Source organism: Eulemur rufifrons, chromosome 16 (genome assembly GCF_041146395.1).
Source record: "Eulemur rufifrons isolate Redbay chromosome 16, OSU_ERuf_1, whole genome shotgun sequence".
Lineage (NCBI taxonomy): Eukaryota > Metazoa > Chordata > Mammalia > Primates > Lemuridae > Eulemur > Eulemur rufifrons.
The window spans coordinates 37736841-37808929 of record NC_090998.1 but is presented as its reverse complement, the minus strand read 5'-3'; the positions used below and the strand labels follow the sequence as shown (position 1 = coordinate 37808929).

The following is a 72089-nucleotide window of genomic DNA, read 5'->3' as shown; positions in this document are numbered from 1 at the left end:
GCTATTTAAATCTAGCTGCTCTTCTGATGGTTAGATCTGAGAAGTCTTTATTTGCATATTACCCTTAGGAAAATATTTAGAACAACAAGGGAACATAGTGAAAAAACAACCATAGAATTGTGTTTGAAATAGTCTGAATAATTTCTCAAATATTTATGTGTTGAGAACCAGAACTTCTCAAATTGTATTTCTCTTTTCCTTGGATTCAGAGCAGCATAAAATTAGAAGAATCTAGAAAAAGGTTTTGAGATCTTATTCTGGAAGTCACCTGGCACATGACCTAATACATTTCTTTTTTCTAATACTGGCACTTAGATAGACAAAAGAAGTCTCTTCCTAGCAAAAGATAGTTGATCTTTTCCTTCTGCATGAAGGTTTATCAAAACATTCATTTAACAAGTCAGAGCACCTGGAAGCTCTCCCCGTTGGGGAAGACAAGAGCTACGTCTGCCCTGCTATCTCTTACCAGCTCCTGGGCCACTTATCAGTTCTCTTCATCCCTTCCTCCCTATGTCTCCCTTGCTCTGTACTTCCTTTGTCTTTAGGCTCTCCTGCAACTTTCTTCTCACAGTGGGGTCATCCTCCCCTCACCCATCTTCATCTCTCTGTCCTTGATCTTGGTTTTATTTCTTTATTCAGGAACACGTTCTGCTCTTCCCTCAGAATTAACTCTTCTCCTTTTCCTTGGGAATATTAAGTGGTTAAAATTAAGTTGACAAATAATATAGAAGTCTAATCATAACCGTTGACTAATGTGTGCTGAACACTGAGCATAAGTTATATAAGTAAATTCTTAAAACCACATAAGAAAGATGTTGTTACATGCCATTTTATGGCTGGAAAAATTGAGATAAGGAAGGCTTAAAACGCTTTCAAAGATCTAGATCTAGCAAGAAACAGAACTTGGACTTTATGACTTAATCCAGGTATGTCTTTAATACCTCATATAAGTGGAATCATGCAATATTTGTCCTTCTGTGACTGTCTTATTTCACTTAGTATAATGTCTTCCATGTCGTTGCACATGGCAAGATTTCCTTCTTTTTAAGGCTGAATAATATTCTTTGTTATTTACATTTTCTTTATCCATTTATCTGTCAATGGACACTAAAAAGCTTCTGGACAGAAAAAGAAACAATCAACAGAATAAAAAGGCACCTACAGAATGGGAAAAAATATTTGCAAACCATATATCTAACAAGGAGTTAAGTTCCAAAATATGTAAGGAACTCCTACAACTCAACAGCAAAAAACCTAATAATCTAATTAAAAACTGGGCAAAGGACTTGGATAGATATTTCTCCTAAGAGGGTATACAAATGGCTAGGTATATGAAAACATTCTCAATATCATTAACTATCAGAGAAATGACAATCAAAACTACAATAAGGTATCACTTCACACCTGTTAGGGTAGCTATGATCAAAAAAAAAAAAAAAGATAAGTGTTGGTGAGGATGTGGAGAAAAGGGAATTCCTTGTACACTGTTGGTGGGAATGCAAAATGGTGCAGCTACTATGGAAAACAGTATGAAGGTTCCACAAAAGATTAAAAATAGAACTACCATATGACTCAGCAGTTCCACTTCTGGGTATATAATCCAAAGGAAATGAAATCAGGATCTTGAAAAGATATCTGTACTCCCATGTTCATTACAGCATCACTCACAACAGCCAAGATTTGTTCTTTACATTTTACAACAATCTTATTTATTCATTATAACCACCCTGTAAGGTACGTAGTCCTTTATAAATGAAGAAACAGAGGCCATTAACTTGCCTAAGGGCACTAAGCTAGTGAGTGGCAGAGTCAGGATTGACACCTAAGACTTCTGCACTTTACAAAGTCTTCCACATGTTTATCTCTCTTGGTCTTGCTCTTGTAGAAGTTTTTTAATCATCTGATCGTCTTAGTAAATTGGAAAAAATATATTTAAAGTTTTTGATTTTAAAATGGCATGAGGAAGAAAAAGCTCAAGAGAAAGAATTGGACAGAGTATTAGAGGAAGAGAAGGAAAAGAAGTTGGCTGAGAAGAAGGAGCTGAGACTTGAAAAGGAGGCAAGGCCACAATTGTGAATGAGGTCATGCGTACAAGAAAACTTCAAGTTTGAGAAAAATTGCAACAAAAAGCTAAAGAACAGGAAGAACTTGCTATGGAAGAGGAACGCATAAATGGAGGTCTTAAACAGCTTAACTGTGAAAAGAAGGAGAACTTTGCAAGATGCCAAGATTTACCCCGGAGTACAGGAAGCAACTTGAGATGCAAGTAGCCTACCTGCATCAGGCCCTAGAAGCAGAGAAGGAAGAGAAACGCACAGAGTTTGAAGCAGGGTTAGCAGCAAACAAGATCTGCCTGGACAAGATCCAGGAGATCCTGTCCACCCTTCAAGTGCTGCCCGGGAACATCCATCCCATGTGGCAAGCATACCCTAACAAGCTTCCACCATAGTTTAATGAACATCCATATATCTTTTCTCGCTCTTTTAATATTTTAACCATGGCATGCTTGTATGTTCCTTTTGACTTACGGGTAAACTGTTCTTTCTTTTTTTGAGTTTGTGTAATTAGTTGTACACAATTTTCTTCCTTCAAATAAACTTGTTCCTTTTTTGAATTTCATAGATGTACAAATCCAAAATAAAATAAAATAAAATAGCATACTGAACATATGATGCACTATCTCTTCTGAGACCCAAACGTCATAAAAACATACCTACAATCATTAAGACCATATAGCACTACTGTAAGATCAGACAGATCAAAGAATAGAATAAGAAACCTAGAAATAAAAACTAGTAAATATAAAAATTGAGAACAAGTTTATAAGCCCTCATCTCTAACGCCAAAATCTCCACAAAGCTCTGAAAAGCAAACATTGTTTTTCACAACTAATTTGGAGGCAAAACTGGAAGTTAATTAACATGAGGCTATTTGTAGGCTTAGTAGTACTTAGAAGTACTCAGAAGTTTCATTACAGAAATAGTAATGTGTTCAATTACAGGCATGTTACATAACATGTGTTATATTCCATTTGTATCTTTTCTGAAGGATTGGGACAATCTCAGAAATGGATTCAAATATAGATGGATGAAAGTAAAATTTTCACAAACTTGTACTTTGCATCTTCAACAGAAGGGTATCTAATCTTAGTGTTTTCATATGCAGAGGCCTTTATTACTTCCTTTATTATTCAAGGAAAGTCCCCAAACTGGATTACATTTTTAAGTTTTCTTCCGGAAGAGAGGAGGTTATCAATTATTCCTGATCTATTTTATTTTTTGTTTGTTTGTTTTCTTTTTTGTTTGTGTTTGTTTTGATACAGGGTCTCGCTCCATGGCCCAGTCTAGAATGCAGTGGCGTGACCATAGCTCACTGCCACCTCAAACTCCTGGGCTCAAGTGAGCCTCCTGTCTCAGCCTTTTGAGTAGCTGGGACTACAGGTGTGTGCCACTACGCCCTGCTAATTTTTCTATTTTTTGTAGAGACAGAGTCTCGCTCTTGCTCATCTATTTTAAATGGAGAAACATAAGCAGTTTCTACAAATAAGTTGAGACTTTCCAGTCTCAACGGAAGAGAGATACAATGAAAGAGAAAGAACATGGCTGATTTAGGGAGATGCTCAAGGAAAATAGTGTTCTTTTGGGTGCTTACTCAACATCCTCCCTCAGGGCCCGCCTGGCACAAGATTACCAATAAATTGATGAAGAAAGAAAGAAAAGTCACACAAAGTGGCCATAAGAGTTCCTCAGGACTGAGGGAGACAAAAGAAGAGAAAAATGATAAGAAATACCAGATTCTCGGCCGGGCGCGGTGGCTCACGCCTGTAATCCTAGCACTCTGGGAGGCCGAGGTGGGCGGATCGTTTGAGCTCAGGAGTTCGAGACCAGCCTGAGCAAGAGCGAGACCCCATCTCTACTAAAAATAGAAAGAAATTATATGGACAGCTAAAAATATATATAGAAAAAATTAGCCGGGCATGGTGGTGCATGCCTGTAGTCCCAGCTACTCGGGAGGCTGAGACAGGAGGATCGCTTGAGCTCAGGAGTTTGAGGTTGCTGTGAGCTAGGCTGACGCCACGGCACTCACTCTAGCCTGGGCAACAGAGTGAGACTCTGTCTCAAAAAAAAAAAAAAAAAAAAAAAGAAATACCAGATTCTCTTAGCTGGGACCAAAAGAGTCAATACAACATCAACTGGAGGCCAGAACACTTCAGCCTTTAACCAGAAGTGGCCTTGAAGTGAACTGCTTTGAGTCTGAGCCTTACTGCAGACATGGCATTGATTGGGAACTAAGCCTGTTTTGTGTGGAATACAGCCGGAGTCCTCTGTGGAAGACCTCTACTGCTGGAGAGACTTTCTTGCACTTGTCAGAAAGTTGACAGCCTGGCTCAATGCACAGTGTGTGTTTTCAACCCAGGACAGCCCTGTTCAGTAAGGAGGTGAGTGAGCGACAGATACATCTAACTAGGAGGGATCTGAATGGGCATCAGTTATAAATTTCTTATTAGAACTAGAATCTGGACCCAGGATGTATAAGAGTATTGCTCGATGTCACAAAACTAAGTATTAATAGTAACTGTCCTATAAGTTTGAGCTCTCTACCCACTTGCTCATTTGGGATTTTTCTGTTCTATTTCTTCATGTACCAGGATCTGGATTTAAAAAAAAAATACATAAATGGAGAGCCATGGTGGGTGATTATAGTGTAGAAAGTGGAGCTGGGGAGAGATCTACACACTGGACTGGCCCCTCAGTGCCTGTGGTGGCTCCTGAAGCACTGGGGCAGCACATTTGGGCTCCATGGACACACTTGGAAAACTCACTAGAGTCTGGGATGCTGGGAGGGTTGTAGAGTTCCCCGAAGTCAATGCTCTGACGCCAGATGGGATCAAAATATAGCACAGTAGCTTTTGGAAGAGTGTGATGTGGAGTGTGAAAGATCAAAAATAAAAAGTTAAATTTGCTATTGTTTTTAGGAAGGGGAAAAAGAAGAGAATTGTATTTTGTATGAGTAAATCCCCATCCTTCATGTCTGCAATTACTAACTTGGTGCATCGCCACCAGGACTTCTTTAGATGCTTCAGGTAGGGAAACAGGTGAGGGAAAACTAGAAGGGCCATCTCTGATACCCATTTTCCCTGCCCCTGGAGAGTTCCATTTCCTTCAGCCTGAATTGTTCTCAGTCCTCAATCTGGCTTTTCCTTGGTCTTCTCTTCCTGGAATTTTCCATGACCCAGAAGTCCCCATGTCTCTTCCAAGATGCCCATATCTTTATGACCACTTGGACATCCTGGGGAAGAAGTCTCAGACACGGTCAATGGCTCAAACTCCCCGGACCATCTCACATACCTGGCCCCCAAGTCTCCCTAGGAAAATCCTAATCTCTAAACCAAGAGAGATGTTCTCATAAGCATACTTTTGCAGTATTGCAAAGTATTAGAAACATGAGATATGGAGTCAAACGGCCTTGGGTCTGAGTCCCAACTCTACCACTTTGTAATAATGTCTGTGACTGAGTATGCTGCTTAACCATTCTGACCCACAGACATGGGTTCAGTAATACTTATGTTAGCAGTTTTTGTGAGGATTAAAGGAGATCAAGAGTTTTCAGACCTTGTTAGTGTCTGACATATATTATGCATCAAATAGATGATAGTTATTATCACCTGAATATGTAAGTAGGTGGGAACAGGAAGGAGGACAAAAGGAGGATATGTGAAATGAGCTTTGGGGAGGGAGGAAAAGAAGAAAAAGAAGTAAGATTTTTTTTTTCTGATGGAATAACAATATAAAATAAAGGCAGTGAGTCAGTGTGTCCTGGCAAGAGAGGGAAGAGTGAATGTCTGGAGAGAACAAATGATGATAAGGCTTGGAAGTCAGGCTGAGAGGGACTAGGAGCCAGAAAACACTTTTGCTATTTAAAAAAATACATTAAAAAAAAAAACTACATGAAAACATAATTTTACAACATAGGTGAAATATTCTATGGGGAAAGTTATGCATAAACTTAACGTCCAACAGATCCCAAGTTTTTATTTTACCCATATTCTATTTCAGTCTTCTGTATACTATATAGAGTTTTTTTTTAAAACTTTCATAAAGTATTGCATAGATTATAAAGACTTTTATTATATTTAACCTAATTTTATTTCTATTTTCCACTTGAGAAAGTTATATCTTAAAAAGTTTTTGCAGCCTCTTTAAGATAATCAGCGAGGGCCTTCTAACTCTGAGTCTAGTGCTCATTTTACCATCACAGCCAGTGCTGTAGAACCTTAAGGCATGTTGCAAACTCACAGGACCAGTTCACACCAGGCTCAGTAAAAAACTCCTTAAATCCACAAATATCCATTGCCCTTGTGTGGAGCACTGGAAAGAGCTTTGTTTGTCTGGAAAAGTCTTTAACTCGCCTTCATTTTGGAATGACAGCTTTGCCAGGTATTCTTGTTTGACAGGTTTTTTTCCCCTTCATCATTGAATACATTATCCCACTCTCTTCTGGCCTATAAGGTTTCTTGTGCAAAGTCCACTGTTTGCCTTATTGTGACTCCCTTGTATGTGATATGCTTCTTTTCTCTTGCTGCTTTGAGGACCCATTCTTTGTCTTTGGTATTTGACAATTTAGTTATAATATGTATTGGTATAATCTTGTTTGGATTGAATCTGATTGGAGACTTTTGACCACTGTACCTAGATATTTATATCTCTCCCCAGAATTTGAAAAGTTTTCTTCTATTATTGCTTTAAATAATCTTTCTTCCCCTTTTCTCTCTTCTCCTTATACTCTAATAATTTGAATATTTGCTCTTATGATGCTGCCCCATAAATCCCGGAGACTTTCTTTATTCCTGTTCATTCCTTTTACTTTTTTCTCCTCTGCTATATATTTTCAAATAATCTGTCTCTGAGTTCACAGATTCTATCTTCTGCTTGGTCAATTCTTCTGTTAATGCTCTCTATTGCATTTTCATTTCTTTCCTTGTATTTTTGAGCTCCAGAATTTGTTTGATTTTTTAAAGTATAATTTTAATCAATCTGTTAATATCTAATTTTGGCCATTTTTTCCTGGTTTTGTTAAATTATTTATATTTTATTGAAGTTCTCTGAGCTTCCTTAAAACAAGTATTTTTAATTCTCCATCAAGCATTTCATAAATCTTCATTTCTTTATGGTCAGTTACTGGGTGTTTTATTTTGTTATTTTGGTGTTGTCATGTTACCTTGATTGTTCTTGATTGTTGTGGTCATATATTGGTGTCTTCACATTTGGGGCCATTCCAGCACTGGGGCCAGTCAGTAGCTTGAGGTCACTGGCACTTCTTTCAGTCTTTGCAGACTGGCTTTGTCTGGGAAATCCCTTCAGCAGCCAACCCATACAGAGATTCTGAGCAGGATGTCTGGCCTGGTCCACTGGTAGACTTGCTACAAGAGTACTTGGGCAGGCTGGCTTGGTGCCTGGGTCCACCAGGTTGGATTGCACACTGGGGTGGACCTCTTGATTGGGTCTGTGGGGGCGGGTCTGGAGCCTGGATCCCCGAGGGCAGGTCTAAAGCTTGTATTCAAGGGGCCTGGCTTGCAGCTTTGGTCCACAAGGACTGACCTGGTGCTGGGGTGGGCTTTCAGACTGAGTCTTCAGGGGTCATTGAGATACTGGGATGGGCCTGGCACCTAGATACACTGGGACAGGCTTTTAGCCTGAGCCCATGGGGGGTGGGCCTGGGTCCTGGGTTCACAGGGGCTGGGCTGGAGCCTGGGTTTGCAGGAACTTCCCTGGCACCAGAGTCTACTAGGGTGCTCCTGGACCCTGGGTCCACTGAATCTTGGGATACATGAACTGACCTGGAGCTTGGGCCAACCTTATTCAGGGGCAGTCATTGAGTCTAGTTATGTGGGGACTGATCTGGAGCCTAGGATTGTGGGTGCTGGCCTGGAGGGTAAGTCTGCAAAGACTGGCCTGGCTCCTAGGACTCTGGGGGTCATCATGGAACCTGGGTCCACAGGGAAGTCCTGGAGTTTGGGTTTGTGGGAGCCAGGCCAGCCCCAGAGTCTATAGTGATTGTCCTGAACCCTGAAGGCCCATCAGTGCTGGGGGAAGTCTGGAGCCTGCGTCCTCTGGGACCAGTTGGGATGTGGGGCAGGCCTACAGACTAAGTCTGTGGAACAAGTCTGGAGCCTAAGCTTGTGAAGGATGGTCTGACACTAGCATAAGCCTAAATCCTAGGTCCACTGGGTCCAGCCCAGCACATAAGCCAGTCCAGAACCTGGGGTCAGTGGTGTTGGTCTGGCAGTGGAATGGGCCCAGAGACCAAGTCTACCAGGCAGGCCTAGAGCCTGGGGCTGTGGGATTCAAACTAGACCTAGAAAGAATATATCTCAAAATTATAAAATTCATATATGAGAAACCCACAGTCAACATCATACTGAATGAGGAAAAGTTGAAAGCATTCCCACTAAGAACTGGAACAATACAAGGGTTCCCACTATCACCACTTCTATTCAACATAGTGCTGGAAGTCCTAGCCAAAGCAGTCAGGTAAGAGAAAGAAATAAAGGGTATCTAAATCAAGAAATACAAGGTCAAATATCACTCTGTGCTGATGATATGATCTTATATCTAGAAAACCCCAAAGACTCTAGCAGGATACTCCTGAAATTGATAAATAAGTTTAGGAACATCTCAGGTTACAAAATCAATATACACAAATCAGTAGCATTCCTATATACAAATAACAGTCAAGCTGAGAGTCAAATCAAAAACTCAATACCATTCACAATAGCTACAAATAAAATCAAATACCTAGGAATATACTTAACCAAGAAGGTGAAAGATCTCTACAAAGAGAAGTATAAAACACTGAGGAAAGAAATTGCAAATGACACAAACAAATGGAAAAACATATCATGCTCATGGATTGGTAGAATTAACATTGTTAAAATGTCCACACTACCCAAAGTGATTTATAGATTCAATGCAATCCACATCAAAATACCAATGGCATATTTCACAGATCTAGAAAATATAATTCTATAGTTTGTTTGGAACCAGAAAAGATCCTGAATACTAAAGCAATCTTAAGCAAAAAGAACAAATCTAGAGGCATCACATTACCAGACTTCAAACTATCCTACAAGGCTATAGTAACCAAAACAGCATGGTATTGGCACAAAAATAGACACATAGACCAATGGAACAGAGTAGAAAACCCAGATATAAAACCATTTACCTACAGTCAACTGATCTGACAAAGCAGACAACATACACTGGGGAAAAGAAGCCCTATTCAATAAATGGTGCTGGGAAACTTCGAATAGCTATATGTAGAAGAATGAAAAAGGATCCATAAGTCTCACCACTCACAAAAATTAATTCAAGGTGGATAAAAGACTTAAATGTAAGGCATGAAACCAACCACAGAATTCTAGAAGAATATGTAGGAAAAACTGTTCTAGATATTGGCCTAGGAAAAGAATTTATAACTAAGACCCCAATGGCAATTACAGTAACAACAGAAATAAATAAATGGGACTTGATTGAATTAAGCTTCTGCACAGCTAAGGAAATAATCAACATAGCAAATAGATAACCCACAGTATGGGAGAAAATATTCAGAAACTATACATCTGATAAAGGGCTAAAAACCAGAATCTACAAAGAAGCAAATTAGCAAGAAAAAAAACAACCCCATCAAAAAGTGGGTAAAAGACATAACAGAAGCTTTCCAAAAGAAGATAGACAAATGGCCAAAAAACAGGAAAAAATGCTCATCATTAATCATCAGGGAATTGCAAATTACAACCACAATGAGATATTACTTTACCCCAATTAGAATGGCTTTTATTAACATGTACAAAAACAATAGATGCTGGTGTGGATGCAGAGAGAAAGGAACATTATACACTGTTGGTGGGACTGCAAATTAGTACAGCCTCTATGGAAAACAGTATGGAGATTCCTCAAAGAATTAAAAGTAGACCTACCATTTGATTCAGCAATGCCACCATTGGGTATTTATACAAAGGAAAAGAAATCATTTTATCAAAAAGACACCTGCACTTGAATGTTTATTGCAGCACAATTCACAATTGCAAAGATGTGGAATCAACCCAAGTGCCCATCAATGCATGAGTGGATTAGCAAAATGTGGTTTATGTATACCAGGGAATACTGCTCAGTCATAGAAAGGATGAATTAATGCCTTTCACAACAATTTGGACGGAACTGGAGACATTATCCTAAGCGAAGTACCTAAAGTATGGAAAAACAAACACCACATGTACTTGCTATTAAATCGAAAGTAACATGTGCACAGAAGGAAGTAAAGTTCAGTGGAAATCAAGTGTGGGAAGGGAGGAGAAGGGGATGGGCAAAAACCTACTTAACAGATACAATGAACATTATCTGTGTGATGGCAGCCCTGACTCAGGCATTACAAAAGCAATCCATGTAACCAAAACATTTGTACCCCTGTAATATTTTGACATTAAAAAAAAAAGTGCTTGTAGTACTTACCTGTAAAGTGTGACTTATGTGCTACCTAACCACACTAGGAATATGTATCCCAGGTTAGGACAGTTGACATCTCCCACAGTATAATGTAAACTAAATAACACAATATAATATCATGCTATGCTTAAGCAATTTAAAGTTACAGATACCATAATATCTTAGAATTTGACAAGCTCATTCTAAAGTTTAGATGGAAGAATGTAGGATTAGGAAGAGTCAATACAGTCCTTAATGATAACCAGATGAATAAATTTTACTTACTAGATATCAAGATATATCATAAAGTTATTATAATAAAGATAATATGATATTTGGGATGAAGCAGACAAACCAATGGGACAGAATAGAGAGGCCAGAAATAAATGAGCATAGACTTGGAAAACTGGTAACACAGCTGGTATTACAAACCAAATGTGTATTTCTCTATACAGTTGTGTGCCACATAATGACATTTTGGTGAACGATGGACTACATATATGACTATAGTCCCATAGGATTATAATATGTATTTTTACTGTACCTTTTCTGCTTAGCTATGTTTAGATACACAAATACTTACCATGGTGTTATAGCTGCCTACAGTATTTAGTATAGTAATGTGCTGTATCTGTTTGTAGCCTAGGAGCAATAAGCTATACCATATGGCCTAGGTGTGTAGTTAGGCTGTACCATCTAGGTTTGCATAAATAAACTCTGTGATGTTTGCACAACGATGAAATTACCTAACGACACATTTCTCAGAACATGTCCCCATTATTAAGCAACGAATAACTGTATTTTCTAGGAAATATTTAAAGTGTTTTTTATATTTAAGACCACAATCCATCTAGAATTGATTTTGTGTACATATGATATAAGTAGAGAACCAACTTCATTTCCTCCAAATGGATACCAGTTGTTCCATTGATTACACATCTCCTCCTTCTCCCACTGATTTGCCATGTCCACTCTGTCAAATATTGTTTCCATCTTATAAACATAATTTTGAGAGAATAAAACATATCAGAATAATACATGCATTATTATTTCCTTTATGTAAGTTTCAATAATATGCAAAACTAAATTCACTGCTTAGGAATACATACACTTAAGGTAAAATCATAAAATGAAAACAAGGAAACAATAAACTCAAAATTCAGGATAATGGTTGCCACAGGGAGTGAGGAGTTGTTATTGTTCTATTCCTTCATTTGGGTGAGGTGCACAGAGGTCTGTTTATTATCATTCTTACTGAACATAGACATGATGTACAGTCTTTTGTATGTCTGATATACTTCATAATTTAAAACTGAAAATATATAATGGTTAAAATGAAAAGAGAGATGGGACAAATAGTAAATGGATATATAGGCAAAAAGTTAATTATTGATCTGGAAGATCTGGTTGAAAAACTCTTCTAGATAACATTAAGATGGATAAAGGAATAGAAATTGTAATATGAAAAATTGAGAAATATAAGAACAGAAGAAAAATTATCCATAACTATCCCAGAAGAAGAGGGGAAAAATAACAACCAGGGGATATTTAAAGAAATTAGGAATCTACCAATCGTGGGTGATGGAAATATTCATTATCTTGACTGTAGTGATGATTTAATGGGTACATATATGTCAAAATCTATCAGATTATATACTTTTAATATATGCAGTTTGTTGTATGTAAATTATAACTCAATAAAGCTATAAAGAACAAAAGAATTTACAAGAAGTAAAACAAAAACAACAACAAAACAACTAGGATTAAAAAGATTCAGATTGCCAAGTTGGATAAAGAAGTGAAAAAATAAAGATAAAGAATAAATTTAAAAAAACACATACACACTTCATAGTGAATCTTGAGAATTTCAAAGACAAATAAAATATTCTTAAAAGTTTCTAAAATGTTTCCAGAGATGAAGAAAGAATTGCCTACTAAGGAAAAAGAATCAGTTTGGTATCATACTTCTCAAAAGTAACAGCAGATACAGGGAGAGAATGATATAAAATTTTTAAAACATTGAAGAAAAGAAATTTTAAAATTAAGAGCACCTATCCATTGATACTCTATCTCAAAAGTTAGGGCCCAATAATATTTTTTTCTCAATAATATTTTTAGAGATAGAAAGCCTCAGAAAATTTACCAAACTGCTACCTTCTTTGAAAACTCCTTTTGGGAAGGCAGCTGCAAGAGGCAAATAAATCAAGGAGGATACTGTATTTATCACTGAGGACTGTATCACCTAGAGTTTCTCGTTATACTCCTCAGGGTGCCCATGCTCTGCCATGGTCTGTGACAGATAATCTGTCTAGTGTCACTCTTGCTCTCTTTCTCAGTCAAAAACAGTTTATTTGCATTTCTATGGAGAGTGAGAAGGGACAGGCAGTGGTGATAACAGGTTTTGATCTCCTTGCTGACCAATAACTTCATCTGCAACATGACAGATTGTATTATTACAGTTCAAGTTTACTAGTAAGTGAATTGTCCCTAGGGGAAATAGAGGTGACAGGAAAAGAGAGATGAGAATGGACCGAGGAGTGACTAAGGGAGAGAGGGTGGTATAGACTATCCTTCCAAACAAATTGGCTATGAAGAGAAGGAAAGAAAAGGTAGTGGTTGAGGAATCAAGTGGCCTGGAGTCTGATATGCTTTCTTATACACTCCAAATGGTAAACTTCCCTCCAGTCCTGTTACAGAACAGTAACTTCTAGTTTATAGAGGCAAGCCAAAGTTTTGGTTACACCTTTCTTGTGTCTGTACTTATATGTTTCCGTAGGTCTTTCCTGCCACTCCTAGGACAACCAAGGTCGGTCTTAGGGAAGCTGACTCCCCCTGCAGGAGGAAGGACTAGTAATTGAGCCCACTTCATTATTAAATAGGAAAAACTTGAGCAGTAACTAGTGTGAAAGCCAGAGAGAGAGAGAGAGAGAGAGACAACAAAACTAATGTAGAGAAAAGAACATTATTTTCATCAAGCAGGAGGCAAGAGCCTGAGCTGAGAACTAGAGAACCAAGAGTAGTGAAAGGGGTAAATGCCTTCATAGGAATAATGAAACATTTAAATCGTAACTACCTGGGTGTACATGTGCATGTGCATGTACACACTTACGTTCAGAATCAAAGCTGTCAGAGACAAGACAAATCCTTTACAGAGTTCCTGATCACCTGCTTCTTAATTAATACAGCAATTCATATATTTTCTGTTACTCCAGGGCCCTCAGCCAGACCCCTCCTGGTAGCAGCCATGTCAGTAGCCACTCTGTCCCGGGACTACTGGCCCCTTTGGCTCTGGCTAATGCTACCTCTCCCATGAGCAGTGAACAATTCCCAACTCGCTGGGGATCCCCGCCCCGCTCCAGGTCCCGCTTGGCATAAGAGACCAGGGATTCAATGAAAGAAGAAATACAAGTAACACAAACTGGCCAGGAGTTCGCCTCAGCAATGAAGGAGGAAAAAACCTAAGTCTTAAGATAGCCATCTCTGAAACCTGAACATTTTGGCTTTTAACCACTGCCTGTCTCTCCCTGTCTCTGGTCATATTACTGACTGGGAAACAAAGTCCACTTTCCTTGAGAAGAGAGGTCTGGAGGCCTCTCACCTCCCACTGCTAGAGCCAAGTCCTTCCAGCAACAGTGCCCTGTGGCAGGCAGCCTGGTTTGGAAGTTAGAAGAAGCGCCAGACCCAGAGCAGCTCTTCTCAGTAAGGTTGAAGAGAGAGAACCCGAGGCACACGGCTGTATGTAACTGGGAGGGATACGCATGGACAACTGGTCCAAGCCCCTCGTTTTACACCAGGGGAAACCAAACACAGATTAGGGAAGGGTCTTTCCCAAAGTCAGACATTGCTACCTCCAGTCAGGTAATGGATGAACTGAAAGGTTGAGGCTTCTGCCTTTTGTCCATCTGGAGTCTTCCTGTTCTCTTCCTTTATGTATCAAGTTCTGGACCAAAAAAAAAGTTAGCCTTTTATTTTAAAATATGTTACTGGCTGCACGGCCAGATGAAGAGTAGGAGGGAGATTTCCTGGAGGATTGGAAATGAAAAGGGTAGAGAATAGAGAGAGAGAGAGAGAGAGAGAGAGAGAAATTTTTATTTTTTCTGGGCATGGAATCTCTAGTTTTAGAAAGTGATTTAGTAATGGAACACTTTGCTTCAATGAAATCCTACCACCAAAACCAAGTATGATCAAACAGATAAAAGGAGAGACAAGGCGACTGAGGTGGATGTGCAGGCCCAGAGACACCCACTAACTCCTCACACCTCGACATTTCTGGTGGCCCCTGAAGCAATATGACAGAACATACAGGGTCCGTTCAACACACTTTGAAAACAGTGACCTGGTCGTGTTCTGGGATCCTAGGTCTGGGGGATTTCAAAAGGGCATCTGATCCAGTCCCATGTACCCAAGTGGAATCAAACTACTGAGATGCCCAATGATGATGGGGAAGAGACCACAACACAATTTACTCTTTTTTTTTTTTCTTTTTAAGATGAGGTCTTGCTATATCTCCCAGGCTGGTCATGAACTCCAGGCCTCAAGTGATCCTCCCACCTCTGCCTCCTGAGTATCTGCGACTACAGGGGCCAATTTGCTTTTCAGAAGTTCAGCTTCCTTTGCCCTGGGGCTTTTCTCTCACTTCAATCCAGTTTTCCCTTTGCCTTTTGTCCCTGGAGAAAACCAAGCTAGGCTGACTATTTCTTCAAGTTTCCAAATCTTTTTTTTACACACATACATATAAAATATATATATATATATATTTCCTTGATATATATTCAAGGAAAAAAATAGTTTTACATTAGAGAAACTGCCTAAAGAAAAACTTCCATCAGTTTACTATAAAATAGAGAGATCATTTCTATTTTTTAAAATTCTATGTCAGTCTTTGCTCATACATATACAAATTTGACATTCATACAATATGTCATGGGCTATGTGGTTTACAAAGGTTTTGATTTCATTTACCTGATTTTACAAATGAATAAGTTAAGGCTTAAAAAAAACCTTTTCTTGGATGATATCTCTAGAATATGCAGGCCAGGACTCAAACTAAGGTTCTTACTCTAAGACCATTGCTCTTTCCACTTCAGTAGCAGCTGACACAGAACTATAAGGACCACTGGCTAAGTGTCAGAGTCAAGGAATTATTGGAGCATAGTTTAAGTGAACTCCCTACAAGAGAAGTTGCACATGACCCCCAAATCACACAAGATTCAGCCCTAACACTCAATTCAAAACCACCAAGTATAGTGCACTAGCATACAAGACTTCTTGAAACATCTGGTTCTAGTCCCAGCCTAGACATCACTTTGCTATGAGACTTTAGGCAATGCATTCACATTTGTGAAATGAAAAGATTAAAGCATGTTATGAAAATGTCCTCACATAGTGTGAGTCTATGATCTTATTATTCTGAGAAGGAATCACTTTCTCATGGACCTCCCAGCCCTTACGCATAGAGGATTTTCCAGGCTTTGCCACTGGGGCAATTCCCCTGGTTTCGATTCCAGGACCTACCTGATTTGTATGCACTTGTTATATTAATATTTACTAAAGAGTGACGAAGTAGGATGAAAGTGTAGAGCTCATGATAAAGGCAATTTTAGTAGGCAGAAAAGAAAGGCCAGCGACAAGACTGTGTTTTAGAAGGCACTCCAGTATCCTGAGTTTCCCATTTTGGTCTCTAGGTAAGGAGATATATTATCTGTGAGTAGAAAAATCTTGTTCACTGAGAATGACTCAGACCAATGCCCCACCAAGTGGAGAACCATTCATTTCCTTTGAGGGACAGAATCTCTAAGACACCATGAAAAAATGTCAGTATTATTATTGAGTCTGACCGTCTCAGACTTTCCAATGACCCCAAGATCCAGACCATACTCTTTGTGCTATTCCTGGTGATTTATCTCCTGGCTTTGATGGGGAACCTGGTGATGATCCTGGTGATCAGGGACGATTCTCACCTTCACATAACCGTGTACTTCTTCCTTGGGCATTTGTCATTGTTAGAGCTCAGCTTGTCCTCAGTAACTGTGCCTGAGATGCTACAAAATTTCCTCTCTCAGAAGAAAAGCATCTCAGTGTGGTGATGAATCACTCAGAGTTTCTGTTTCACTCTCTCCGGGGGAACAGAAGCCTGTCTACTATTTGCCGTGGCCTATAATTGCTATGTTGCCATCTGCCATCCTCTGGTCTACACCATGGTCATAAACAGACCTTTCTGCACTGTGATCATGAGCATTGCTTGGGCAGTGGGATTGCTGATTGCCTTGATGAAGAATCTCTTCATCCACAAGTTACATTTCTGTGGGTCCAACATCACCCCCCATTTCAGCTATGAGCTGCCTCCACTCTACCCTCTGTCCTGCACTGATCCCACTGTCAATGAGATTCTTCTAGCTGCATCATGTGCATTTTGGGGAGCTACTAACACTTCCCTTACTCCTTTCCTCTTACTCCAGAATCATTTCTACCATACTGAGTATCCACTCCTCTAAGGCCAAACCAAAGCCTTCTCCACATGTTCTTCCCACCTCACTGTGGTTCTTCTGTTCTATGGGACAGCTTTTTTCAGGTACATCAGCCCCACTTCAGGCTGAGTGTTGGAGTGAGTGGTCTCTATTCAGTGCAGTGTAATCACATCCTTGCTGAACCCCTCATCTACAGTCTAAAGAACCAGGAAGTGAAGACAGCTCTGCAGAGGACAATGAGGCAAAAACCAAAAAACAAAACAAAACAAAACAAAAAAACAGTATTCCTTAGAGTAAAAAAAAGATACGTGATTCTGCTTGGAAAATAGAGAAATTATCTCTAAAGAAGAAAGATTTTTGTTCTTGGGAAAATTGCATTTCAATTAAACTCAAGTATTTGCCTGGTCTTCAAAGTAAATAAACCTCCACAAAAGATGAGGGTTGGGGAGAGGAGTTTGATGTATGGGCTCCTACCCAGCAGTCCTCTGAAAAATAATCTGAGAGGGGAATCTTGGTTCCATCTGAGGAAATTCCAGGGCTGAGAGAGATGAATTCTGTTGAAGCTTGAAGCAAACAGGATCTCTGGACAAACTGCTGATTTTGGAGGTGGTGAGAATTTTCATAAAGGTGCACAATAAAGAAAGGGACCTACAACAAAGAGGGAACCAGGTAGAGATAATGCTCCACAACGGAGACATTCAGAGATATCCATCCACCCAACCTGGTTGCATCAAATGGCCAATGTGCCTGTATATAGGCAAGGAAAGTGAAAAAGGAAAATTAACAGGCTGTCATACTGAAAAATCAGTATATGATTCCTAGTGTATTTTTCCTAAGCTCTTCTACCTTGGTGTTACATTAAAAAATACAGTGTTTGCATTCATCTAGGTACATACTGTATACCAGTACATGGAGTGGGGGAGGTTAGACATGAATAATTATAGAAGCAAAATTAAAAGATCAATAAGGTACACCTTTGCATCTATTTAACTCATAAAAAACATATAATGACAACTTACTGAGAAACATTAAAGAAGATCTAAATAAATAAAGACCAATACCATGTTTATGGCTTGGTAGACTGATTATTGTAAAGATGTTAATTGTTCCCAAACTGATTTATATATTCAGTGTAATTTCAATCAAAATTCCAGAATACTTTTTTTCTGAATTTGAAAAGTTGCTTCCAAAATTTCTGTAGAAGTAAATAGACCAATACACTACAAGCCACTCTTGAAGAACAAGGTGGGAGGTCTTGCTCTACCAGGTATCAAGACTTACTATAAAACTCTGTAATTAAGACATAGTTATTATTGACTATTATTGACACAGAGACAGACAATACTCCACTGGAAAAGGAAAGAGAATCCAGACATGAATCCCAAATACATAAATGGAGACTTGAATATGACTGAGGTGACAAGACAGATCAATGAGTTCAGGGTGGACTTTTCAATAAATAGTGCTGGAACAACTAGCTATCCATGTAGAAAATTAGTGTAATTTTATCCACATCCATCAGATGCAAAAATCAATTCCAGTTAGATTGAAGTTAAATATTTTATAAAATAAGACAATGTATTCATGATAAAGAAAATTTTTTTCAATATGGATTTGTATTGTATTATGTATTTTATTTACTTACTTTTATTTTTTGTTTTTTTTAGGATAGTCAAGTGAAGCAGTGGGATTGGAGGTATTTATTTATTTATTTATTTATTTTTGAGACAGAGTCTTGCTTTGTTGCCCAGGCTAGAGTGAGTGCTGTGGCGTCAGCCTAGCTCACAGCAACCTCAAACTCCTGGGTTTAAGCGATCCTTCTGCCTCAGCCTCCCGAGTAGCTGGGACTACAGGCATGTGCCACCATGCCTGGCTATTTTTTTTTTTTCTATATATATTTTACTTGGCCAGATAATTTCTTTCTATTTTTAGTAGAGACGGGGTCTCGCTCTTGCTCAGGCTGGTCTCGAATTCCACCCGCCTTGGCCTCCCAGAGTGCTGGGATTATAGGCGTGAGCCACCGCGCCCGGCCTTATTTATTTTTAATTGACAAATAGTGGCGCGTGTGTGTGTATATATACATATGTGATGAAGTGAGAATGTTAAAACTCTAATTTTTTAGCAATTTTGAAATAAACAATACATTATTAACTGTGGTCACCATGCAGGACAATAGATCATTAAAACTTATTCCTCCAGTCTGAGACTTTGTACCCTTTGATCAACATCTTCCCTTCCCCATCCCCCACTCCCCATCCCTCTTTCCCCACCCCAGCCTCTGATAACCACATTTATACTGTCTGTTTCTATGAGATCAACTTTTTTTTTTTACATTATTTAAAATAAATATATTCTTTTTTTGTTTGTTTGTTTGTTTTTCAGCTCATTAAGGGGGTACAAAAGATCTAGATTCCACATATAAGTGAGATCACATAATACTTGTCTTTCTGTGCCTGCCTTATTGCACTTAGTATAATTTCCTCCAGTTCTATAAATGTTGCAAATGACAGAATTTCCTTTTTTGTTAAGGCTGTATCATATTCCATTGTGTTTATATACACCACATTTTCTTTATTCATCCATTGATGGACACAGAGGTTGCTTCCATATCTTGGCTATTGTGAATAATGTTGAAATGAACATGAGAGTGCAGATATTTCTTTGCCATACTGATTTCAATTCCTTTGGATATATATTCAGAAGTAAGATTGCTGAATTATAGGGTAATTCTGTTTTTAGTCCTTTGAGGAACTTCCATACTATTTTCCAAAATGGCTGAACTTATTAACATTACAGTAATTTATAAGGGTTCCCTTTTCTCCACATTCTCTCCAACACTTGTCATTTGTCTTTTTGATGAATAGACATTCGAACAGGTATGAGGTGATATCTCATTGTGGTTTTAATTTGCATTTTCCTGATGATTAGAGAAGTTGAGCATTTTTCATATATCTCTTGGCCATTTGCATCTCTTCTTTGAGAAATGTCTGTTTAGATCCTTTGCCCATTTTTTAATTGGGTTATTTTCTTGCTATTGAGTGTTTTGAGTTATTCACATAGAAATTAGCCCCTTATCAGATGTTTGGTTTGCAATTGTTTTCTTCCATTTCATGGGTTGTCTCTTCACTCTTAATTGTTTCCTTTGCTGTGCAGAAGCTTTTTATTAATAGTTTGATGTAATCCCTATTTTTGCTTTTGTTGCCTATGCCTTCTGGGTCATATGCAAAAAATCATTGCTCAGACCAAAGTCATGGAGCTTTTCCCTTCTGTTTTCTTCTAGTAGCTTTACAGTTTCAGGTCTTTCAGGATAAGTCTTTTATCCATTTTGAATTGATTTTTGTGTATGGTGTGAGATAAGGGCCCTATTTCATTCTTCTGCATGTGGTTATCCAGTTTTCCAAACACCATTTATTAAAGATACTGTCATTTCCCCCACTGTATGGTCTTGACACTGCTGTCAAAAACCAATTGACTTTAAACACTTAAAATTTATATTTTATACTTGCCTTTCATTCTAATTACAGGTACGCATTTTATTCAGCAAACATCCAGTATCTACTATGTTAGACTGTGAAGAGGGAATAAGTAACAAGATGATTGATAGATATCTTGGGAAGATTTCCACTTTCAGGAAACTTCATTTAACATTCAGTGGGCATGTCAAAAATGTATCGAGTATTTAATATTCAGTGCTTGAGTTTTTGGAATAAAAGATTGAATAAGACAGACACTCCCTCAAATACTTTATCATCTGTATTAGTTTTCTAGGGCTGCCATAACAAAGTACCACAAAGTAGTTGGCTTAAACAACAGAAATTTATTGTCTCATAGCTCTAGAGGTTGTAAATCCAAAATCAAGGTGTTAGCAGGGTTGGTTCCTTTTGAAGGCTGTGAAGGAGAATCTATACCACGCCTCTCTCATAGCTTCTGGTAGCCTCAGGTGTTCCTTGGCCCCTAACCTCCAAATATATCACTTCAATCCTCGATTTTCATGTGACATTTTGTCTTTTCACATCACCTTCCCTCTATGCATGTCCACTTCTGTGTTCAAATTTCCCCTTTAAAAAAAACATTAGTCACATTGGACAAAGGCCACCCCAATGGTCTTATTATAACTTGATTATCTCTATAAAGACTCTATTTTCAGGTAAGGTCATAAGGGGATAGGACTTCAACATATCTTTTTTCAGGAACATAATTTTATCCCACAACACCATCTACGGTAGTTCCCCCTTATCCGAGGGGGACATCTTCCAAGACCTTCAGCGGATGATGCCTGAAATTGCAGATAGTACCAAATACTATGTTTTTTTTCCCCTATACTTACATACCTATGATAAATTATCATAAAATTTATGTAATAAAAGTTATATGAATGTGGTCTCTTTTTCTCTCTTTTCTTCTCACCTTTCTTCTTCTTGTGATATAGAAGGAACAACCCAAGATTTCATCATGCTACTCAGAACAGCGAACAATTTAAAACTTATATAAATTATTTCTGGAATTGTCCACTTAATATTTTCGGGCTGCCTTGATGGTAGGTAACTGAAAATGTGGAAAGTGAAACTACGAAAAAGGGAAGACCACTGTATTGTATTAGTCTATTTTGCATTGTTATAAAGGAAATACCTGAGACTGGGTAATTTATTTAAAAAAAAAAAAAAAGGTTTATTTGGCTCACAGTTCTACAGACTATACAAACATGGTACCAACATCTGCTTCTGGTGAGGGGTTCAGGGAGGTTCCAAGGCAGAAGGCTAAGGGGGAGCAGGTGTGGCACGTGCTGAGAGAAGAACCAAGAGAGACGGGGGAGGTGCCAAGCTCTTTTAAACAATTAGCTCTCTCATGAACTTATGGAGCAAGAACTCACTCATTATTGCAGAGAGGGCACCAAGCCATTCACAGGGGATCTGCCCCCATAATCAAAATACCTCCCCCAGGCCGTACCTCTAACACTGGGGATCAAATTTCAACATGAGATTTGGAGGGGACAAACATCTAAACTATATAATCTATCTTCCTTTTTTTTCCTGTAAAGTTTGCCAAATTAGTTTATAATCAAGTAAGTATGCTCGCATTGATTATGATCAATGTGATTTTTCATGTTGCCTCTGTAATGTGATGAAAATGCGTTTTTTCTTTTATTATACTCTTAAGAAATTCCTAGAAAAGTAAATTTAAGTAGAGGTTATCCAAAGTAGAAAAAAAGTAAGGGTTCTCAGTAACAAAAGTATGAGTTTTATAACATATGAAAGAATGAAGCCAAGGTGCCACAAAGAGTCTTATTTGCTGTGAGGAAAGTAGTTCCCAGACAGGTAGAGATTCCAAAATCATCATCCGTGGGCTTACGGATTGCCATAATGACCATCATGGCACAGTCTTGCTTCTAACCAGAGAGTTCATTTCATAGCAAAAATTTGTCAACAATAGGCTCATACTGGTGAAATGTATTGTTCTTATCATCCCTATCACCCTGAAGCAGTCATGATGGAATGGCCTTTTGGAATATAATTTATTGTGGCAGCTAAATGACAACACTTTTTGGAACTGCAATAGTGTCCTATAGAAACAATTCTCAAACTACTTGGTGTCAGGACCCCTTTTATTAATATATGCTTAAAATTATTGAAGACCCCAAAAGAGATTTTTTTAATTGGGGTTATACTTATTGATATTTACTGTTTTAGAAATTAAAATTAAGAAAATTTAAAAATATTTATCAATTCATTTGGAAATAATAAACCTATTATGTGTTAATATAAGTGGAATTTTTATGAAATTGTCTATATTTTCCAAAACAAAAAAATGAGAAGAGTAGCATTGTTATACATTTTTGTAAATGTTTTTAATGTCTGACTTAATGAAGATAGCTGAATATGTTTTTATGGAACTTTATGAAGAATATCCTGCCCCAAACAGAGACATTATTGGAAAGGGAGTAGTATTTTAATAGATTTTTCAGATGTGAAACCATATTAATAAATTTTTCATACTCTGTTATGTTAAAATCCATTGGTCAATGCTGCACTTTTGAGTGGAGCTTTCATGCAGACATGATTTTTTAATACCATGCATTGATCATTTGGAAAATACTGGGTCACTGAGTTCACTGAGTTAGGCAGATGTTCCAAAATTACATAGTATCAAAAATCACACATCCACTAATATCACCAGCAATCTTATCAGAATTTTATCACTGACAACAAATAAAGTCAGTTTTTTATTTTCTCTGTCAGGCTCATTTGAGTCATTTTCAAGAGAATGTCTGTCAAATACTCAGGTTTGAATAAGTATAGTTTGTCAGTGATTTTTTTCAAGTAAAAGTGGTGTTCTATTTAAAGAAAAAACTGACTTCAGTTTACAACTCAATCATACTTTTCCTTGAGAAAACCATTAAGCGTAGGCTTGCAGCACAAGTGATATTTGTGTATTTCCCTTTTTGTCACACAGAACAGTAAAAAATGTGTACTCAAGTGTCAAAATTTAATAAAACTAATATATTTTACCTCTTTGTCAAGATGATCTTTTTTTTTCTATTTTGTCTATGATAGAAAGGATGGTCTTAATGTTACAAAAATATTTTCCTATGTTTTATTCTAAAAGCTTTAAAGTTTTAGCTTCTGCATTTAGAGGTCTAGGATCAATTTTAATTTAATTTTTGTGGGTGGTGTAAGGTAAGGGTCACGGTCCTCTCTTTTTACCATGATGATATCTAGTTTTTCCAGTGCCATTTGTTGGAAAGTTTATCTTTTCCCAATTGATTTACCTTGGAACCTTTGTAAAAAAAAATCATGTAAGAGTGTAATTTCTGGACTCTGTTCTGTTCCATTGATCTATATGTCTATCCTTAAGCCAATAACATCTATCTTGGTTAACGTGGCTTTGTAATAAGTTTAAAAACCAGGCAAATTTTAGTTCTTTTTCAAAATTGTTTTAGCTGAGCCTTTTGTGTTTCCAAATAAATTCTAGAATCAGCTTGTGAATTTCTACAAAAAAAAAATTAAGATTTTAACTGGGATTGAATTGACTCTAAAGAACAATTTGGAGATAACTGATAGCTTAACAATATCAAGTATTCCAAATCATGAACATGGTATATTTTTTGATGTATTTAGTCTTTTAATTTCTCTTGGCAATGCTTTGTAGTATTCAGTGTAGAAGTCTTAAACATCTTTTGTTAAACTTATCCCTAAGTATATCATATTTTGGATGATACTATAAATGGAATTGTTTTTACTTTAATTTTCCAGTTGTTTGTTGCCAGTATATAAAAATACAATTGATTCCTACATTGACCTTGCACCATATGACCTTCTTGAATTTACCTGTTATACTCTAGCAACATTTCTCTGGATTCCTTAAAATTTTCTATGTACACCGTAACGTTACTTTTCCTTTTCAAACTATATGAATTTTTTTCTTTTTATTTTTTTGCACTGATTAGGTTCTCCCGTACAGTTTTGAAAAGTAGTGAGGGCAGACATCTTTGTCTTTCTTTCAATCTTAGGATAAAAGCATTCAGTCTTTCACATTTACTCTAATGTTTCCTCTAGGTTTTTCAGAGATATGCTTTATCAGACTGAGGAGTTTTCCTTTTATTCTGAGTTTATGAAGATGTATTGCATAGTTTCAAGTGACTTCCATGTGCACTTGAAGAGAATGTGTACTCTGCTGTTCTTGGGTGAAGTATCCTATAAATGTCTATAAAGTTTGTTGATAGTGTTATTCAAGTCTTCTATATCCTTGCTGATTTTCTGTCTATGTTCTACATCAAATATTGAGAAAGAAATGTTGAAATCACCAAATATAATTGTGGATTTTTCTACTTCTTATTTCAATTTTGCCAGTTTTTTTTTTTGTTTGTTTTTTGTTTTTTGTTTTTTTTTTTTTGAGACAGAGTCTCACTCTGTTGCCCAGGCTAGAGTGAGTGCCGTGGCGTCAGCCTAGCTCACAGCAACCTCAAACTCCTGAGCTCAAGCAATCCTCCTGTCTCAGCCTCCCGAGTAGCTGGGACTACAGGCATGCACTACCATGCCCGGCTAATTTTTTCTATATATATTTTTAGCTGTCCATATAATTTCTTTCTATTTTTAGTAGAGATGGGGTCTCGCTCTTGCTCAGGCTGGTCTCGAACTCCTGAGCTCAAACGATCCGCCCACCTCGGCCTCCCAGAGTGCTAGGATTACAGGCGTGAGCCACCGCGCCCGGCCTAATTTTGCCAGTTTTTGTTTCATATATTTTGAAGCCCTGATGTGTCTTCTTGAAAAATTGATCCCATTATTATTATGATATGTCCCTATCTATTCCTAGTAGTGTGGATTGTTCTGAAGTCTACTTTGCCATATATTTATATAGTCCTTCCCATTTTCCTACAATAGTATAAGTTATATCTTTTCATATCCTTTTACTTTTAACCTATTTTTGTCTTTATATTTTAAGTGAGTTTCTTATAGATAGCATATTGTTGTGTCTTGCTTTTTCATCCAGCCTGACAATCTATGCATTTAATTGACATATTTAGACCACACACATTTAAAGTAATCATAAATATGATTAAGTTTCAACCTATCATATTGCTATTTCTTTTCAATTTGTCTCATCTGTTCTTAGATCTTTTTTTTCTCTTCTCCTATCTTCTTTTGAATTAACTGAGAGTTTTTTAGTATTTAATTTTATTTATGCCTCTCAATTTAGGGGTGTGTGTGTGTGTGTGTGGTTGCTCTAGGATTTGTAAAATTCATCTTTAAATTATCACTGTCTACATTAAAATAATATTATACCACTTCACATATAATGTTAAGACCCTTAAAGCCATGTACTTCCATTTCCCCTCCCATCTTTTGTCCCATGTTTATCAGACATTTTACTTCTACATACACTACAAACCCCATAATACATGGGTCACCATGTCCAATGGGCTTAATCTGGCTCACTATCTGTTTTCATGAATTAAGTTTTATTGAAATATAGCAGTGACCATTCTTTTACATATTGTCTATGGCTGCTGTAGTACCACAACAACAACAGAGTTGGGTAGTTGCCATAGAGACCATGCAACATGCAAAGCCTATAATATTTACTATCTGATCCTTTATAGAAAACATTTTCAATCCCTGTCAGATACATATTTATTATTTTTTATTTAAATAGTCGGTTATCTTACTAAAAATATAAAAAATAATTTTACATTTACCCATATAGTTACCATTTGTGATGCTAACTATTCATTTGTGTAGATCCAGGTTTGCATCTAGTACCATTTTCCTCCTGCCTAAAAAGTTTACTTTAATATTTTTTGTAATGTGGGTCTTTGGGCAACAAATTGTCTCAGCTTTTGTTTGTCTGAAAAGCTTATATTTTCCCATTGTTTTTGAAAGATATTTTCACTGGGTATAGAATTTCAGGTTAACAGCCTCCGCACTTTCCAACCACCGAGCATTTTAAATCCTTTTTTTTCTTCCCCTCCATCTACTCTATCACTCCAGTTACATATATTTTAGACTACTTGGGATTGCCACACATATCACTGATACTCTATTCATTCTTCAGTTGTTTTTTAAATCTTTATGCTTCATTTGGGATAGTTTTGATCACTATGTCTTCAATTACTGAATATTTTTCTTGAAGTGACTAATCTGCTGTTATTCCTATCCAGCTAAAATTTCATTTTAGGTATTCTGTTTTTCATCCCTAAAAGTTTTACTCTATGTCTTCCATTTTTCTCCTCATTGTTTTTTAATTTTTCTTTGAATTCTTGAACATATTTTTGTTATTTATAACCATTGTGTAAAGCTCTTGATAATTCCACCAACTCTGTCATTACTGAGCTGGTTTCTACTTAACTAATTTTTTTCCGGGTATGGGTCATATTTTCCTGGTTCTTTGCATGTCTAGTAATTTTTGACTGGATGTCAAACATTGTGATTTTGCATTGTTGAGTGTGGATTTTGTTGTGATCATTTAGAGAATGAACTTTGGCAGGACAACAGATTTCCCCTAGGATGGGAGAAGAGCCAAAGGTTGAGTTGATCACTAATGGCCAATGATGTAATCAATCATGCCTACATAATGAAACCTCCATAGAAACCCAAAAGGACAGTGTTCAAAGAGCTTCCAGGTTGGTGGACAAGAACATATCTACATGCCATGTGGGTGGCATAGCTCAGCTCCATGAGGATGGATGCTCTTATGTTTGGGACCCTTCCAGACTTCATCCTATGTATTTCTTCATCTGGATGTTTACCTGTATCCTTTGTAATATTCTTTATAATAAACCATGTTTCCTGAGTTCTGTGAGTTGTCCTAGCAAATTAATCAAATCCAAGAAGAGGGGGTCATGGGATTACCAATTTATAGCTGGTCAGTCAGAAGCATAGATCAAAACCTAGGGCTTGCAATTGACATCTGAAGTAGAGGGCAGTCTTATAGGACTGACTAATCCCTTAACCTGTGAGATCTGATGGGATTTCCAGGAAGATAATGTCAGAATTGAATTAGAGGACACTGACTAGTGTCCACTTGAGAATTGCTTGGTGTGTGGGGAAAAAAACCTTCTGACATCTGGTGTCCGAAGTGTTGTACTGAGTGACTGAGAGTACAGAGTAGGAGAAAGTACTTTAGTTTTTCCTATCTCTAATAGGGGACATCTTAGGATCTTAGGAAACAAGAAAATAATCCTAAACTGATGTGGAAAACAACTTTGAGACTATATTATTCCAACCATTATATGCTATAAGTATTTATAATCTCAGAAGAACTTTTTAACCCAGCTTCTAACTCTTTCTACCACCGAGCACTAGATGGTGCCAGGTATTTGTCTGCAATGATTCAATAATCTGTTCTACTTGAAATATAAGTTAAGCATCCAAGACAATAGAATCAAAGATGATATTTTCTGTAACTTATAAATAAAACGTGTTGTTAAACAAATAGAGAAATTGAGAAAATATAAATGAAGTAAATAAGAAGTCTCCTTTGAGCAAGTTTTTGTACTAAAAAAATATGACAGTTTGAAATTATACCACTTAGAATCTGTCCTAGTGTAGGATGATATTTCACAAGTACTGCCTTGATCCCGTCTTGGAGTCATGGCTAAAACTCTTAATTACCCTTTGTAGGCAGTTTGCCAAGCTCCTATCCCAACTACTTCCCTCGTCAGGCCTAACACTCCTGGGCTAAAATACACACATATCTAACTGCCAGAGGCCCCAGATACTTAGCACCCAAGCATAGCCTCTTCTTTCTTTAGCCTACAGAATTATTCAAAATACCCAATCCCCAGGAAGCCCAAGAAATCTAGCTAACCCCATCCTGTTTGCCATACATAAGCTTCCTGCAGCTCCATCTTGCTGTTACTCTGTCCTTGAGTACAACACCCCCAGCCATGGTAGCCTTCTCTGCTTTAGAGCTGTAAGTAACAAAGAGATCTGTCTTTCATCTATCTGAGTGTCTTTATATTATGTCCCACCATCAAAAGAAGCTTTAAATCTTACAAAACATCTAGTCTGATCCTGATTGCAACACCAGCTGTGACTGACAGCTGCCTAGGGTCCACTGCACTGACTACAAATTATCTCTGCCAAGTAATGCCCATGGCCAAGATCTTGCATTTTCATGGTGCTTTATAAATTTCATATCACATGGCTATGTTTTGACTTACTTTAGTGATCACTACAGCTTGTAAGGAAAAGAAGAATGATGTACCAATTTGATAGATGAGGGTAAGGATATGATCTGCCACCCAGAGGCAAAGCCAGAGGTGAAACATCTTTTGGTTTTTAATTTAGTGCTATTTCCACCACACCCTCCTTCCCACTACTTAATGTAGCATTGTCTTTTTAAATAAAATATTTGTATTTAAAGAGTACACAAGTAACTGTTACCTCCTGGTAAAGCCACTCCTTCCTTCTCCTTCAACACCAAGGACAAAAGAATTTAAGTGTAGGCCACAGAACTTCTTAAGCTTGACACTACCACCACCCACATTGCAAAGTATAGTGTAAGGGACCCTCAGAGCTCTGACATTTCTGGAAATACAGCCCTTCTGTAGCCTTAATTCTGTCCACAATAGGATTGAAAAAGAGCTCGGCACACTTCTAGTGAGACCCTCATTCTACCACACACACAACTTCTACTTAGCCCAACCAACCCTTACACCTTACCTCACCACTAATAATAAGCTAAGAGACCAGTCCCAAGAAGGGGGCTATAATTAGAACTGATTATCCACCTTCCTAGAAGACTACTAATCCTATCATGCTCTATATCCTTGCTTACCACACTCACCACAAGAATCCTTGGCCACCAGATCATCCCTCATCATAGATTCTTACCCTAGTACAGTCCCCTACAATTGCCTAACGTGAATCAAACTCCAATCCTGACACAACCCCGAAGTCCTTCTACTGTAACTGTCATAAAAAAAAATCCTTATATCCTTCAACTGCTTTGATGAATGTTTCCTTTACTTCCTTTATCTAATTGAAACTGACTATCCCTTAAGAACAAAGCAGGCTTCCTTTGTAGCCCTCTCAAGGAGTAGCTACTTTTTAATCCTACAACCTACATACAAAGGCTTTTCAAAGGATTAATTGCAACCCATTAGTGAGTGGTGAAATCAATTTAGTGGGTAGTAAACAGAAAACTTTTTAAACGAAGTAACAGAATAGAAAACACCAGCATATACTGTGTGTAGTTAAGGTAAATATTGTTTTATGAAGATTATATAAAATTTATATATTCAATTATATAAATGATGAGTGTGCTGGATCACAATGTAAAAGACATGTTTCTCATCATAAATCATAACAATATATATTATATTTCAAACACATATATACACACAAATATATACACTGCACATATTCAAAAACATATGATTTGAATATGTATTTGAAACTGCTTTCCACCATCTAGGGTTAGCAGTCAAGTAAGTGTTCTATTTGCTCCTCATTTCTGCCTCAAGTACCATTTTCCTCCTTCCTCCCTAAATAATGTCCAGCTGCTCGAAGCACATGTGATCAAGCCATTCCATACCCTACACCTCCTTGTTATTACTAACATCACCTATCACACTCTTGGTCATTTTCCTTTCATTAGAAACTCCATAAATTGTCTTACTATCACTCTCTCCAAAACCCCATCATCATTCCTGGTAACTTCAACATCCATGTAGACAATCCATCTCATCATGCATACAAGTATGCACAAGTATGACTGTATTCCTTGCTAAGATACTGAAATATTTTCACATCCACTGTCAGTCCCCTTGGATGTCATGCCCCAGTGCTCTGACCTCTGTACCAGGATTCACCAGACCTCTCCACAATTCAGAAACCAAAGGGAATGAACTGGCAGAACAAGGTGCCTGCAGAACCCTGCACCAGCACTATAGGTTACATCTATTTTGATGGGTACAAGCCCAGGCTAGTAGTGGTAGTTAAAAATTTTGAATACTATTCTGGCTAACACCCTAGCCTCTCAGTTCCTTGACTTTCTCTTACCTTAAATGATCATGCCCACCACCTCAGCCACTTGATTCTCACCATCATACGCTGTACCTAGTTACTACTAACAACTGCAACCCTTCCCAAATTTCCAGTTCAGGCACCCCATTCTGCCCCCTACACCTCTAGCTCACTCTATTCCAACCAATTGTTCTACTTCACTGAGATTCAGAAATAAAGTTTATCTTTTAATCCCATCTTTGCACTGCCTATCATCCTCCTAACACCCTCTTTTCACCCATTATTCAGCTTTATCATTTATTGAATTCTTAATATATTCTCACATCAACCCTATGATGTAGGTATAATGACATTCATTTTATAGGTTAGGAAGCTGAGGCTTATATAGGTAAATCAGCCTGGGATTATAGAAATAAAAAGTGATGGGTCTAGAATTTGAAATATCTCAACCACTATTTCCTTGACGGTACACTAGGAATAAAAATAATTTACCTCCCTGAGTGATGAAGATCACATGTACATAAAAGCACTTTGTAAACTGTAAAGTACCCTACAAATGTTAGCTATAAATATTTACTAATGACTAGGAAGCCCTTACTCTTCCTCCCCACAGGAGTTCTAACTCAAGATCTCCCTTAGCCTTCCCCTTCCTTTATCGCCACGGATGAAGAGGAAGCAACTGTCTCCACTGCCCCTTTGATAGAAAATTCGTCTCTGACTTCAAGCTTCAAAACGGATTGGAAGAAAAATAGTGTTATATGGTGGTTCGTTTCTAAATTAGCATTGAAAGTATAGTTTCATTATGTTTGAACAGCCTTTTATAAGCTAGGCTGCTAATTCATTACAATCAACTGATTAATAAAAGAACTTTTATAACACTATCTTTTCCTAAACTGGTGAATATTTGCCTTGTACTTTCCTATTCAAACCACAGCAGAACAGAAGTTCAGAAATGAAGGAGCCAATGCTAAGCAAAAGACTGAGTCTTTTAAAGTCTTTTGAAGTTTTATAGAAAACTTGGAACCTTAAATGTCTCGGACCTCTTCCTGAGCCCCAGGAAGAACACTACTGTGTCCTAAGGAATTCTATATTCCACACATTAGAATCCAGCTATGGACTCAATTCACCCCATTCTGTTTTGCCAGAATTCCAGCCCAGGACCACTAAGTTTCCTTACAATGATATAATTAGAACCGTCGGGTATATCATTTCCTTATAAACACAAATATAGTAACTCCCTAACACCTGACACAGCAAATAAAAAATCCTTGATCCCTTATTATTTCTATCAATTTCCCTATTTCATTTCTTCTATACTCTAGACTGACACCTGTGTGTTCTTCATTCCACGGCATGTCACAGCATGTCCATTTCTGCCTTCTGATGCTATCTGGGCTGCCCTTCCTACATTTCACCTTCAAAGCTGATCTTGAAATTCTTCTACCAGAAAGTCTTAAAAAGGTGGAATCATCTACCTGCTACTCACTGCATACTTAATTATCCCACCTTGTTACATTGCATAGGAGTTTGTACTTGTCCATATAATTCCTGTGAAAGATAAGGTACCACTCTGGTGACAGGTGCACCAGATTAGAAGTCAGACCAGGGCTCAATTCCAGACTGTACTCACTTAATACCCCTGAACTCCTGTAGAGATAATAGCTACCCCTCACAGAGTTTGTTGATTGATAGCTAAAGAGATGGAACATCAAAGCATAATGTAAAGAAAGTTTGCATTTATTCCCTGTGGTGTTTAAGATAAGGTTCTGGCATGATGTAGATGTTTATGAAATATTAATGACCCACTATCTCTTGCCATTAGGCCAAAGCCTATTTGGCCTCTTTTTTTTTTTTTTTTTTTTGGATACACTCTCACACTGGTTTGTTTCCCAAAGAAGAAAAGAGAAGAGCCTGTGCTGTTATAGTATCTACCAGTTTTCCCCAAATACTCTTTTTAGGCAAAGTCAGGTTTAGGTGCTTGGCTATATTCAATTTCACAATGTGTGACAGAAACAATGCTAAGTGTTCATCAAACCCCATTGCCTTTTCTTCTAGGCATACATACTACTTCCCAGCCACCCTGAAGTTAATTGGGGCCATATGACCATGCACATGAATTCTGTCTAAGGGAATGGGGTGAAAATGATGTATGCCACTTCCAGGACTGGCCCCTACTATCACCAAGTCAGCCACAGCTCTCCTCCCTTATCCAAAGCCCACAAACCGAACTATTCCAAGGCCACAGGGATGGTAGAGCCACTAGATGCAAGGAACCTGGTCCTTCCACGAATGCAAGGAGCAGACAGCCCACACACTGGCCCCAACCAACCTTCTACACACTGTGACTTATATGAAACATAAGCCTTCATGGAGGTAAGCCACTGAGACAATGGTTTTGCTAGCCTACCCCAATTAATACACCTTGTATTTATCAACAGCAGTAGTATAAGTGAAAAGAACCCCTGGACTTAGTTCTAGGACCTGGAATACAAATTCTGGCACTACTACTCTCCCCACATACCCCATGATCTGCTCCTAGAATATACTTACCCTTTCCCAATTGCATCTTTAGCACATTCTCCTCTTCTCATTATACAATTCCCCCCCACTTTTCTCTGCCTCAAGATTTCTGTGAGGCCTTCCCATACATGGTCACTTCTCTTTGCCCTGAATGCAAAGTACATTCCTCTGTTTTAGCATCTATTATGCTTTATTACAAATATTTGTTCACATGTGCTTTCAGACTGAGAATTCTTTCTTTGATTCCCAGCATTTACTTACAGTGTCTGGCACATATTAGAAAATAAATATGCATTCAAGGAATGATTGTCATATACGACCTTAAGTGAATCACTTATTTTTTAAGTCTATTAAATAAATTTTATAAAATTGTTGTGATGATGAAATAATGAATGTGAATGTAGTTTGTAGGTTATAAACAGATTCTAACAGTAATGGTTTTATTCTGTTTTGTAGGCCCTTCTCATCTTTTCCAGGCAAGTCCATCTTAATGCTTCAAGATAGCACTGTCCAACAGAAATATAATGCAAGCCACATTTGTAATTTAAAAACGATTAGTAGCCATATTAAGAAAGTTAAAAGTAGGCAAAAATAATTCTAATAATATACTTGACCCAGCATACCCAAAATATCGCCCATACGTTATTTTACATTTTTAAAAATTAAGTCTTCTAAGTCTGGTATGAATCTTAAACTTGTGTCTCTTTTCAGACTACCCACATTTCGAGAGCTCAGATGTCACATTTGGCTAGTGGCTCCCGCAAACTGGACAATGCATCTGCAAGGCCTATTTCAGATAGCAACATTTTAGTGAAGTCAACCTGACTATTCTTCAGTCAGAATCAGTAACTCCTCCTCAATGCTCTCTCAAGCCCTTTATCCCCGCTATCTTGAAACCCAGAGGGTAAGCTCCTCGAGGAATTCCAAACTGTTGACTCAAGAAATCGCTCTCAGCGATGGTCTGGCCTATAACAGGCGGTTATTAAATTCGAGGTAATCAATGAACCCATGTGCAAAGAACCCCGGGGGGGGGGGGTCAGTGGCCAGGACGGAAATGGCCAGTCAGGGAAGAGTGCCGGCGAGCTAGCACCCCAGGCGGGGACCCAGGCGTCCGCCGCCCATCAGCCCGCGGCTTCGTCGGTGCCGCTGGCGCCAAGGTCCCGGGCTCGGCCTGCTCGCGGACGCTGGAGCTGCGGCTCCGCCCTCCTTCCTCCCTCTCCACCCCTGCGCCGCCGCCGCCGCCGCCGCCGCCGCCGCCGCCGCCGAGCCCCGGAAGCGGGCGGGGATTTCCTGTGCCGGCCCCGCCCGCTGAGCCACCGTCTCCGCCTGTCGCTGCCTCAGCCGGCCGCCGGCTCCGAGACGCGAGCCGAGGGCTGAGGGGAGGGGCAGGCGGCGCCCGGGAGGGAGGCACCGGGCCTCGGGCCAAGCCGACCCGGGTGAGTGGGGCCGGGCCGGAGGGAGCCGCGGCTGGAAGGAGATGCGCCTGGCTTCCCGGGGCGGCCCCGGGGCGGCGGGTCGGGGCTTGGTCACCCAGGGGGGCGGGGAGGAGGATCGACGCGGCCTCCGGGTTGCTTCCTTTTCCGGCAATCGGCCCCATTGACGTTCTGTGCCCGCCCCTCGCCCTGTCTCCCCGTGCCCACGGTAGCTGTCAGGCCCCGTGGGCTCCCGTCGCTGTCACTCGCGCACCGGTTATCCCATGGCTCCCTTTCTCTTCACTTGCTCAAGCCCCAGCTCACGGGAAACCTGTTTTCTGACCTCACTTCCCCTGCTCCAGTTCTGCCTTGCTCGGATTCTCTGAAATCTGACCCTCTCCAGGGGCACTGTGACAAGCAGGAGGGAAGAAGCAACCTTACTCCTGAGCAGGCTCCCGGCCCGCCCACGCCCCACCCGCGGCTGGGGCCAGGGTTCTCTTGATGGTCGGAGCGCGACTAGCGCCCCTGTGCCCTTGGGCTACTCATTTCGATAACATGGCCCTTTTTCTGTCCAACAGTATTGGCTGCAAAAACTTCCTTCTGCTGGTGCCTTGCCACCCAGATATGTGAGGAAAGAGGCGGGGCGGGGGGAATGAAAGCCCTAGAACCCAGACTCCAGTGTACTTGGGATCATCTTGGAACCAGGAGAAATCAGGTTAGGGCTGCCACCTTAACTGCACAGGTGCTGTCTCTGGGTGAACATCTTAGGAAATGCAGGCTAAGGACAGGTACCCATTCCCTCCTTTGCTGAGATTTCTCCCAGCGCTTCCACAGGTTTTCTGTCAGTTGTCTGGAAAGGCTGACAGCTGGCCCAGTGGGCTCTGCAGAAAGGCTTCCCATCAAGGGACTCTGCTACTGGGGGAGATGGAAAAATGGGTTTTAGACAGGTGTCCAGATATTTAGCTAGAGGTAAAACCCTGGGGTGGGGTGGGGGTATTTGCCAAGGGACCTAAAGAAAAAGAAAGACTTAGGGTAAAGGGGGAACTTGTGCCCTGTGTGTTAAAAGTGAAAAGAATACAGAGGCTGAAATTCAGAGAAGAGAGCTAAGTGGAAGTTTCCCTTTATTGCTCTATTAGGAATTTTACTTTCTCATGAGAAGTTTCTAAAAAGGAAACCTCCTAAGCTGGGAATCAGTCCAGGATGATCCCATGAGGCCCTGATCCATCTTTGGACTTCTGAGATGAAAGGGGAATTTGTTCTTCCTGTGCATTGGGCTTAGGATTCCCACCTATCTCTTTTGTCAAAGACAAATAGGCAAGAAAATAAATGACTTGACATCTGTCATTACCTATGGTGGCCTTCTGGATTCTTGCAAATGCTATTGAATGGATGTAAGTGAGCCAGGATAGTTACCAAGGTTCTGACCTGTTCTTGGAAGCCTTTCACTGGCTCTGACTGCTTGGGTATTGAATAAGAATCACAAAAATATGTTGCCAAGCAGAAAGAGATTCCGCACAGTCTCATAATAGACTATTTCTCTGTCATAAGGCAGGGAGGCCCCTATCACAACACAAGTGAGACTGTCCTGCTCTTAAGATGTCCAAAGAAAAGAAAAGCCCACAATCTGGTCTTGTATACTATAAGACTATTAAGAATTTTTTTTATTTAACCTAAATCTCTTCTCTTTCAATCAAAACTCATTTCTTCTGTTTGATCTATATATAGAAGACACCTACCTCTCTTTTTATTCATTGGTAGTATCATTCATCAGCCTTCTCCAGACTAAACGACGTCCATTGTTAACTTTTCTAATGGCTGTATTTCCCATCCCTTTCTTGACTTTCATTTCTTCTGATGAACACACTAGCTTCTCCATACCCTTCTTTAAAATTGAATATACTTTTCTAATGAGATCTGACTGGTGCCTGCCAAACAAACAACTTTGTTCCTGTGTCTCAAATCTCATAGCTATTAATTCACCCAGGGTCATGTTAGCAGTGCTGCTTCCCCTTTTTCCACCTCAGGTTCAAACCCAGAAAGTTCTTTTTTACTATTCCCAATTAAATATCAGCTCCTCACTGACAATTTCTCATCTGCTAAGAGTTGCTTTGGAGTCTTACACCTGCTTATCAAGTCCCTAGTCTTTCTACCATATTTAGTACCAGTCGTCACTTTCTATATGAGAGTGACAGATCATGTGTCTCCTTGTTGAGGCTTGTCCTCAATGAGGTACCATTTGGTTCAGCCTCATAAAAGAGGTGTGTGATCATGACATCCATACACCCCTTGGCTGTAGTAATCATTTCATTCTAAACCAGTTAATGAGAATGTGATTTGTAGCAGAAAATCTTATGTATGATTACATCCATCTTTGTTGAGTGCGGGTCTAGTGTATTCTTTCCTGCATGTTTCCAAATTGCTTACTTTGTGTACTTTTTTGATGCTTGAAATTAAATGGATAGCTTTTGAATTTCCAGGATTGTTGTTGTTGTTTTAAATGAACTCCCAGCCTTCAGGGATATTCTGTTTCTACCATGAAGTTCCCAAAATAACAGTTAGTGACTTTGCTATGTGGCACCTGCCAATTTCTTAGTTCCTCCAAGAAGCTTGGCTCAGGCTCTGTTGATTGGAACACATCAAGCTTTTAAAGTTCATCTTCTATCAAGCTCCTCCTATCTAGTTTTATCTATTATCCCTGGGGCTGTTCTCCATAACTTCCTTAGGAATACTACCTCTTTCCATTTTCATGGGCATAGCTGATGTGAATTTGTTCCAGGTCACGATTTGGGTTTGCAGCAAAAATGCTTTCAGAACAGACAGCAGCCTTGGGGACAGGATGGGAGTCAATGAATGTACAGCTGGATGGAGCAGAGCCCCAGGTGGAAAGGGGAGGCCAGGAAGAGGGGCCATGGAGAACAGCGCCAGGGCCACTGGAACACCTTTGCTGTGACCTTGAAGAGGAGCCACAGTCCCTTCAGGAAAAGGGTGAGAGCCCATCGGGTATGTGTGAAGCACAATGCATGGAATAGTCTCCTAATCTCTGTTCAAAAAGTAGAGATAAAAATTCCCAAATTGCCATGGACTGAAGAGCATAACCAATACCAGGACTAGTCCATTCTTCCTGAGCCTTGGTTCTTGCATAATCCCTCTCTCAGCATGCAAGCACGTAGTGATATTGAATGTGGAGATGAAGGAAGTGACAGCAACAATGATTACTGTTGGAGAACATACCTGGTTAGATGTACTTTACTAAATGAAAATTACATTCAAGTAATATAAATTCAAACCACAGCTAGTCTAACTAAAAGCCACCTAATACCTTTTCAGAACATTTTGAGTAAAAGCCTCTTCATCTACCCTTATGCATTTGAGTTTTACCAATGGGAATAGATATAGGAGAAGATGTGACCTTTAAGACCCTCTAAAATGGGGCCCAGACTCTTAATGGAAAAGGGTGGATAGTTCATCTCTAATGGTTCCTCTCTCCCCTCTCCAGCTCAGTCTGCTCCCTGGGTTCCTACAATTCCCCAGGAGGGGAGCACTGGAGATTGGGAAATGGCAGCTGCACTTCTTGCGGCCGGATCACAGGTGGGCTTTGCTTCCCTTGGCCTCTCCCAAGGTCGCATTGCTGCTGACTTTCTGTGGCTTTAGCATCATCCCATTGATTTGTTAGTTCACATGATTACCAATGGTATGTTCATCTTGTAACTGAATAGATTCCATTCCTTTCCAAGGAGCTCATAAGACCCTTGGAAAATTAAGTGGAAGCATAACAAGAATTCCTTTATGTTAGGATTTTTAAATGGATGGGTGTGTGTTATCCACAGGGGGATTTTACTAACAATTAATTAGCTTCCTTTAAGAAATAAATCTAGAAAAAAAAAAGAAATAAATCTAGAAAGATTAAGAAAAGAGGAAGAAAACTTAGAAGAACATAAAGTAGACAGGATTGGGTAGATGATGGATCATTTATGGACAAGAAAAAAGAAAGAGGGCCAGGCACATTGGCTTATGCCTGTAATCCTACTACTCTGGGAGGCTGAAGCAGGAGGATGGCTTGAGATCAGGAATTCAAGACCAGCCTGAGCAAAAGCAAGACCTCATCTCTTCTAAAAATAGAAAAAATTAGCTGGGCATGGTGGCATGCACTAGTAGTCCCAGCTACTTGGGAGGCTGAAGCAGGAGGATCACTTGAGCCCAGGAGTTTGACATTACTGTGAGGTAGGGTGACGCCACTGCACTCTAGCCCAGGCAACAGAGTGAGACTCTGTTTCAAAGAAAAAAAAAAAAAAAAAAAAAGAAGAAGAAGAAGAAAGAAAGATATAAACAGAGGCAGAGCCAGAGAGGGGAAATAGGTTTAGATTCAGAAGGCAACAGGAGAGCCATGGAAAGATAATAATAATAGTACTAATAGGAGTATACTGTAAGAGTGCTTACCATGCATGCTGTTTTCTGAGTACTTTGTATATTTTAACTGATTTAATTCTGAGAACAACTCAGTTATCCCATTTTGCAGATGAGAAAATGGGGTAGGGAGAGATTAAGGCACATGTATAAGGTCATAGTGCTAGTAAGTGGCAAAGCTAAGGGTCACTTGGCTTTAGATTCTGAGCTCCTAACCACCATACTGTGCAGCCTAAAAAGATAAGGTGTGGTAAAGGATGCAAGAAAGAACGTTGTATCTGTATTATTTTGTGCTGATGAAAAAAGGAAAGGTCAAATGGAGAAAGGAAGAGAAGCTATGGAATTTCCGCAATAAAGAGTAAGGCAGTTGAGAAGAGACTGAGTGGATATCTGTAATTAAACAGAGGGAGTGCTGAGTTTGTGCTGTCTCCAGCTTCTCATAGTCCCACTTAGGAAACTTCTCTAGCAACATTACCCTCACTCACTCTTGACCATCTGCCTTTACTCCTCTCTTCGTTTCCCCTTTACAAAAACTATGTGCCCTACCTGAGGGGCTCTGGGCAATTATTTTCCTAGATCCTTTCTTGCCCTATCTCCTCTACGACCTCAGCCTTTTATACTGAGATCACATTTTCCTTAAACAGCTGCTGACAGAGGATGCTACATTTTGTTTCAGGGCCTGGTAACCATCAAGGATGTGTCACTGTGCTTCTCTCAGGAGGAGTGGCGGAGCCTGGACCCCTCTCAGACAGACTTTTATGGAGAATATGTCATGCAGGAAAACTGTGGGATAGTAGTCTCTCTGAGTAAGCATGACCTTCCCTAGCCACTAGAAGATTGTACTCTGGGAGGATAGAGCCATCTGCTTCGAGCTGTTGGGTAGTGACTGTCTAGGATTCTTTCCGTGACAGGGAATCTATCTAGGCTTCCTCTAAGGAAAGAACACTAAGGATAATCTCAAGAGAATGGGAGTAAAGCATCATTTTTAAAAAACAATAGCAAATAATGCTGAACTGTGGAGTAAAGAACTTGAGGCTTTTCTTGGTTGAGAATTGGGAGGTTCTTACAAAGCAGAGAAAGGGACATCTGGAACTGGGTCCTTGGAAACTTGGAGACCATCTAGGGGAAGATGAGGACATGGCGGGTGGAACAGCTGTGGTAGGACTACAGTGAAGTTATGACCACAAAGGACAATGGGCTAAAAGTATTTGAGTGGAAGAGAACAGGCTCATTGGGACGGAGAGTGTGAATTTCTAGACAAAGAAGAAGGATTTAACAGAAATAGTGGGTGAGGAGAGGTTTATATCTGGCCTTCTTCTATCTAGAGTTCTAAGGAATAATCTAGGAAATAGCTTTTTCCAGAAATAGAGAATTACTGTTGAACTAATTGGCATCTCTATTTTCCTTTCCCATGTAGGATTTCCAATTCCCAAACTGGACATGCTTTCTCAACTAGAAGGAGGAGAAGAACAATGGGTCCCTGACTCCCAGGACTTAGAGGAGAGGGACATTCTGAGGGTCACATACACAGGTGAGGACCTAAAATAACTTTTAGCCACTGCCTTCACCTCACTTGAGGTGTCATTATTACATAGTTCTCTAATCTCTCTGCCACAGAGGGTTATAGAGTCAAAAGGATTAAAAATCTTCTTCTTCAAAAGCAAGGCAGTATAGCAGAATGGTTTAGAGGAGTGGACAGGCTCTGGAGCCAAACTTTGTGGATTAGAATTCTGGACTATCCCTGTGGAACCTTGGAAAAGTAATTAACCTCTCTTCAGTTTCCTCATCTATGAATTATTGTGAGAATTAAATATATTAACATATTAGAATGGTAGAACAGTGCCAAGCACATAGTAAGCACTCAATAAATATTAGTTGTTGTTATTGTTGATGCTGCTGTTCAACCTCCCACCCATTTCAGGAATGCCTTCCACAATCTCTCTAGTGTTGCTGAGAGGTGGTCACTGAGCCAGTGATGATTGCAGCACATATTCCTTAACTTTCTCCATCTATGCTTAGGCAGGAAGATGGTGGTAAATGGTAATAAATAGTAGTAAATAAATAATAGTAATAAATAATAACAATAGCATATACCAGTTATTGAGTGCTTACTATGCACAGATACTGTGCTATCTGTCTTATAACAACCTTGAGAGAGAGGTGTTATTTTATAGAAGAAATGAAGGCTTAGAGAACTTAAGTGGGAAAATTGAGATTCACACTTAGGTAATCTGCCTCCTAAACCTAGACTTTTAACCTCTACATCTATTGCATTATCTTGTACGATATCAGAATATGTTCTCTCTGTGCTTCTGGGGTGAGATTTGGGCCTTGACATCATACAACTTCTCCTCTGACTTAGGTCCTGGTGTACTCTCTTGTAACTCCCCTCTTGGGGTCGGTATTTTACCTTCTCTACAGGAGACGGAAGTGAACATGAGGGGGATACCCCTGAACTAGAAGCAGAACCTCCCAGAATGTTATCCAGTGTTTCTGAAGATACTGTTCTTTGGAACCCAGAGCAGGATGAGACCTGGGATTCCATGCCCAGGGGTTCTAGAGGAATGCTCCTGGGTCCCCCTTTTCTTCAGGAAGATAGCTTCTCAAACCTTCTATGTAGCACAGAGATGGATTCCCTGTTAAGACCCCACACATGCCCCCAGTGTGGGAAACAGTTTGTGTGGGGCTCCCACCTTGCCAGGCATCAGCAAACACACACTGGGGAGAGGCCCTACAGCTGCCTCAAGTGTGAGAAGAGCTTTGGGCGAAGACATCACCTCATCAGGCACCAGAAAACCCACCTACATGACAAGCCTAGCAGGTGCTCTGAGTGTGGCAAGAATTTCCGATGCAACTCCCATCTGGCCAGCCACCAGAGAGTGCATGCAGAAGGTAAATCCTGCAAGTCCCAAGAGGTTGGAGAGATCCCTGGGGCAAGGAAACGGCAGCGTGCCCCACCAGTGCCAAAGTGTCATGTGTGCACTGAATGTGGGAAGAGCTTTGGCAGAAGGCATCACCTTGTGAGACACTGGCTGACCCATACTGGGGAGAAGCCCTTCCAGTGCCCTCGCTGTGAGAAGAGCTTTGGCCGCAAACATCACCTGGACAGGCATCTGCTGACCCACCAGGGGCAAAGTCCCCGGAGCAGCTGGGACAGAGGGACGTCTGTCTTTTGAAATCCATTTCTGCTATAGCTGTGGTCAAGCCTATCAGCCGGTGCTACCAGGAGTCACTGCCAGAGCTGCCCCTCTCCTATACCCCAGTGGCCGGAATCATGAGCTCTGACCCCATCCCTAGGAAGATGAGGTCCCAGCATTGGCCAGGGCATTTCTCACCAGTTCTGTGAGACACCACATAAAACCAGAGTCCTTCGGGCAAAACTTTTGGGAAACAGTGCATACTACATGGGCTGATATTCAGCCTGAGCCCATTCTCCAGGATACAATGGTACCTGCAGTTTATGGCTGACGTCCATTCTGATTGGTTGGATTCTGTGCCATACCAATTGTTAAATATTTTGAGTATCAACCTTGTATACTATAACTATTATATTTTCTATATATATATATATACACAGGAAGATCATTCTAGCATATTAAAGGCTCTGAAATCTTATGCGGTAGAGGCCTTCTGAGCTTCTTTTAATGCAATGTTTCCTAAATTTATTTGGCCTTGATATCCTTTCTATTTCACATCCCACAGAACTGGTGAGTCCATGAAACACACTCTGGTGAACACTGGGTTAGAGAGTAATGAAGAACCAAGAAGAGATAGTGATCAGGTACCCAGAACCCCCTTTTTTTATCTATATGAAAGCCTGGGGGTCAGAACTTGTTCCTGTGAGAGTCTGTCACTCTTACCCCGATCATCTATATACATCTACGCCTCTCAATCCCACCTGATGAAAAATAGAAAGAATAACCTGTTCACCTCCTTATTCCTACTCCCTTCATCCTGCACATACATACATGGAGCTGAGAGATCACACAACAATGCTAAGAGATGGACCTAATACTCCCAAGTAACCCAGGCCCATACAGAAGAAAAAACTTATCTCCTTGAACAGACCCTTCCTCTTGATTGTGTCTTTATGTGTCTATGTGTCTATGTGTGCAGGTCTTTGAAGAGAGCATGCTAAGTGCAAACTATACAAGCTAGGTTTTCTAGGGGCTGTGTTCTGGGGATAAGGGTAGTGGGGATTGTATGGGGTTTTGTGTTTTGTTTCAAGATAGCAAGTAATCTGAGTAAGGGAGCCCTACTGGAAAGCGTTAAATGTTAAATGATGGGTTAAGTTGTGGCAGTTGAGTACAAAGCTTTCCCCAGTATCACTGAGATCGAGACAACTGTGGATGTATATGTCTCGATCTGAATCTCTAGGCTGCAGATTGTTTTTACCTGGGAGAAGAGAGAAAGAGAAGTCTTCAGTGAGGTGAGCTGTTTCTTGTTGATTTCAGGCAAGGTGCATATAGAAGCTTTGTGCTGAGTGGGATTTTTTGTTTTGTTTTAAGTGCTGGGAAATTAGGATAGGAATCACAGTGTTTGCAATTTGTTGTCATCACTCTTATTTGACTCTGATTGCCTCATAAAGGGGGAAGAGTTATTCTTTAGGATCTCATTCTCTCAGAAACAGAACTTTAAGGGAAATGGCTGTGGCTTAGCTTTTCAGCTGATGCAGGGTAATGAACTTTCTGCTTGGGTTTCCTCCCAATTCTGGAAAGGTGTCCACATTATTAACTTCCTAGGACTTGTACAAGTATTCTAGCATCTGTTAGTTGATGACTTGGTCATTGTTTCTATTTATTGATGGTTGTGTTAATACAAATCTTATAATTTAAAAATTATCGTGTATGTAAAAGCGGTTTGGGGTTAGGGAGGAAGAGGAGCAAAAAGGATGAAAGAGGGATATTTTCTCTTTAATGCTTAGATTTGGGTTTTTCCCTAAGACACTTTTTTCTTAGCCACAATTGGTGGAATGAACCAGAGAGGCAAGAGTAAGTGAGCTACAACAACCTAGTTTAGTGACTGTCCCATTTGCTTAGGAAAAACTGGGCAAACCGTAGCTCCTCAGAGTCCTGGACCTAAATGGAATTAAAATAGGGTCATTCTGCTGACTGGGCTTCTGAGAATATATGTCACTTGAGCAGCCAAGCTCCCACTTCCCTTCTGCCTCTCACAATAGTCTTTCTTTGCCTGGAATGCAATTCTCTTGCTTATGTTCCTATGAAAACAGCAAAAGGGCCAGCCCTTTGTAAGGCAGGCCTTGCCCTAGGTCCTCAAAGACAGGAGCATTTTAGGATTAGTATTAGGAGATGCCCCAGGGAATAGGAGAGTATTGGGTTCCAGTAATAAATCTGGACTATGCCATTTCCTTTAGTCTCCTATTTTAATATAAGTCTTTAATACAAATCAGGTCTATGTAAGCAATGGTTCAGAACCTGTTTTGGATCGCAGACCTGTTGGCGAATCTGATAGAAGCCAGAAACCCACTTTTGAGAAAACTAGACATTTGCAAATCACTCAGTTTTGCATACTCCTTTAGCAGGTTCAGCCCATCCATGAAATCACTAAACTGGCTTCAAAGAAAGGGAGTTATCCTGATCCAAAATTGTCATATATTTGTGTCAAGAATTACAAGGCAAGTATCACCAAATATTTTAAGGACTAAGGTACCAGAGACATCAGGGTGTAAGGATGGAGTCTAGTATTTAATGACTAGAAGGCTGTTGCTTACATTCTACTCTATATTTTTTAAAGATCTGACATGCTGAAAAATCCAGCTTCTCACAGACCTTCTTTTAAGGACTTGTGGGAAGTGATATTCCTTACTATCAGATCACACCTCCTAATAACTACATGTTAACTCCAACTTTTACCTGTTTTAGTAAATGTGGGGATAGAAAGTGAAGCCCCCAAAGTGTAGGTGCAGTTATAGCACCCAGCTGAAAGGCATCATGCAGTCTAAGATCCTTCTGCAAAAGGGGCAATCCTTTGGGTCATTTCTGTGTACCATTGTCTTCTCTACCTCGGTCCAATACCACCTTCCTTGGACAAAAAATAAAACAAGCAACAGCCATCAGATGAGTGAATAGATCTGAATTTTTCCCACAGGGAATCAGCCTCAAACTTTCATGTTCACAACTCCCTTCTGCCACATGTCTACCCTATCCCCTTTAAATAAAAAATGTCTCTGTGTTCTCTTTGGGCAAAATATAAAACAGGGACATTAATCTTCAGGAACCTGTCACAATTTTCCAACTGTGGTGCCTGTATCCTATTCTAAGTATCCTCCCTTTTCCACCCCAACATAGTATCTCTTGCACAGGAAAATGTAACTCAAAGTGTTAGCTTTTCTCAAAGCTATTAGGTCATTAAATATGAAATGTCCGATTTCGAATCAAAAGTTTATTATATCTCAAATAAGCAGTACAATTAATCAAAGTATGCGCCTAAAACTATCAACACAGTTTTGCCATCTTAACAGTAGCTTGCTTATGCCAACAGTGAAGAAGCCTGCAGAGTGAATGGTGATGAAATCATGAAAGGCTTTTTCCACAGCTTGTTGAGAATTAAATATTTTTCCTTGCAAAAAGTGGTCGAAAGCCTTGGAGAAGTGGTAGCCAGTGGTGCAAGGTCTGGTGAATACAGTGGATGACAGAGAGTTTCCAAGACAGCTTGTGTAGTTTCAGCAGCGTTGTTTTTTGTGACATGTGGTCCTGTAAGAGGATTGGCCTGTCTTACTGACCAATCTCAGCTGCTTAATTGCAAGCATCCTCATCATTTCGTCCAATTGGTTGCAGTAGATGTCCGCTGTAATCGATTGGCCAGGTTTCATGAAGCTGTAGTGGGTAATACCAGCACTGGACGACCAAACAGACACCATTAGCTTTTGTTGATGAATATTCAGTTTTAGACTGTGTTTTGGCACTTCATCTTTATCCAACCATTGTGCTGAATGCTTGCTATTGTCAAAAAGAATCCATTTTTCATTATACATAACAATACGGTATAAAAATAGTTCGCCTTTATGTCATGACAGCAAAGAAAGGCACGCTCCCAGATGATTTCTGATACTCATTTAATTCATGCAGTATCCATCTATCCAGCTTCTTTACCTTGCCCATTTGCTTCAAATGGTCCAATATTGTTGGAATAGTAACATCAAACCTTGCTGCTAATTCACACGTAGGTTGAGATGGATTCGCTTCCATGACAGTTTTCAGCTCATCATTATCCACCTTGATCTAAGGTGACCCACATGGCTTATTTTCAAGATTAAAATCACCACAATGGAACTTCTCAAACCATTGAAGTACCATGCATTCATTAGCCACATCCTTCCCAAACACTTCATTGATATTTTGAGCTGTCTGCTACATTGGTTCCACAATGGAACTCACATTAAAAAATAACATGAATTTTTGACTTATCCGTGATTTCACAAAAATTGCTCTAAAAAAAGTTTGAAAGATAATCACAAGCCAAAACATGCTTTTGAAAGAATGAGAATGTACCTTCACAATAAAACAAAAAGTGTCAAAGTGAAATGTCAGAGATACCAAGTATCAATTTTAGTACTTAAGGAAATTGGACAGTCCATACTTAATAACCTAGTATTTACACTTTAACCCTTAGCTCTAATTGTGGAAAGAAAAGCTTTTCCCTTGTTAAAGCAATGTTATGCCTTCAGAGAGGTAACGAAGGTGATAATTTGGGACAAAATCCCCCCCTTTCCAACATTCCTGCAATCAAGCCACTGTTTCCTGTTTCCATCAAGGGCAAGGTAAGCGCTGATTCAGACCTAGAGGGGCCGGAAGGCAGGTTGTTTCCACCTCTATGGTGATGGGTGCACTGAATAGGGGTGGATAGGACTGGAAAATAACAGAAAAGTGAAATCTATTCCTTTAGATCCCTTAGAGAGCCTGAGCTGGCAAAATTTCCCTCTATTCCCACGTGTACTATACAAGATCTTGGTTCTCAAAATGTGGTCTTTGGACTAGCAGCATCAGTATCACCTGGAAACTTGTTTGAAATGCAAACTTTCAGGTCCCATTCCAGACCTACTGAATCAGAAATTCTGAGGGCAGAGCTCAACAATCAATCTTTTAACATGCCCTCCAGGATATGTGCTATAAGCCAAAGTTTGAGAACCACTGGCTAGGGGATTCATATTCCATTTCAAGTAGTGGTGCTTTGCTTTCTTCAAATGGATCTTCACACTCCTGCTGTCAGGTTTATTCTCTGCAACCTAGCTAGGATACACCTTAGTTCCACAGGCTTCCCCTACCCTTAACTCAGTGAAAGAACTGGAGTTAGTCACCAGTTTCAGAAACTAGTGGGGAAACTACTAAGCTCCTGTGATTGACTGGGGCTAGGGCTTCCAATATGGGCACTGAAGATAGTTGGGTCCAGAAATCTGAAAGGATGGAAAGGAGCAAACAACTCAAAGAAAGAAAATCCAATACAAAACTGAAAAACTGACATCTAAGGAAATGATCCTCCTTTGCCTGGTCCTTTTCCCTGGTTCTCTAATAAGTTGTCCTGGAGGCATGTGTTCAGCACAAAGGTAGAGCGTAAGCTCTGCTGTGCCAAGCCCTCAAGGACCTAGTTTTCCAACTTCACAATTGGATCAGAGACCAATAAGGGGCCATGGGAGGGATTTCTAACCATGATTTTTTGTACTCTATGGACAAGGGCAGCAGGAGTATCAGAGAACCTCCAGTGCATAAGAGGAAACTAGGCTTATCTAGTAAGATGTGACACAAGTGAGACTGAACCCAGACTGCTTACTAGGTAGAGGTTGTAATCAATTAAGCCATGGTGGCAAAAATGCATTCTCCTGTTTTGAAGATTCTGTCTAATTCAGGTTGTGGGAAGGACTATCTTGCAGGCCCTGGCCCTACTACTGCCTTCAGTTCCCCTTTCCAGGCACATTCATGAGGATAAACTTAACTGACAGTTGCAAACCTGCCCACAGGGGCTCTCCAAGATCAAAAGGTTATAGTGAACCCTAAAGCTGAGGCTTTCTTCAAATCCAGGCTTCAGGCTCTCTCCCGCTTTCCTGTTACCACCTCCATCTTCCCAGTAGGCAGCACTCTTCCTCCACTCTTCTTCCCACTTCTCTTTTTCAGATTTTTTGATTTGGTTTGGTTTGGTTTGGGTTTTGTTTTGCCTGAACAATGCCATACCTTCCCAAGGGTATGTGTATTTATTCTCCCCAACCCTATCCTTCTTCCATCATAGTTTATCTCTTTAAGCTTCTGGCCAGTTCCAACTCATCATGAGCCCACTCACTACCTATCCCTCTGCCTACTGTCCAGTTTCTTTTCTATCAGCTTTAAGCTTACTAAGCAGCGGTCAACTTCTTATACTTCCCACTCTATTCTCTCAAATTCTTGGCTTGGCTATAGCAACTCAGCTGCCATCTTAGCACTCTGGCTCTTTCTCTCATTCTCACTCCCCACAGTACACCACCACCACCGGACCCCCTGCCTAGTACTGCTAAATCTAGGCCCCTTACTCCATTCCCCAGAGGCTCTTCTTCCCTTGATGTAATTTGCAAAGTCACTTTTCCAATTTTCAGCATTTTAATTTACTCCCTTCCAGTCTCCTGTGGCTCCTGAGAATCAAACTTGACTCTACAAGCAAATTTCTGTGTGCTCACTATGTGCCAGGTGCAGGCAGCTCCAGGCCTGGGAGATCAAGTATGACCTTGGTCCCTGACCTCAGTGTGTTCTTCAGCCAAGCCCTCCCCAGCCATCACTTTCCTGCCATGTTTCACGCACCTGGGAGCTCTCCTCCAGGAAGCCCTGGGAGTGTATGCCCACTTGCCATCCAGCTCAACTGCTCTGTGTCTGCCAGATTCCTAGCTATTATCTGATTTGGTTCCCTCTGACAGACATGAACTTCCTTTGATTACTCAACAGAGGGTTTATGGTTCATGTCAGTTGAATAAAGGATGTATTGGCTGTGTCACTGATTTCTGGGTCCTCTCTTCCTCTTTTCCCTCCATTCCCAGCTCTTCTCTGCAGATAAAAAGGCTGCAATAGAGTGGAGGGGAGGTAAGTCACAGAGTCTTGAGCAAGCCCCCTTGTCTCGCTACCTGGAACAGAAACCTTAAGAAACAACAGTTTGTGCCTGGCTATCTCTTTCCTGGCATCCTGGCCCCCTAAGTCGCTTCCCAGTGAGCCAGGGACTGGATCTAACCTGGAGATGCTGCTGGATTGGGCTGGTGGTCTGCTCCTAGGGAGCGCTTCAGCAACAGAGTGGTGAGCAGAGCCTGACTAGGGAGAGTGCCCAGGGCGCCAGTTTAAGAAGGCCCTTGGTTTCAGGCAGTGCAAATGCCCATGCTGCTCTGCAGAGACCTGAGAGTCCTGAGCCCAAGTCTGAAGCCCCAAGTGGTGATGGTGACTGTGATTTGACCCCCTAGGCAAGTTCTCAATAACTGGATATTTCCCGCAAGCCAGATTAGGCATGCACAGATGGGATTAGGGCAGAAACCCGTCAGCTAGATGCATTCAATGCTTAGAGGACAGGGAGGAAATGGTTGTGGGAGAAAACATGGAACTTCCAGAGGAATCTGCGGCCTTCTAATTTCACGATTGTTCTTTTTTAAGCACCAGAGGAGACAAGAAAAACTTCATCTTTCTCTGCTACATCCCTTTTAATCAAAGGATTTGTTCTGTAAAATTTGGATTCAAAAGGCCGCACTCAAGGATCCAGAAGGCCCAAGGCCATAGGTTCCCCACCCCTGGGTGCCTCTGCAGCTTTCCTTACACCAGCCAGGCTGTTTTGTCACCTCTACACTTCATATGTTTCCTTATTTTCTTGTGTTCACTCTCCCTTCCCCCAGCCACTTGGAGTCTGGTCTTTTCCATCAACAAAAGGGAAGGAAGTAAGGGAACTGAGAAAAGGGAAAGGAGAAACACAGCCACTGTGATTGCTCATTGGGGTGCCTGTTTTCTCTGCCAGCTCTAATAGACTGTTGAAATCCCGACATCCTTCTCTCTACCCTCCTGCAAATGTCTTTCCCAGCCTTATCCAAGCCCTCGGATTAATAACCCTTCAGTCTTCAGTTCCTCTCTTCCAAATTCTTTGTCTTTTTTTAAGTCCTTCCCTGACATGGTGCCTCTCTCTAAACTTCCCAAACAACCTGTCTTCCTGTCCTTCCTAGGCACTTTAGTTGGAGAGCGTTGTCACGTTAGAGCTCTCCAGAGAAGGAAGAAGAACAGGAAGTATCTGTTGCTTTGAGGCCACTGGCAAATAGAGATGTTTGCATGTTCTAAAAAACAGGTTGAAAACCTGGAACACTCCACCCACACGAAACCTCTAAATCATTGAAACACTCAGTGGAGAAATGGATTCTAAACTTCTGACCTTTATCTATATAAAAAACATGGCATATGGAGTTAATGAGCAGATCCTGAGGCTCCCATTCGACATCTAGAACTGGAGTAAAGTGGAGAGAGCACTGGATTTGCAGTTAAAAGACAATTTTTAAATTGTGCATAAACATTGGCTTTTTCACCTAAAATCTAACCTAGAGATTGAGGTGATGGTGTGATGAACTACTACTGCATGCAAAATTACAAACCACCTTATAAATGAAAAAGCTATAATTGACAATGATGTGGAAATTTCTACCTTGTGAACAAGTTACAATTTATATGGTTCTGAAAGCAAATACAAAAAAGATATAGTAAAGTGTCTCATTTCTATCTATCCCCTACAATTCCCATCAACATCCTTTCACAAAAGAGAATCACTTCATTTTTTTGTGTATCCTTCTAGAGTTTCTTTATGCAATTACAAAAAGATATGTATCTTGGGAAGCTTGTCATAACAACGGAGACTAAACCCCACTTTTTACAGCTGCATTTTATTTCACTGAAGCTTCACAGTTTAACCTATCTCCTAATGACATTTTGGTTATTTCCATTTTTTTGTTAATACAGTGCTACAATAAGTACCCTGGACACAGTCATTTCACAAATGTATAAATATCTAAAAGATAAGTTTCCAAAAGTGGTTCTCCTTGATTGAAAGATATTTGTATAGTTTTGATAGACAATTTCCCCCATTAGGGTTTGGGACAATTTATTATATACTCCCACCAGCATTATATGTGAGTGCCTAGTTCCCTACAACCTCACCAATGGAGTAGTTTCTCAAACATTTAAATTTTTGCCCGTCTGATTAAAAATACTATTTTTTTTTAGTATTTAATGTTTTGTATAGCTTTAATGTGCATTTATCTTATTAAGTTGGACCTTTTTCGTATTTTTAAAGGCCATTTGTATTTCAGTTAACTTTTTTTTAAAACCATTGAATATTTGATGCTAGAGGACACCTAAGGTTCATTACAACTCTTAAATCCAACAATGATCTGATCAGCATTGCACTGGGCAGTTAAGGTAAAAGGAAAGCAAAGAACTGATGTCAGAGACATTCCATTTGCTCTCACTAAAGTTAAATACCCAAATATGCCACTCAAATATGAGCTCAGAAAAGTGGATATTGTTTTATCCATTTTGGCATTCCCAGCACAGGGTCCAGAATCCTGTAGGTACTTAGTTATTAATGAATGAACACTAGGGATGAGATTAGCTATTCTTGGGAATTCCTTTGACAGAGTACCCAGCTAGCATTATGAGCTGCATAATCTGGATAGCTTGCCAATGATATAAGGTCATTTCTTACACTTCATTTCAGTATGGCCACCCTAAAGCTTATCAATGAAAAATAATCCGAAATGACCATTGTTAGATATATAAGGTCAGGGTCTGGATCTCTCCTATTTGCCACTGGTCCTCCATACAGTAGGCACTTAATAAATTTGATAAGTTTTGCTGAATGAATGAAAATTTGAAATGAAGAAACCATCATAATACAAACAGAAGTGTGATGATTCCTAGGAAATTACAAAAATTTTTGTCAGTGTCATTCTCATCCTATCTTAGATGAAAAAGGCTTTCTGATTCTAGACCTCCTGGTTCTTTAGGTTAAATCATCCCAGGATATAAAGGGGCAATACATCTGGCTATCACAAGGGCATTCGATCAACTTTGTTCTAATTGTGTTCAATAGACAATGTTTGATTTTCCTCACTATTTTCAGATGCCTCCCTATTCTGATTCTATTTTGCTTCATTCTGCCACTCACATTCAAGTGTATAGTTAACTTAATTATAGCATGGGGAAATTTCAAGTTCAGATTATCCGTAGAAGAGACACACTGCAAGCAGTTTGCTGTTATTAGGCTTTGCATAGGCTTAAAACAGTGATTCTCAATTAAGGGTTTGAGGGGGCAAATATAAGCATCACTTAAAATTTTTTTTTTGTTTTAAATATACATATTCTGCTCACCCTTGAAGATAGCAGACTCTCCTTGGGAAAAGCTTGGTCAGTTATACCTGGAAAAAGCTCCCAGGTGGTTCTAATACCTTCCCACTGACTCTTACCTCTTTGCAGGAATAAAAAGCACTTCCCAGGTACTTCCACTTTCCCCACTTCTTTGGCTTCAGTTGGAAACAGCTAGTCCTTTCCCTGATAAAGCTACTCTAATGTTTTACTTTCCTAGGAACCATTTCTGTGTCTTGTCGGCCTATGGCATGAGTACTCCCACACTTAATCACTGCAATCAGAACTCAAAAAAATTATACATCTGTTCCATTGTTGGTGCATAGTGCTCAATACATGTTGTTAAGAAAAGCAAAAGACCTAAGTATTCATTATCTAGCCTTTCCCATCTCCTTGTATTTCTGATACGCATTTTGTAAATCTTAATTTTCTCTTTAGGAGTTGGCCCTTTCCCAGTTGATAATTCTGTTATTGTTGAATTTTGTCAAGCAAAGCATATGCCATAATGTTTAAGCCCCCCTTATCATTTTACTGATGCTTAAAATAACTTTAAAAATCATCCTAGGCCAATCCCAACATTTTATGGCAAATAAACCAAGACCATGAATGGTTAAGAAATAACGCAGCTAAGGTCAGAGTAGAAGAACTTTCACTAGAATCCTGTTCTAAGTTCTGATCCAGGATAGTTTTCTGCTATAGCACATTACCACCCCATCAGGAATTATTTATACATGTATTTAACTCTCAATCATGAGCACTTATCCTGTGCCAAGCCCTGTGCTAGATGCCTTCACACAATTCTTAAAATAGGTTATCAATTCAGGGCAAAAACTACAAACTCATCATAATTAATTTTGGGAGAACAGACTTTGTCCTAAAAGGAATTTCAGGTACGAACACTTTGAATCACTGGGACCACTCAATTTAAAGGTTGTCTGCTCTTCTCCCAATATGCCCTCCTCTTCCAAACTCAATTCGGATTTGCTAGAGTGTCTAACATTACTTTAACACTTCTAACTCCGTTAAGTTGCTGGTTTTCCTCTACCTGTTTTCTTTCCTTTTAAAAGACATTTCTCTGGGTCCTGCAGCAGGAACAGAATCTCAGCTCCTTTGTCTCTCTTCACCCCACATGCTCTTGTCACACATCTCACCCCTTAACACCCAGGCCCCCTCCCCTTCCGGGTGAGGCAAAGAGGCAACAGACACAATGTGGTGGAAAGGCCCTGTAAATAGTTTTGTCCATTTTCAGTGAGTGCGAGAGCTGCTCTTATTCGAGCCTATGGGGGAAAGGCATCTGTGCCTGGAGGAAGGGAAACTGCTCCCACACTGTCAATTCCCAACTGCATTCCGAGGGCCTTCAGATTTAGTGGAAGTCTTTGTGTGAGTCTTTCCCTGACCACTGGAAGTCTGGTTGGTTTTAAGCAGACTTGGCTTCTGGATGGTCCCTTTTACCGGCTTCTCGAGGTCATGCTTCTCCCTGGGCTTCGAGCTTGGCCTTTTGTCCTCTCCTGACGTAGGCCCGGGGTCTTCCTTCGTAGTTCGTCCTCTCCCCTCGTCCACTGCTTTGGCCCTCGCTTTCTCCTTGGCTCCAACACGCACCTGGGCCTTGGCTCTTGGCCTCACCCTCCCTGCCCTCTCGTTTAGCCTCGCGTTCCGTCTCCACGTGTCTCTGGCCTTCTTGGCTGCCCTGCGTTGCACGCGACGCCTCCGTGGGCTCCTTTTCGGAGGGCGGACACCCTCCTCCAACCTTGGGCATTTCAACTTTCTCTTCGGCTTCGGAATCTTCCAGACCCTGAAGTATCCCGCGGCGTCGCTGCCGCTGACCCTAAGGATCGTACCCTTCACCTCGGACTTGGGAATATCGCCCCAGTGGCGGCCACTCTTCCTGCGCACTTCGTAGCCAGCGTTTCCAAGTTCCTTCTTGAGGGTTGCCAAAGTCAGCCCTTTGTGCGCAACGATGGCCCGGAGCAGCAGCTGAGACACTTTGAGCACCGAGCGCGAGCGCGGGCCGCGCCTCAGTGGACCCCTGACGGGTTTTGCCGCGGGCTGCTGGGTTTTAACTTTGGCGCCTTGGGATTCGCCACTGGGCTTACCCGCCTCAGCCATGGCCCCGCTCCCGCCTCCGCGGGGCCACTGGCTTTGGGCCTCACGCGTCAAGGCAAGATCTACAGCTGAGGCTGACTGGGCTACGTCACAAAGGCAGGCGGGTCCAGTAGAGTTTTTCAGGTTCTAATTATGCGGCTGGCAGACCCCTCCCAGGTAGGGGCCTTTTAAACTTCAAATAACCAATCAAACGCCACTTCCTTCTAGGTCTAAACCAATCCAAATCTTCAGCGCTTGTGCACTCCTAACAATCACATAAATAACCTCCAGCTCGTATTTACTGATCTTGATCTTCACCACTTTCTGAAGTCCACTATTTTTCTGTAGTCTTGCATACCATCTACCCACATTTCCTTAAGGTGAGAGAAGCTACTCCCAACCATCCAAAACAAGCAACACAATGCCTGGAGAAAGTAAATGTGGTAGTCCATGAAACACAATCCGGCCCAGAAACTCCTACCTTTAAGTCTCACCAGTTAGGTGTCTGCAGTTACGTCTCTCTGATTCTGCATGCTGGATTTTGTGCAAGAACATGAAGCAAAAGAAGGAAGCGCTGTGGTCCCTCTACCCTAAATACTGATTCCCACACCTGGGAAGTTTAGGTGCCTCATTCATTTGGATTGGAACAATCAGATTTCAAGTCGCCTAAGGACACTGATCTCATCATTATTCTTTGAACATAACTTGTGCTTTTCTGCCGTCCATCCTCTTCTTGGATTGCCCATCCCCTTTCTCTGACTATATAAATCCTGCTTATCTTTCAAAGTCCTGCTAAATTCTGTTTCTTCACTGAAGTGTCCCCAAACTCTTTCAAGTAATTTCTCACCTCTTAACTACCACAATTACTTCTGCAATCCTATATGACTTTTTCTTTATTTTAAATTAAGTTTGTATTAAAGGGTACAATGTGCCACAATATTTTTTAAAAAAGAAAAAAAATGGACTTGGAGCTGGAAGACATGGATACATATCCTAGCTCTTTAACAGCTATATGAGGCTGAGCGCAGTGCCTCACGCCTGTAATCTCAGCACTCTGGGAGACTGAGCCAGGAGGATTGCCTGAGGTCAGGAGTTTGTGACCAGCATGAACAAGAATGAGACACATCTCTACTAAAAATAGAAAAGTTAGCTGGGCATTGTGGCACATGTCTATAGTCCCAGTTAGTCGGGGGGCTGAGGCAGGATGATCCCTGGAGCCCAGGAGTTTGAGGTTGCAGTGAGCTATGATGGTGCCACTGCACTCTACCCAAGGCGACAGAATGAGACTCTGTCTCAAAAAAACCAAAACAAAAAAACCCAGCTATATGAAATTGATAAATTCTTTAATATCTTTGGATCTGACTTCCTTATCTAAAAAATAAAAATAAAGGCTAATAAAACCTTCCTACCAATATCACAGAATTATTGCAAAGGTTTAGAAGCAGTGATGGTAGATGAGCAAGGACTACCCAAATATAAGGAATAAAATTCTTTTACTTTGAATGTTTGTCTTGTCTTTCCAATTGAAAAAAAAAAAAAAAAGGTCCCTGCGTGCTAGGTAGTCTTTGAACTTCTATTTCCCATGCTGTACCTAACAATATCCTTCATTATATTAATACATAGCAGGCTTTTGACTGAGTCTGCTTAAGTTCCTCCCTGGTGAGGAGACTTTCTGTAGATTCAGAAAGAAACTCCCAGATCAGGAGAAAGAAGCAGGGTGAATTTCAAAGGGTTGGAAATGAAGGGGACCAAGTAAGGACTAGCTTCTCAAGGACCACTTATTTTAGACATCATTTAGTTGGGAATAATTCAAAGAATATTTCAAACTGCAAAGCATATCATACTTTTCCAGAAGGCAATCTTATATACTCAGAAATCACAGGCTGGACTATGACATAGTTTCTTCCATGAATCAATGCTCCAGTAAGTAGCTTAGACCAGTGCTTCTTAAATTTTAATGTGCAAATCAAGTACCCTAGGATATTCATAATGGGCAGATTTCAATTCATTAGGTCTGGGATAGGGCCAGAGGTTTTACCTTCTAAGAAGCTCTCAGGTAGTTTTATCTGGTTGAAAACAAGTGGGTGGTGGCAGGGAGGGTAGACAGTGAAAAGGGAAGTAGCATGAGATGAGACCGGAAAGGTAGGTTAAGGCCAAATTGTGAAGGACAACTACAGAAAATGACAGAGCTTGTAAGACGTCACACACCAAGTGTGGTAGAGTTTGGAATCAAACCTAAGTCTACTAAATTCTAAGGCCTGAGTTCTTAACTACTGGGTTAGGTTCCCTTTTTCTTTAAGGTTGACTCTGCCCCCTTATATACCCACACTATAGAGCAGGGGACAGTTTAGCTCCATAAGCGCAGTTCAGATTTGCTCAGATTCAAGAATATCTACAAGCACTCACTGTAACTTCTCCCAGTCTTTACATCAGGGCAGAGTGCTGTGATCCTGACTATTTCCATGAGCAGGGAACTAATACATCAGCACAGGAACAGTGCACCAAGGAAGGGTTTCCAGATGGAGAGGCAGAACCACCTGGAGCATGATTTTGCCCATTTGTATGACCTCCTGGTCTGGCTACATTTGCTGGTCACATAGGCCAGTGGTCGTAGGAAAGAAGCTATCTCCATACCACAAAAGCGCAAGGTAAAGAAAGTGCTGATATAGAAGCTGTAACTAGTTATCCAGATGATCTAGCTAAGATACTTGATGAAGGTAGCTACACTAAAAAAAAAGATTCTCAATATAGATTAAATAGCCTTTTATTGGAAGAAGATACCATCTAGGACTTTCATAGCTGGAGAGAAGTCGATGCCAAGCTTCAAAGCTTCAAAGCATGGGCTTTCTTTTAGGGGCTAATGCAGCTGGTGACCTTAAGTTGAAGCCAATGCTCATTTACAATTCTGAAAATTCTAGGGTCCTTAAGAATTATCCTAAATATATTCTGCCTGTGCTCTATAAATGGAACAACAAAGCCTGGATGAGAGCACATCTGTTTATAGCATGGTTTACTAAATATTTTAAGCCCACTACTGAGACCTACTGCTCACTAAAAAGATTCCTTTCAAAATATTACTTCTCATTGACAATGCACCTGGTCACTCAAGAGCTCCAATGGAGATGTATAAGGATATGAATGCTGTTTGCATGCTTTCTGACACAACATTCATTCTGCAGCCCATGGATCAAGGAATAATTTCAAATTTCTTTTTCTTTTTTTTTTTTTTTTTTTTTTGAGACAGAGTCTCACTCTGTTGCCCAGGCTAGAGTGAGTGCCGTGGCGTCAGCCTAGCTCACAGCAACCTCAAACTCCTGAGCTCAAGCGATCCTCCTGTCTCAGCCTCCCGAGTAGTTGGGACTACAGGTATGCACCACCATGCCCGGCTAATTTTTTCTATATATATTTTTAGCTGTCCATATAATTTCTTTCTATTTTTAGTAGAGATGGGGTCTCGCTCTTGCTCAGGCTGGTCTCGAACTCCTGAGCTCAAACAATCCGCCCACCTCGGCCTCCCAGAGTGCTAGGATTACAGGCGTGAGCCACCACGCCCGGCCTCAAATTTCAAATCTTATTATTTAAGAAATATGGGTATGCCTGAATGTGAGAAATGATGCCATTCTTCTCACCAAACTTTATTGTTTCAGGAAATTATTTTTCATAAAAACTGTTATTTATGTTACTGTACATATGTACACATATACACATAGATATACTTACACAAAAAGGACAAGAGGCTATTGGAGATCCAGGCTCAAACTGCCTTCATCTGAAAAATCACAGTTCAGTGGGAAAATGCCACCTGAAGTGTCTAAGATCCCTGCCACAAATTGACAGTAAGCGCAAAACGAGGAGTATCTTTGGGTTCTCACTGGTCTATATTTCAAAAAAATTTACAGTCAGACTCAAGGGATGGCAATTGTTTATCTGTCCTCAATTAATGCTTAGTCTGCTCAGGACTTCCTGGACACCAGATGGGAAATGCAAGGGAGGAAGGGTTAGCTGCTGGGCTGCTGACAAGCTAATCATAGGACTTACTCAGTGACCTTCAAAGATAAGACTGTGGAGCTCGCCCAGAAGAAGTGGGCTTTACTGGCCCCTTCTCAGTGAAACCTGTACAGAAATAGGATGTAGGAGAACTACAGAAACATTACTTGGCCACAGTCTCAGCAAACCCAGTTTGATCTCCTAGTTAGATAAAGCATATGAGTGGGTGAAAGAAAAGGGTGAAATGCTCCAAGTACCTCTTCAGATTTGTAGGTTCTATTTAAAACCAAAGGGTCAAATCTTAAGCAGGATATTTTCAGGTAAAAGTCACCCAATTGTGCAAAAATGGAGGGAAGTCACCTTAGAGAAAAACTCAATGAATGTAATCAATGCAAGATCTAACCTTATTCAACACAAGAAAATTCATACTGAATTCATGAGAAACACTCTGCATATAATTAATGTGGAAAATGTTTCAGTAGTAGCTATTAACTTCCTATGCAGATATGAATACATAAAGGAGAGAAACCCTATGAAGGTACGGATGGCAGGAAAGCCTCCAGTTATCACTCATCCCTTTGGATACATATGAGAATTCACATTAGAATAAAACATTACGAATGTAAGTAGTATTTTCAAGTCTTCAGCATTAGATCTGTCCTTAGTGAGTAAAAGAGAATTCATACTGGGGAGAATCTCTATAAATGTGACTGATGCAGAAAGGCTTTCAGTATAAGTTCTACTCTCACTGTGCTCATGAGAATTCACACTGGGGGAGAAACCCTATGACTGTCGTATTATGGTAAAATATTCAGGAAGCACTCATATTTGATGTACACATGAGAACTCACACTGGAGAAAACTCTATAATTCTAATCAATATGGAAAATACTTATGGAGTAGCTTTCCGCTCACTGTGTATAAGAGAATTCAAAATAGAATGCAATGACTGTGGGAAAGCCTTCAGTGTTACTTCATCCCTTAGGAAATATGACTAACTACACTAGAGAAAAGCCCTATGAATGTAATCAGTATGCAAAATCTGTCCAATGTAGTTCTTCACTTAGTGCACATAAGAAGGGTACATAATGAGGACAATCCCTACGAATTCAATGAGTGTGAAAAAGCATTTATTGATCTTTCATCCCTGAGACACATGAGAGAATTTACAGTGGACATAAATCTTATGAATGTAACCAATGAGTAGGGGGAAATTTCTCTATCCATAGGTAACCAATGAGCAATCACACCAGAGAGAAACACTTTGAATGTCATCAGTGTGAATGACCTTTTCATTTTTCACAAGAGAAACCACACAACAGAAACACCTAAGGAATAGGTATCCCTCATCTTTCACATTAGAGAAAAATCTTTTAATGTAATCAGCAAGGCCAGCTTGATGGCTATATTACTATCACAGTCCCACAGGTGTTCATGCTTGGGTTTTAATGATGAAGTTGCCATCCTAAAATTCTTAATAAGTTTTTTTTGAATTTGTGTTTTGTTGGTGACGTTTTATAAATGCTTAAGCATGTGCTAGAAGTCTGAAAGCCCATACAGTTCTTCTGCCACCTTCCCCATTCCTGAGGACAAGTTATATATAACCATATGTATAAGATCTCTGAAATTATTCTTACAGATAAATATTATACAAAAAGTCTCCTTTGACATTAATATTCACAAATATGCCAAAAAGAGATACAATCTTCTTTACAAATCCTAAAAGAATTAAATTCATGAACCCACGATCTAGGCTAGAAATCTGGATCATTTACCAACACTGCAACCACAAACCAGCTACACAACTTAGTTCTTCTACATCCTATTTCTGTACAGTTTTCACTGAGAAGGGTCCAGTAAAGCCCGCTTCTTCTGGGTGAGCTCCACAGTCATAATCTTTGAAGATCACTGAGTCCTGTGATTAGCTTGTCAGCAGCCCAGCAGCTAACCCCTCCTCCCTTGCATTTCCCATCTGGTGACAGGGAAGGTCCTGAACAGACTAAGCATTAGTTGAGGACAGATAAAAGAGCTCACCTAAATTTATTCAGAAGTTATACTCTTAAAAACAGAGTTCTATCAATATATTGTACCAGACAAGTGTTTATCTAGCACAAACTGCCACAGAATTACAGCAAGTTCTGGAAACAAATCCCACATATTTCAACTCCCACCCCCATAACCAGAAGCAGCTTTGTTCCTCAAAAACCAGACTGCTCTTCTAAAATAGCAGATGAGATGGGCCAATTCCTCAAGGAATAACTCCAACTTAAAAGCAACCCTAAGATTTTACAATGCTGAAATATTTGGTAAGTTTTTCCTCTTACACTGGATTCCTGTTGACCTATCAGCTTCCACCTTTCTTAGATTTCAGAAAAACTGAGATGCTCTTTCTCTGCCACTCATTTCCAATTTCCCTTACTGGATGCTTGGGAAACATTCCCCTTCATCATTTCTGTCCCACTCACTGTCTTATATGCTACTTCCTTCAACTATCAAAAGAACAAATTAAAATTATAGTTTATATTTATTTTTTAAAAACTATTTTTAAAAACAAAACTATTGTTTTAAAAAAATTTTTTTAAAAATCTTTTTTTATTTTTACAAAAGCCTCTAGGGCTGCCATGAAGTTTTAGGAGAGAAAAAAAATATTTTTAAATATTAGCAAAAAAGTTGAATTTCTGAAGGTCTTAATTATCCAGAAAAGGGTAAAACTTTCTTCATCTCACATTTTAAGATCCTAAAATATGACTTTCCAGAAGATAGGAACCAAACTACAAGTAATTCACCTTGCAAAATGCCTATCTTGTTGAGAATTATTATTTTGGCATTTTATGAACTTTTAGATATAGCTGCTACTTTCTCCTCATCCACTAGTTGCTCATATATAATCATTCTTCATATGCTCCTTACCTAAATGGGTCCTTTCTCCATGATCCATTCACCTTAAAATCCTTAAGACACAGTTACCAAGTTTCTTTGTTTTGCATCAATAATAGCAGAAGTTCTTGTTGGATAAAATTGAGGAAGGTACCCTGAATCCTTAAAAAAAAAAAAAAAAAAGGAATAATATGTTAAGACAAAATAATTCTGTCTGTAACTCCTCAACTCCAACAGTTTTTAAAATAATATTTATATCCTATTTTTTCTGACTCAGTATAGGTCCATTGCATAGAATGTGGAAAATACACAAAGTACTATAGACAAAAGGAAATAAAATCTGAGTATTCCTAAAGGAGCAAAGGCCTTAAAAATAAAAGCATCCACTCTGAAGAAATTAGGGCAAGCCTTTTATAGAAAGAGAAAATTGAGGGGAGGGAGAGAATTACTAAATAAGTTAAAATTTCGAGAAGGATTGCTACTCTAGTAGTCATTAAAAAAAAGTATGGGCTTTTTAATTCTTAAAGGGAAATTTCCCCAGAGAAAACTCAGTGGGCAACACATCCTCTGCTTGTCCTATCTTCCGCGTGTTCACTTCACCTGCATTGATCACATAATGGGTCTCCTTCTGCCTCTTCTACTCCTGGAGAACCTTCGTTTTCAGAAAACCTCCGTCCCCAGTTCTTCTGAAAACAAACCGTTTACCAAAAATCTTAATCTTTCCCACCTCTAGAAGTGAGGGCTTACAACAGTGAGAGACATATTCAGAAGGCCCTACTGGGAGGTGGAGGGCCCTCAGGAGGCGAGGGGAGTCCCAGACTAAAACGATGGTTCACGGGGGCTGGGGAATCTCTTTTTCAGAGCTGGCGGAGAAGAAATGAACCGCACTTTCACTCTCCCAGAGCTGCCTGGCCAACAGAGAAAGGCAGCGGATGGGCCTTGCCACTGGGGAAACCACAAGCCCAAAAGCAGCGAAGCCCAGAAATTAGCCTGCAGTGCTTCCAGACAAGAGGAAGGAAAAAAAAAACAAACAAAACAACAAAAACCCCTCTGGTGCTCTTCTCCCAGGAGTCTCCGCTCAGCGGGAAGTGCACGTTGGCCAATAAGAGCAGCGGTTCCCCTGGCCCCGCCCACCACCGTCTGCTTTTTCCAAGACAGGAGGGTAGTAGTGGCTCCTCAGAGATTGGGGGTAAGTTGAAAAGGGCTCTTTAGGTTAATGGTATGCAGTTCCTTCCAAATTGCTGCAAAAGGCATTAATTCATCCTTTTTTATGGCTGAGTAGTACTCAACAATGGAAAAACAAACACCACATGTGCTTTCTAATAAATTGGAACTAGATGATGGGCACACAAGTGCACAGAAGGAAGTAAAAGTCATTGGAAATCAAGCGGGGCTTGCAGGGAGGGAGGAGGAGGGGAAGGGTAAAAACCCAACTACCGGGTACAATGAACACTACTCAGTGATGGGCACATTTATAATCCTGACTCAAGCCATGTATCAAAAATATCTGTACCCCCTTAATATTTTGAAATTTAAAAAATCCACTTGCATAGCTTTAAATAATTAGCTTACTACTAACAGGAAACTCTATTTATAAAATATTTGTCGAGTATCTTAAAATTTGCCTTGTTTTGTTTTGTTTTGTTTTTGAGACAGAGTCTCGCTTTCTTGCCCAGGCTAGAGTGAGTTCCATGGTGTCAGCCTAGCTCACAGCAGCCTCAAACTCCTGGGCTCAAGCGACCCTCCTGCCTCAGCCTCCCGAGTAGCTGGGACTACAGGCGTGAGCCACCACGCCCAGTTATTTTTTTTTTTTTGTTTCTATTTTTAGTTGACTTTGCCTTTTTATTGTTATCAAGACTATTTTCTTTTAAACTTCTCTGTCTACAGTTCGATTGTGTCATGTTTCATTGTTATTTAATTAAATATTATTTCATGTAAAAAAAAAAAAAAGGAAAAAAGGAAAGGGCGCTTTAGTACCTGCCCACAAACAGCAGCTGCCCCTGGGGAGAAGCAGAGAAAAAAAGAACAGTCAAAGGGCAAAATTTGTGTACTAGGATAAGGCCACAGAGCAGAAGGAACACAGAGAAAGGGAGTTATTTCTGGGAGGTTTGGGATTGAAATATACTGACCAAGTGGACACCTGAGGAGACTCTTGGAGTTGAGGAGGAGTTGCTAAGCAAAGAACTAGGCTGGGCAGAGAACAGGAAACAAGGCATGTAGTCAGAAAGAATGGCATAGGCAGCGACATTCAGATTTCTGAATAACACTTGCAATAACACTTCCTGCCCGCAAGTGTTTCTTCCCTCTTCTGATAATCTTTCCTACCACAGGCTCTTGGTTTGGTGTGCCTATGGAATGGCCTTGAGCACTCAGGCTTTCTCTTTACTCCATTCTCCTGCCTATCTGCAAGTTTTTGGCTAGCCATGTTATTAAAATTAACTGCAAGTATTACTGATAGTGTACTGCTAGTTTATGCCTTAAAAATGTGCAAATAACAAAATGCTTGTAAGTATAATTATCTTCAGGGGAATTTCAGTTTTCACGTTTGTCATGGTGGAACTTAATTCCCAAACTTCGGCTGTGCATTCAAAACACCTGAAAGGCTTGTTAAAAAACAGATTGTTAGGCCATACCCCAGAAGTTTCTGATTTAGTAGGTGTAAGGTTGGTGGGGGGCCGTGTAGCCCCCTCCCCTGCTACAAACCCCTCTGCCCTAAGCAGTGAGTCGGCTCCACAAGCACCTGGCCCAGCCACATCCTGTGATTGGCAGCACACCCAGCCCCCATGCTGACTGCCCGACCCTGGAGACATCCTGCTTACTGAGAACTTAATAATCCACTTAAACAAGCACCTAAAAAGCAAGCCCCACTCTGCTTAAGCCCCTTACCGCATATAAATACCCTTGCCTCAGTCCCAGACGACTGCGACTTCCTGAGGCTCTGGAGCGTTCCACTTTCTCCCGGGGACCGGGAACCTCGCCAGGGTCCCTCCCTTGGGATCCATTACCCTCACCCTAGAATACTCCAATAAAACCTCTTTACTTAACACTTTCAATTCTGCTCGTCTTTCTTTCTCTGGTGCCGACCATCCAAAAACCTTACAGTAGGTTTAGAGTGAAGCCCAAGAATTTGCATTTTTAATGAATGCAGATGATGCTGTTGCTGCTTGTTCTGGGGACCACATTTTGAGAACTACTGGTCTAGCATATCTGTTAATAATAATAATAGGTAAGTAGAATTTACTGAACTTCAGGCAGTGTGTTAAAGGAGTGATTGACTTTACATGCAATTCTTATCAAAACTGCAATTCTTTTAAAAAATATTAACGGGTTAATATTTCTATCTAATAGGAGAGGAAAACTGGCTGAGGATAATGACTAAGATTACTCATCAAAGAAAGCAACTGAAGTTTACAAAAACACACGTCTCGACCATCAGGCTGACCACCAGCTTCATGTTCTTCTTTTCTGTAAAGAGTAAGCAGGCATAGAACAGTATTGTGCTACAGTTAAAACATAGCTTTGCTGAATTGGGTGTTCCCTAGGGGAATGGCTTTGGGCAAATCATTTCACCTCCCCGAATCTAGGTGTCCTCAAAATGGGCAGGTTGGACTACAGCAGTTGGACTGTCAAGAGCCCTAAACTGTTATTATTTTTCCTCCTTGGTTCCCATGATTTGAAAGGTTTTGCCTTGTTAAATACTATATTTATGAAGAAACTATTTGCTTTCTATATTTCATTAGCTAAAAACATTTTGGTTTCTGATTAGCATAAGATAATCATGATTGCCACCTTGAGTTGATATTTCAGCCAAAAACAAAGAAATAATATTTTATTAGGCAAGTGGAGACTTAGGTAGCTATGTGATTTCTGTTTGAACATTTGAAATATTGAAAGCTATTTATGAACTCCTAGGAGTTTAGAGACCATAGGTTTGACAGTATAGAAATGATTGGTTTTCAAGTTTCCTCCTTCTAATACTATATGACTCTCTGAAGGTATAGCTTTCTATAGGCTCAGTGCTGACATAACATGTAGAAACTTGTACCACATCAATCATAATGGGTTTGACCAGGGTTTGAGTCTATAGAATAACACCTTCAATGCCGTTGTTTCTATACTTTTTTTTCCAGAGATGAAATAGGAATTAGAAGTGGAAATGGAGTTCAGGAAAATGAAGTTCAGTTTATACCAACACACTGCTGTCCCCTTTGTTGTTACTATCTGTTAAATGTGTAGGACTCATTCTAAGATACTAAGTTTTCTATGTTCTTGTATTTTATAATATTTCACTGTGGGTAGACTAAACGTTCTTCTCTTTTAAGATAAATGATACTTTGTTCCCCATTGGAGATGGCCTGCTTTTATTGCCAGTAATAGTGGGACCCATTTTACAGGTCAGGTAATAAAGTAAATACATACACTTTTTCATGTAAAATAATTTTTGTGTCATCCTCTAAATGTAAGAGGAGTTGAGAAAAGAGACATATTTTTAATGAAAAAATTGGCTATCTGCATACTACATATTTAAAATGACCATTCGCGCAAATGAGTATGATGGCCACGCTAAACAGGAAAACTGTGTTGAGCCCTTGTAAAATAATCATGGGCAGGGACCATCAATTTGTTTTCTTTTTCCCCCAAGATTTTAAAAAACTATTAAATGACAAATGTTAATGTCACCTCGTGTTGTTGAGCCCTTATAAATTGTTTTCAACCTCATTATTCACAGATTGAGGCCTCCATCCCAGAGAAGTCTGTACAACCATATCATTAACTCCAACCCAGTGACTGGTTCATGATTAGGAACCCTTTATGAAATCTCATTGGCTCTTTGTTTTTTTGGATGAGACCATAGCAGATATCCTTGGTAACCTCAAAAATGCTGGATGATAAATCCAAATACAATGCTTCTCACTGTCAGAAATTTTCTATTCTAGCCATTAATTTAGCAGACCACCTTCTTTTTGTTATCAAGCAGACATAATAATGCCATCAACAAAAGAGTGCCTTCATACCATATCACAATCAGTTGATATTCAAAAAAATTTTATTGAGTCAAGAATCTCATATCTTCCCAAGAAACCACTATGTGAAGGATATACCCTGTGACTGGTGCTATTGACAGGTGACTAATGCTTTTACAAACCAAATGAAATCCTAATTATCTGCAAAGCAGTGTAGGCCAATCCATATAGGTTGTGGAATGAATGGGAAGGTGACCAAGTTGGTATTGTTGACAGGATTTTTAATATCCTTAATTGATTCACATGAGTATGCCAGGCTGGCCTTGATTGTAACCTTTTCCTGGTTCCCTCTTCTATTTCATGTGTCCTTGAAACTACCCTCTCCTTAAACTCTCCCCCCTGAAACTCCAGATAAATTTCTGGAAACCTTTCCATTCTAAATAGAAGAATATAGCCGGGCGTGGTGGCTCACGCCTGTAATCATAGCACTCTGGGAGGCCAAGGTGGGCGGATCGTTTGAGCTCAGGAGTTCGAGACCAGCCTTAGCAAGAGCGAGACCCCATCTCTACTAAAAATAGAAAGAAATTATATGGACAGCTAAAAATATATAGAGAGAAAAAATTAGCCGGGCATGGTGGTGCATGCCTGTAGTCCCACCTACTCGGGAGGCTAAGACCGGAGGATCCCTTGAGCTCAGGAGTTTGAGGTTGCTGTGAGCTAGGCTAACGCCACGGCACTCACTCTAGCCTGGGCAACAGAGTGAGACTCTGTCTCAAAAAAAAAATAAATAAATAAATAAATAAATAGAAGAATACACTTCATCATTGAATGATTGCTTCTTTATTTGGATTCCCAAACTTAATTCAGCTACTGATTGTTGTTTTAATTGATTCAACGAAAGAATTAACAGTACAACTCTAACCAAATTCTATTCACATCATTGGTTATTAGACCCATTTACTATCACAAATTTATTTTTTGAAGTATTGAAATAAGTTATATTAGGCAAAAAATGAAAAATATGACCTGAGAAATAATTCTACTAAGCCTAAATAATCCTAAAAGGACAACGGAGTAAAATTGCTAAATCAAAAAAAAAAAAAATTATTGGTGGGAAACACACAGAGTATAAAATCTTATTATGTGACCTTTCTTACTAGTGCAAGAAAAACTCCCAGATGTAGATATTCCTTACCTTAGTTTCAACTATTAAATAATTCTTGGTCACAAGAACAATGTCTTTATCATTTAGGAAATATTTGGGAATTAAAAAGTGCAAGGATAATGTAACTGCTACCTCTAAAGTTGTTATGAGTGTGGATGAGATAATGTGTGTCAAGTGTTAGTCCAGTGCCTGGAATGGAGTAAACCAATGATCAAATGTCATATGTATTAGCTAAGAGGAGTCACTCACAATTTTCTCATCTGTAAAATTGAGGTACTAATACCAGCCTGGCAGAGTTGTCATGAAATTAGTAATGATTTATAATAAACTGTCAAACATTGGGTCTGGTACCTAATATGTATCTAATGATCAATTATTAATAATAAAATAATATATCTTACTATTAAAAAAATAAGATGATTAAGTGGGGTGGCATTTCCATCTGTGTAGCTGAATAACCATGAAACTTTGTACCTATAAACACAGTAAAGTCTTTTCCACAACAAAGTGTTGTCATGTGTCACAGGTTAGCCAAAGAGTGAGTCTCTGATGGGTCATTTAGTGACTAAAGGAGAAGAGGCTAGAAAATGTAACCAAGAAGCAAGTCCAAGGAGGCCCATGTAGTAAAGAGAAGTTAGAGCAGGACTACCATATATTTCAAGGTTATAGTATGGTAAGGGTCAGGCTCCAAGTGAAACTGCCATATAAACTTTGAAGTGGTTTTATAGAGAAGGGTAAGAATGAAGACCTTAGTGCAGTGGCTTCACTGTAGAAGTTCAGTGTATTACACTGTGGTAACATGTAAGATTGATGGTACAAAGATTATGAATATACTTAAGAGTTTAGAACCAATTAGAAGGTATAAGCAAAGCACAGCTGCTGTAATGATTGGATCCAAACAGTGTTATAACTAGATTGGTGGTACAGCTTTCGAGAGTGAAAAAATGGTACAAATTTCATTTGGGCTTTACTTTTAACCCTTATGAGAATAATAATAATGATGATAATAATAAATATAACTAACCTTCTGGAGTACTTAATATGTTCCAAGGCTATGACAAGTGCTTTACATTTATTCATTTAACCAATATTTATTGAGCACCTAGTATGTGCCAGTAAGTACTGTTCTATTTAAAATAGGGTAGTTAACAAGTTAGACAAGATTTCTGCTCTCATTTGGCATATTTTCTAGTGGATTTCATTAGTTATTATATATAATCCTTCCAACAATGTCTCATAAGTATTATTAAACCTGTTTTATAGGTAAGTTTACCTGAGGAAACTGAGGAACAGAGAAATTGAATAACTTTCGAAAAATCACAAAGCCATAAAGTCAGGAAATACACTCAGATGGGTCTGACTCCAGGGTCACTATTTTAGTTATGTTGGGCTGCTATAACAAAGTATAATAGATTAGGTGGCTTATAAACAACAGATATTTATCACAGTTATGGAGGCTGGAAATCTGAGATCAGAGTGTCAGCATGGTGGGGTTCTGGTGAGGGCCCTCTTACAGATTGCAGACTGCCATCTTCTCCTTATATCCTCACATGGCAGAAAGAAAGGGAGCTAGTTCTCTGTCCTCTTATAAGGACACTAATCCCATTCATGAGGGCTCCACCCTCATGACCTAATTACCTCCCAAAGGCCCCACCTCCAAATACCATCACATTGGATTAGATTTCAACACATGAATTTTGAGTGTACACATTCAAGCCATTGCAAAGGCCCCTGGATAATATGGATACTATTTCAGCACTACATTAGTCTAACTTTCATAAGCCAAATAAAGGATACCAATAAGTATAATTAGTTAATATTAAAAGTCAGAGATTTTTAAAACTTTCCACAGATTTCAAGTGGAAGAATTTTTAAAAAAAAATTTTCACATTGTTGTCTGAGTTCCACAACAACCAACTGATAAAATATCTTAGCAAACATTTCAGTCATAACAAATGTCAGTTGTAATTGGAAATCCACATTAAATTTGGGCATTCCTCAATAGTTTAAAAAGTAATTGTGAGTCTTGTTTTTCTGCCTATGTTTATTTATTTATGTTTTAGCCCATTCCCAGCAAATTTTATTTCATTCTTTCACAGTTAACAAGTCCAGAGAATTTACTTAGTTTCCATGTTAGTAGTTTATATGGGTTAAAACTTAAACCCTCATTCTTGATTTTGTGGTAATTTACAGTTACCATATGGAAGAAATAAAGTTACTTTTGGGGAAATTACTTGAATAATGTCAAATGAGATCTGCAACTGTGGGATACACTTTTGTCAAAATTTTAAACAGCCAGCCAGGCTTTGGTCTTTGTGCTTTGACATGAGGTAGGCCTGTGGTTTGATCATATTTGTTTCAAAGTTCTGCATTAATTATCAAATAATGGCTCATTCCGAGAGGAAGTGATATATTTGGCTTTAAGCTGATAAAACGAGATATACCAGAAGAAAGTGAAAACATGAAAATTAAGCTTCAGTGAAAGTGAAGTCTATGGGAAAGTTTAAAATATTTTGATTATGAATAGATTTTATATCCTATGAATATATTGTGTAGTCCTCCCTGACCTCATTTCTGAAATCTTTCCCGATCCTTGACCCTCTCCAGCAAGCTCAGAATTGAGATAAAGTTTAGTGTGGGGTAAATCTCAAGGATTAAAATAAGAGAGTCTGATGCTCATAAGACTTGGTAATTAAAAATAACAAAGGCCTTGTAAAGCAGTGTTAACATGTCACCAATGTCAGTTTGAAACATGGCAGCATTCGTGCATAAGAGTAACCAGACTCCCTATAGCAAGCCACTGCATAATTTAAAAATGGAGTCATAGAGACTGGCTACTTTTAGAAAATTTCATTTCCCATGTGAGCTCTTTTCTGATGGTTCTATTCTTTGATGGTCATTTAGCCAGGCCAGGTAGTCTGGATTACTGCCTGCTGATGTGATGCAGGCTGCTACATTTTAAAAATGCTCTTATTCATTTTCAAAAGAAATGCATGCTGATTAATCATAGTTGGAAATGTGAGAATTAGAAAGGAGAAAAAAATTACCCATACCCCCATCATCCAAATATGCTATTCACATTTGGGAGTATTTTCTAAATCTTTTTTTTCATTCAAGTAGTTTTTTTTTTTTTGTTGAGACAGAGTCTCACTTTGTTGCCCAGGCTAGAGTGAGTGCCGTGGCGTCAGCTTAGCTCACAGCAACCTCATACTCCTCGGCTTAAGCGATCCTACTGCCTCAGCCTCCCGAGTAGCTGGGACTACAGGCATGCGCCACTATGCCCGGCTAATTTTTTCTATATAGATTTTTAGTTGTCCATATAATGTCTTTCTATTTTTAGTAGAGACGGGGTCTCGCTCAGGCTGGTCTCGAACTCCTGACCTTGAGCGATCCACCCGCCTCGGCCTCCCAGAGTGCTAGGATTACAGGCGTGAGCCACCGCGCCCGGCCATTCAAGTAGTTTTTTAAAAAACACTTGAAATCATACTGATGTACAGTTATAAATGCTGTTTTCTTTATGAAACATAACTATTTTCCTATGTTGTTACTTAGATCCATAAATATTAACTTTTAAGTATTTTCAAAAATTAAATAATGGGAAGTTAAATAAGATCAAACTATTGCACAGTATTCCAGAGTTTATGTAATTATTCCCCTTTGACAGTTATTTAGGATTTTTTAATTTTTACTATTGCAAATGTACTACAATGTATATCCTTTTATATTCCTCTTTATGTACATGTGCATATAATTTTCTGGGAGAGATTTTGAGAAATGTAATTTCTGGTTGAAGGGTATATGCATTTAATATTTTGGTAGATATTGACAAATTGCCTTCCAAAAAGGCTGGACTAGTTTAAGTTACTGTCAACAGTGTTTTATTGTTATAATTTGCATTTCACTATTGGTGCAGTTGAGTATCGTTTCATGTGTTTAACTAGTCATTTTTATTTCTTCTTTTGTGAAATTTTGCTCCTGTCCTTTTCTAAGTTTTTACTGTGTTATTTGACTTACAGGAGCTCTTTATGTATTCTATGAGAAAGAAAAATGACAGATGTCAGATAGGAGTTAGCCTGCAACTAGTACCTAGGCCAGTTGTTTCTACTTAACATGAGCAATTTCAGAGAATACCAACATCAGACAAGGTTATTAAGGTTATTCTGTGACTTGTGATGGAGTAAGACTAAAATATGACCACTCTATGATCACATCTGAGCAAAGATAAAAACAAGAACACTGTGCAAATCACAAAAATGACCAAACATCCCCTTCTCCCAGCTAACGGGAGAGCCTGCTGTAGTATTACCAATTACAGCTTTAGCTCTATTGGATTCCTCCCACCTACTAGATAACAATTAGGATATCCCATCATAGAATTGCCTCAATTTCTGACAGACTCTCCCCAACATCTAATACAAGCCCACATCACAAAACAATCCCCTCTTAACTCCCTCTTACTGAAATATCCCACAGGCTCCTCTTGGTGCACAATCTCTCTTGTTGCAACAAGTAACAGACCCAACTGTTTGCCTACAGGTGTGTTTCCTGGTATCTTTGGGTATTGGGATGTTAATGCTTTGCTCGCATGCATGATACAGATATTTTCTCCTTGTTTTTCTCTTGTCTCTTAACCTTGTTTATGGTATCTTCTGTTATTTCTAAGTTCCTAATTTTGTGTTATCAATTTTTTCAGTCTTCTCCTTTGTGACTTTTTTCCCTTGATGATAAAAAAAATTATTCCATATATTCTTTTACTCTTTTTACTATTAAAAAAAAAATGTTTAGTTCTTTAATCGATCTGAACTTTAATTTTGTGCGCAGATGAGTATTAAAGTTTTTTCCAAATCTAGGACACTCCGGGACTTAATTCACACCCATTGCTTTCTCTGGGCAGCTTTCCTTGACTCTC

At 39.7% G+C, this 72089-nt stretch overlaps 1 protein-coding gene across 2 annotated transcripts; it reads left to right on the top strand.

Moving 5' to 3' along the window:
* The first annotated feature begins 34270 nt into the window (after positions 1-34270).
* ZNF641 (zinc finger protein 641) lies at positions 34271-42300 on the top strand. 2 transcript variants are annotated; one of them, XM_069490142.1, is made up of 6 exons: positions 34271-34370; positions 37123-37346; positions 37843-37934; positions 39427-39556; positions 40168-40281; positions 41172-42300. In XM_069490142.1, exons 2-6 carry the CDS (start codon positions 37148-37150, stop codon positions 41924-41926), a joined length of 1290 nt encoding a protein of 429 aa, XP_069346243.1. In that variant the 5' UTR covers positions 34271-34370; positions 37123-37147; the 3' UTR covers positions 41927-42300. The 2 variants fall into 2 exon arrangements, with proteins under 2 accessions (XP_069346243.1, XP_069346242.1); XM_069490141.1 differs by lacking the exon at positions 34271-34370 and adding an exon at positions 35118-35134 and having other exon boundaries at positions 37123-37331.
* The last annotated feature ends 29789 nt before the right edge of the window (positions 42301-72089 follow it).

Bases quoted from the DNA above. Each gene is read 5' to 3' on its own strand.
- ZNF641 (XM_069490141.1), top strand. The intron at 37,332-37,842 runs GTGAGAGCCCAT...TCCCCTCTCCAG, and splicing joins ACAGTCCCTTCAGGAAAAGG to CTCAGTCTGCTCCCTGGGTT. The intron at 37,935-39,426 runs GTGGGCTTTGCT...ATTTTGTTTCAG, and splicing joins TTCTTGCGGCCGGATCACAG to GGCCTGGTAACCATCAAGGA.